The 71,559-nt window shown below is 47.1% G+C and overlaps 2 protein-coding genes and 1 long non-coding RNA gene across 3 annotated transcripts; all 3 read left to right on the top strand.

The window, feature by feature from the left end:
- The first annotated feature begins 15,889 nt into the window (after positions 1 to 15,889).
- On the top strand, positions 15,890 to 51,515 carry LOC311113929 (GPI transamidase component PIG-S-like). The gene is made up of 11 exons (XM_084189203.1): positions 15,890 to 15,927; positions 26,261 to 26,400; positions 28,405 to 28,516; positions 34,392 to 34,481; positions 34,577 to 34,668; positions 34,931 to 35,171; positions 41,980 to 42,237; positions 46,124 to 46,269; positions 49,192 to 49,292; positions 49,569 to 49,779; positions 50,124 to 51,515. The coding sequence occupies exons 1-11, from the start codon at positions 15,909 to 15,911 to the stop codon at positions 50,400 to 50,402; spliced, it is 1,689 nt and encodes a 562-aa protein (XP_084045329.1). The 5' UTR covers positions 15,890 to 15,908; the 3' UTR covers positions 50,403 to 51,515.
- Positions 51,516 to 59,177: 7,662 nt separating this feature from the next.
- On the top strand, positions 59,178 to 67,185 carry LOC311113924 (serine/arginine-rich splicing factor 1B-like). The gene is made up of 4 exons (XM_084189200.1): positions 59,178 to 59,873; positions 63,838 to 64,037; positions 66,022 to 66,194; positions 66,312 to 67,185. The coding sequence occupies exons 1-4, from the start codon at positions 59,662 to 59,664 to the stop codon at positions 66,495 to 66,497; spliced, it is 771 nt and encodes a 256-aa protein (XP_084045326.1). The 5' UTR covers positions 59,178 to 59,661; the 3' UTR covers positions 66,498 to 67,185.
- A 13-nt stretch (positions 67,186 to 67,198) lies between these two features.
- On the top strand, positions 67,199 to 70,046 carry LOC311113925. The gene is made up of 2 exons (XR_014611058.1): positions 67,199 to 67,526; positions 69,457 to 70,046. It is a non-coding gene; the product is annotated as an uncharacterized lncRNA (long non-coding RNA).
- Positions 70,047 to 71,559: the final 1,513 nt, after the last annotated feature.

Genomic DNA, 71,559 nt, shown 5'->3' with positions numbered 1-71,559 from the left:
TGCTGCCTGCCTGAATACTGGGGCCTTCAGTGGTACCTTCCCTTTGATTACAGCAAGAGTCTCGTAACCATTTACCATGTACTGTACACTCATTCATACAAACTGCTACGAACATAACTGACTTATACAGTGTGGAGAACAAGTATTTGATACACTGCCGATTTTGCAGGTTTTCCTACTGTCACGCCCTGACTCAGGGGACTCGTATATGTTGAGTCAGGGTGTGTATATTCTTTGATATGTAGTATTTTCTATGTGGGATCTAGTATGTATAGTTCTATGTTGGCCGGTGTGGTTCCCAATCAGAGGCAGCTGTCGCTCGTTGTCTCTGATTGGGGACCATACTTAAGCAGCCTATTGGCACTGTGTAGTTGTGGGATCTTGTTCCGTGTGAGGTATGTTGTGTGTCTATCTTGGACTTCACGTTTCGTTTAGTTTGTTGTTTTGTCATTGTGTTTATTTGGTTTAATAAACATGTATGTATATCACGCTGCGCCTTGGTCTGACCCGTCCTTCAACGAACGTGACAGAAGATCCCACCAAACGAGGACCAAGCAGCGTGCCCAGGCGGAGCGAGTAGCCATGTCACAGGTGGCCAATTTGTGGTCATGGGAAGAGATATTTGCGGGGAGAGGACCATGGGCTAAGGTAAATGCCCAGGCAGGAGAGGAGCAACGGCAACACGGAGGAGGCCGGTCGAGGAGGAAGCCCGAGAAGCAGCCCCAATAAAAAAAATGGGGGGGTGTTGGGGGGGGCACACGGGGTGGTTGGCGGAGCCTAGTGTCAGAGCAGAGCCAACTCCCCGTACTCACGCGAGGAAGCGTATGACTGGGCAGGCTCCGTGTTATGCGGAGCTACGTACTGTGTCGCCAGTCCTGTACGTCCTGTGCTTGCACCACGCACGTGCCGTGCGAAGATGGGCATCCAGCCAGGACGGGGTGTGCCGGCTCAACGCTCCTGGTCTCCAGTACGTCTCCTCGGTCCCGCATATCCTGCGCCAGTTCTACGAGCTGTATCGCCAGTACGCGTGCACAGCCCAGTGCGTCCTGTGCCAGCGCCCCGCACCTGTAGTGCGAAAGTGGGTAGCCAGCCAGGACGGGTTGTGCCAGCTCTCCGCTCCAGACCTCCAGGCCGCCTTCACAGTCCGGTCCGGCCCGTTCCTGCTCCCCGCACCAAGCCAGTGGTACGCGTCGCCAGCCCGGCCCGGCCTGTTCCTGCTCCTCGCACCAAGCCAGTGGTGCGCGTCGCCAGCCCGGCCCGGCCTGTTCCTGCTCCTCGCACCAAGCCAGTGGTGCGCGTCGCCAGCCCGGCCCGGCCTGTTCCTGCTCCTCGCACAAAGCCAGTGGTGCGCGTCGCCAGCCCGGCCCGGCCTGTTCCTGCTCCTCGCACCAAGCCAGTGGTGCGCGTCGCCAGCCCGGCCGGCCTGTTCCTGCTCCTCGCACCAAGTTAGTGGTACGCGTCGCCAGCCCGGCCCGGCCTGTTCCTGCTCCTCGCACCAAGCCAGTGGTGCGCGTCGCCAGCCCGGCCCGGCCTGTTCCTGCTCCTCGCACCAAGCCAGTGGTGCGCGTCGCCAGCCCGGCCCGGCCTGTTCCTGCTCCTCGCACCAAGCCAGTGGTGCGCGTCGCCAGCCCGGCCGGCCTGTTCCTGCTCCTCGCACCAAGTTAGTGGTGCGTGTTCCTAGTCAGGTCCAGCCCGTGCCTGCTCCTCGCACCAGACCAGTGGTGCGTTTGTCCAGTCCGGCACGGCCCGTGCCCGTTCCACCGGTGCCTGGTCCAGCACCGGTCAGCTGCTCCACTCCGGAGCCAGAGCAGTCCGCTCCACCGGTGCCTGATCCAGCTCCGGTCAGCGGCTCCAGTCCAGACCCAGACGTCAGCCCCTCTCCAGGTTCGGGGTCTCCCACACCAGGGTCCAGACAGGGCCTGGCGTATCGTGGGAGGAAGGAGAGGGGAAGCAGCGCGCCGAGGTCCAGACCAGACCAGGGGCGCAACAGGGAGGCGGAGAGTGAGAGGTCGTCACGCCCCGAGCTGGATCCGCCTCCGAGGCGGAATGCCCACCCGGCCCCTACCCTGTTATGTTTATGTTGTGCGGTCGGAGTCCGCACCTTTGGGGGGGGGGTACTGTCACGCCCTGACTCAGGGGACTCGTATATGTTGAGTCAGGGTGTGTATATTCTTTGTTATGTAGTATTTTCTATGTGGGATCTAGTATGTATAGTTCTATGTTGTATTATCTAGTATGTATAGTTCTATGTTGTCGATCTAGTATGTATAGTTCTATGTTGTCGATCTAGTATGTATAGTTCAATGTTGGCCGGTGTGGTTCCCAATCAGAGGCAGCTGTCGGGGACCATACTTGTGTGTGTGTGTGCGCGCGCGCGCACACGATCTTGGACTTCACGTTTCATTTAGTTTGTTGTTTTGTCGTTGTGTTTATTTGGTTTAATAAACATGTACGTATATCACGCTGCGCCTTGGTCTGACCCGTCATTAAACGAACGTGACACCTACTTACAAAGCATGTAGAGGTCTGTAATTTTTATCATAGGTACACTTCAACTGTGAGAGACGGAATCTAAAACAAAAATCCAGAAAATCACATTGTATGATTTTTAAGTAATTAATTTGCATTGTATTGCATGACATAAGTATTTGATACATTAGAAAAGCAGAACTTAATATTTGGTACAGAAACCTTTGTTTGCAATTACAGAGATCATACGTTTCCTGTAGGTCTTGACCAGGTTTGCACACACTGCAGCAGGGATTTTGGCCCACTCCTCCATACAGACCTTCTCCACGATCCTTCAGGTTTTGGGGCTGTCGCTAGGCAATACGGACTTTCAGCTCCCTCCAAATATGTTCTATTGGGTTCAGGTCTGGAGACTGGCTAGGCCACTCCAGGACCTTGAGATGCTTCTTACGGAGCCACTCCTTAGTTGCCCTGGCTGTGTGTTTCGGGTCGTTGTCATGCTGGAAGTCCCAGCCACGACCCATCTTCAATGCTCTTACTGAGGGAAGGAGGTTGTTGGCCAAGATCTCGCGATACATGGCCCCATCCATCCTCCCCTCAATACGGTGCAGTCGTCCTGTCTTCTTTGCAGAAAAGCATCCCCAAAGAATGATGTTTCCACCTCCATGCTTCACGGTTGGGATGGTGTTCTTGGGGTTGTACTCATCCTTCTTCTTCCTCCAAACACGGTGAGTGGAGTTTAGACCAAAAAGCTCTATTTTTGTCTCATCAGACCACATGACCTTCTCCCATTCCTCCTCTGGATCATCCAGATGGTCATTGGCAAACTTCAGACGGGCCTGGACATGCGCTGGTTTGAGCAGGGGGACCTTGCGTGCGCTGCAGGATTTTAATCCATGACGGCGTAGTGTGTTACTAATGGTTTTCTTTGAGACTGTGGTCCCAGCTCTCTTCAGGTCATTGACCAGGTCCTGCCGTGTAGTTCTGGGCTGATCCCTCATCTTCCTCATGATCATTGATGCCCCACGAGGTGAGATCTTGCATGGAGCCCCAGACCGAGGGTGATTGACCGTCATCTTGAACTTCTTCCATTTTCTAATAATTGCGCCAACAGTTGTTGCCTTCTCACCAAGCTGCTTGTCCTGTAGCCCATCCCAGCCTTGTGCAGGTCTACAATTTTATCCCTGATGTCCTTACACAGCTCTCTGGTCTTGGCCATTGTGGAGAAGTTGGAGTCTGTTTGATTGAGTGTGTGGACAGGTTTCTTTTATACAGGTAACGAGTTCAAACAGGTACAGTTAATACAGGTAATGAGTGGAGAACAGGAGGGCTTCTTAAAGAAAAACTAACAGGTCTGTGAGAGCCGGGATTCTTACTGGTTGGTAGGTGATCAAATACTTATGTCATGCAATAAAATGCAAATTAATTACTTAAAAATCATACAATGTGATTTTCTGGATTTTTGTTTTAGATTCCGTCTCTCACAGTTGAAGTGTACCTATGATAAAAATTACAGACCTCTACATGCTTTGTAAGTAGGATTTAGTAGTAATTGATTTTAGACCTTTTTGAATCATAAGCTCTAAATGTTGTCAGATGTTTAAGTTACCATAGTAGTTAGTAAAAATGAGAACAGGCTAAGAAACAGTGATTTATTCTTAGTCTTTTGTTATGTATTTTTTATTAGACACTCTTATCCAGAGCGACTTACAGGAGCAATTAGGGTTAAGTGCCTTGCTCAAGGGCACATCGACAGATTTTTCACCTAGTCGGCTCGGGGATTAGAACCAGCGACCTTTCGGTTACTGGCACAACGCTCTTAACCACTGAGCTACCTGCCGCCCCTAGGTTTTGTAACCTATAAAAAAAATGAACAAGTAGTTTATACAAAACTTTATTGCATTTGGAGGTCATCCCCTCAAATTTGACCATTTAAAGCCTTGATATTTGCATCCTTCCTCAGGGAACTGTCTGATAGCGACATGGTGACTACTAATGGGCGGCAGGTAGCTTAGTGGGTAAGAGTGTTGTGGTTCTAATCCCCGAGCCGACTAGGTGAAAAATGTGTCGATGTGCCCTTAAGCAAGGCACTTAACCCTAATTGCTCCTGTAAGTCTGCTAAATAAATATACAAATAATAAATAGTGGGAGGAGAGCGCATGAGTTTTGGAGTGAGTACAGTAAAGCCAATCCAACCACTGGCCCTGGATAATATGCTAGCATCACACAAGCAGACTTCCATAGTGAAGAAGGTTTACATAATGCATCAAGTATACTGCTCTGTGCTCTGGAGAGATGACAGGTAGTTGGTTAGAAGGCTGTGGAGGTCCTTGGACCAGCCTGTAGAGAGAGATGGATAGAGGTACTGAATGCTCTTGCGAGAGCAAGAGAGTTAACATTTACATTGTTGATTATTGAGAACTATTAGGGTGCCTTCCAATCAGACAAATTGATGCATAAAAGATGCAGCAACTCAATGGTTTTCAATGTCCGTCAGAAAAGTAGCAAAGACTATCCATACACCAGTTAAAAACGTAAAACAGTGTTTTTTCCCCCACCAAACACCTGCGATTTTGGTTTGAAGGTAGCCTTAGTCTGTGGTTCAAGTTGTATCTTCCGGTCTGTAGCTATGCTCTCACTCCATCTGACCCCTAACCCCTGACCTCCCACTGGCCAAGGGCCTCCTGCCTAACCCTCTAATCAGTCTCTCTGACAGGGAGTTACTGCAGGAGTAGACAGGTTTATGGTGGATAGGGCTTCACCACTCTGCACGAGTGGAGTATTAGATATACACTACCAGTCAAAAATGTGGACACAACTACTCATTCAAGGGTTTTTCTTTATTTATTATAGTGAATACATCAAAACTATGAAATAACACATATGGAATCATGTAGTAACCAAAAAAGTGTTAAACAAATCAAAATATATTTTATATTTGAGATTCTTTAAAGTAGCCACCATTTGCCTTGATGACAGCTTTGAACACTCTTGGCATTCTCTCAACCAGCTTCATGAGGTAGTCACCTGGAATGCATTTCAATTAACAGGTGTGCCTTCTTAAAAGTTAATTTGTGGAATTTCTTTCCTTCTTAATGCGTTTGAGCCAATCAGTTGTGTTGTGACAAGGTTAGGGTGGGTATACAGATGATAGCCCTATTTGGTAAAAGACCAAGTCCATATTATGGCAAGAACAGCTCAAATAAGCAAAGAGAAACGACAGTCCATCATTACTTTAAGACATGAAGGTCAGTCAATACGGAACATTTCAAGAACTTTGAAAGTTTCTTCAAGTGCAGTCGCAAAAACCATCAAGCGCTATGATGAAACTGGCTCTCATGAGGACCGCCACAGGAAAGGAACACCCAGAGGATAAGTTCATTAGAGTTACCAGCCTCAGAAATTGCAGCCCAAATAAATGCTTCACAGAGTTCAATTCACAGACACATCTGAACATCAACTGTTCAGAGGGGACTGTGTGAATCAGGCCTTCATGGTCAAATTGCTGCAAAGAAACCACTACTAAAGGACACCAATAATAAGAAGAGACTTGTTTGGGCCAAGAAACATGAGCAATTACATTAGACCAGTGGCAATCTGTCCTTTGACCAGTGGCAATCTGTCCTTTGGTCTGGAGTCCAAATTGGAGATTTTTGGTTCCAACCGCCGTGTCTTTGTGAGACGCAGAGTAGGTGAACGGATGATCTCCGCATGTGTAGTTCCCACCGTAAAGCATGGAGGAGGAGGTGTTATGGTGTAGGGGTGCTTTGCTGGTGACACTGTCAGTGATTTATTTATTAGTATGACGCAGCGTGATGCACTTTACCAGAGCCTGCAGGTTCTGAAGGTTCTGTCCCCCTGTGGTCTCTGTAGGACTTTGTTCTGAAGGTTCTGTCCCCTTGTGGTCTCTGTAGGACTTTGTTCTGAAGGTTCTGTCCCCCTGTGGTCTCTGTATGACTTTGTTCTGAAGGTTCTGTCCCCCTGTGGTCTCTGTAGGACTTTGTAATGAAGGTTCTGTCCTCCTGTGGTCTCTGTAGGACTTTGTTCCACCACTCTCACGTCCAACGGCTTCAGAACCAGAACCAGAACCCACAGATCCCTCTGAAATTGAAAAAACTAAACAAGGAGATGCAAACAGCCTGGCTAGCCTGTATTAATCATGGTGTCATGTGATGACAGGTGCTGGCTAGCCCAATCAACGGCAGGCTTTGACCTAGCCTAATCAACGGCAGGCTTTGACCTAGCCTAATCAACGGAAGGCTTTGACCTAGCCTAATCAACGGTAGGCTTTGACCTCGCCTAATCAACGGTAGGCTTTGACGGGTCAGACCAAGGCGCAGCGTGATACATGTTTATTCAACTCAAGAAACACACGACAAAACAATAAACAAAACGAAAAGTGAAGTCCTAAGGTAGACACACAACTAACCTTAACCGGAACAAGATCCCACAACTAGACAGTGCCAATACGCTGCCTAAGTATGGTCCCCAATCAGAGACAACGAGCGACAGCTGCCTCTGATTGGGAACCACACCGGCCAACATAGATCCACACATACTAGATCGACAACATAGAATAACCACAACAAATAATATACACACCCTGACTCAACATATACGAGTCCCCTGAGTCAGGGCGTGACAATGTGATTAAGGTCTGGAGACTGGCTAGGCCACTCCAGGACCTTAATGTGCTTCTTCTTGAGCCACTCCTTTGTTGCCTTGACCGTGTGTTTTGGGTCATTGTCATGCTGGAATACCCATCCACGGCCCATTTTCAATGCCCTGGCTGAGGGAAGGAGGTTCTCACCCAAGATTTGACGGTACATGGCCCTGTCCATCGTCCCTTTGATGCGGTGAAGTTGTCCTGTCCCCTTAGCAGAAAAACACCCCCAAAGCATAATGTTTCCACCTCCATGTTTGACGGTGGGGATGGTGTTCTTGGGGTCATAGGCAGCATTCCTCTTTCTCCAAACACAGCGAATTGAGTTGATGCCAAAGAGCTCGATTTTGGTCTCATCTGACCACAACACTTTCACCTAGTTCTCCTCTGAATCATTCAGATGTTCATTGGCAAACTTCAGACGGCCCTGTATATGTGCTTTCTTGAGCAGGGGGACCTTGCGAGTGCTGCAGGATTTCAGTCCTTCACGGCGTAGTGTGTTACCAATTGCTTTCTTGGTGACTATGGTCCCAGCTGCCTTGAGATCATTGACAAGATCCTCCCGTGTAGTTCTGGGCTGATTCCTCACCGTTCTCATGATCATTGCAACTCCACGAGGTGAGATCTTGCATGGAGCCCCAGGCCGAGGGAGATTGACAGTCCTTTTGTGTTTCTTCCATTTGCGAATAATCGCACCAACTGTTGTCACCTTCTCACCAAGCTGCTTGGCGATGGTCTTGTAGCCCATTCCAGCCTTGTGTAGGTCTACAATCTTGTCCCTGACATCCTTGGAGAGCTCTTTGGTCTTGGCCATGGTGGAGAGTTTGGAATCTGATTGATTGATTGCTTCTGTGGACAGGTGTCTTTTATACAGGTAACAAGCTGAGATTAGGAGCACTCCCTTTAAGAGTGTGCTCCAAATCTCAGCTCGTTACCTGTATAAAAGACACCTGGGAGCCAGAAATCTTTCTGATTGAGAGGGGGTCAAATACTTATTTCCCTTATTAAAATGCAAATCAATTTATAACATTTTTGACATGGGTTTTTCTGGATTTTTTTGTTGTTATTCTGTCTCTCACTGTTCAAATAAACCTACCATTAAAATTATAGACTGATCATTTCTTTGTCAGTGGGCAAACGCACAAAATCAGCAGGGGATCAAATACTTTTTTCCCTCACTGTATCACTTGTTGGTTTATCCCTCTGTACTGGTACAGATCTACTACTCACACCACTCCTCTCAGGATCCCTCCCCCTTGACCCATCTTCCTCTATAGCTCACACCACTCCTCTCAGGATCCTCCCCCTTGACCCATCTTCCTCTATAGCTCACACCACTCCTCTCACCACTCCTCTCAGGATCCTCCCCCTTGACCTATCTTCCTCTATAGCTCACACCACTCCTCTCAGGATCCTCCCCCTTGACCTATCTTCCTCTATAGCTCACACCACTCCTCTCAGGATCCTCCCCCTTGACCTATCTTCCTCTACAGCTCACACCACTCCTCTCAGGATCCTCCCCCTTGACCCATCTTCCTCTACTTTCTTCCCTGCCTCAGCATATGACAACTTCTTCACTACTGTAACCCTGGAAACCTCAACCTGCCTCTCTCGCACCGGACATTTCTGATCCCCAGCCCCATGGGCACCCCTACAATTAGCACATACCACTACTTTCCCCAATGTTACGCATTCCTTTGTCTCATGCCCTTCTGCACACTTCTCACACCTAGGAACCTCCCTCCTACTGCTGCCACATGCCCATAAGCTTGGCACCTGTAACAACGTAATGTATTCGGCACAAAAGCTTGTATGTGATAACTTATATATCCTAACATCACTTTGTTGGGCAAAGACTCAACATCAAAACTCAAAAGAACAGACAATGACCCTTCTGTTTCTCCACTCACGCCACCCTGTTTGCGTCGCACCAAAATGACGAGCATCACAAACACCGGGAATCTTCCCCTTCAGTTGGTCAGCTTTCACATTTACCGCTACCCCAGTTGTCACGATCGTGTGAATGATGAGACCAAAGCGCAGCGCGTGTTCCGAGAAACATGATGACTTTATTTACTTAAAGTGCAACACGAGAAAACAACAAAGAACGATACGTGAAGTTCCACTACTGATAACGACAGCAACAAGGAAACAAAAACCCACAAACCCCACAGGACAACATACAGCCTAAATATGGCTCCCAATCAGAGATAACGAGCCGAACAGCTGACACTCGTTACCTCCGATTGGGAGTCAATGAATACAAACACCCAACATAGAAATACCACAACCTAGACACCCCAACATAGAAATACACCCAAAACAAATGAACATGAACAACCCTGGCTCAAGAATAAAGGTCCGTGGAGCCAGAGTGTCACATTACCCCCCCCTAAAGGTGCGACCTCCGGGCGCACCAGCAAACAGTCTAGGGGAGGGTCTGGGTGGGCGTCTGTCCAGGTGGCGGCTCTGGCCCAGGTCGTGGTCCCCACCCCACCATAGTCATTACCCACTTACTTAGCCTCCTACACATTACCACCCCCCCACTACACCCCACTGGGTTAAGGGGCGGCACCGGACTAAGGGGCAACACCGGACTACGGACCAGCACCGGGATAAGGGGCAGCACCGGGCTAAGGGGCAGCACCGGGCTAAGGGGCAGCACCGGGCTAAGGACCAGCACCGGGATAAGGACCAGCACCAGGCTAAGGAACAGTACCTGACTAAGTGGCAGCACCGGACTGAGGGGCAGATCCTGGCTGGCTGGCTCAGGCGGATCCTGGCTGAACGGCTCATGGCTGGCTGAAGGATCTGGCTGCTCATGGCTGGCCGACGGATCTGGCTGCTCATGGCTGGCCGACGGATCTGGCTGATCCTGTCTGGCCGAAGGCTCTGGCTGATCCTGTCTGGCGGAAGGCTCTGGCTGATCCGGTCTGGCGGAAGGCTCTGGCTGATCCGGTCTGACGGAAGGCTCTGGCTGCTCCGGTCTGACGGAAGGCTCTGGCTGATCCGGTCTGACGGAAGGCTCTGGCTGATCCGGTCTGACGGAAGGCTCTGGCTGCTCCTGTCTGGCGGAAGGCTCTGGCTGATCCTGTCTGGCGGAAGGCTCTGGCTGATCCTGTCTGGCGGAAGGCTCTGGCTGATCCTGTCTGGCGGAAGGCTCTGGCTGATCCTGTCTGGCGGAGAGCTCTAGCGGCTCCGATCTGGCGGACGGCGCTGAAGGCTCATGGCAGACGGGCGGCTTTGTAGGCTCTGTACAGACGGGTAGTTCAGACGGCGTTGGGCAGACGGACAGTTCAGACGGCGTTGGGCCGACAGGCAGTTCAGGCGCCGTTGGGCAGACGGGCAGTTCAGACGGCGTTGGGCAGACGGGCAGTTCAGACGGCGTTGGGCAGACGGGCAGTTCAGGCCCCGTTGGGCAGACGGACAGTTCAGGCCCCGTTGGGCAGACGGACAGTTCAGGCCCTCTGAGGCGCACCGTAGGCCTGTTGCGTGGTGCCGGAACCGGAGGTACCGGGCTGAGGACACGCATCACAGGGCTAGTGCGGGGAGAAGCAACAGGGCATGCTTGGCCCTGGGGACGCACCGTAGGCCTGATGCGTGGTGCCGGAACTGGAGGTACCGGGCTGAGGACACGCATCTCAGGGCTAGTGCGGGGAGTCGGAACAGGGCATGCTGGACCCTGGGGACTCCCATAACGCCTAGTGCGGGGAGCCGGAACAGGGCATGCTGGACCCTGGGGACTCACCTCACGCCTAGTGCGGAGAGCAGGAACAGGCCGGGCTGGGCTGGCGACGCGCACCGTATCCCTGGTGCGAGTGGCCGGAACAGGCCGGGCCGGGCTGGCGAAGCGCACCGTATCCCTGGTGCGTGGAGTAGGAACAGGCCGGGCTGGGCTGGCGAAGCGCACCGTCTCCCTGGTGCGTGGAGTAGGAACAGGCAGGGCTGAGCTGGCGACGCACACCGTATCCCTGGTGCGAGTGGCCGGAACAGGCCGGGCCGAGCTGGCGAAGCGCACCGTATCCCTGGTGCGTGGAGTAGGAACAGGCCGGTCCATACCGGGAACACACACCACTGGCCTCAACCGAGGATCAGGAACGGGCCGGACCGGACTGGCAACACACCTCAGTCCTTCACGCCGTGCCACACACACATCCCTGCCTCTTCTCGCCAATGGCTCCCGTACTCCGTTAGCCCTCTCACCTATACTCCCTGTGGCAGCTTCCTGCTGCCCAGCCACCCAAGCCATGTGCCCCCCCCCAAAAACTTTTTGGGGTTGCCTCTCTTCCACGGGCTTCCAGCCTCGCCTTCGCGCTGCCTCCTCGTACCACCTCCTCTCGGCTTTGGCTGCCTCCAGCTCTTCCCGAGGGCGGTGATACTCCTCCGGTTGTGCCCAAGGACCCTTTCCAGCCCGGATCTCCTCCCATGTCCAAAAATCTTTAGGAGGCGTCCATAACTCCTGGACGCGCTGCTTGGTCCTTTTTTGGTGGGTTTTTCTGTCACGATCGTGTGAATGATGAGACCAAAGCGCAGCGCGTGTTCCGAGAAACATGATGACTTTATTTACTTAAAGTGCAACACGAGAAAACAACAAAGAACGATACGTGAAGTTCCACTACTGATAACGACAGCAACAAGGAAACAAAAACCCACAAACCCCACAGGACAACATACAGCCTAAATATGGCTCCCAATCAGAGATAACGAGCCGAACAGCTGACACTCGTTACCTCCGATTGGGAGTCAATGAATACAAACACCCAACATAGAAATACCACAACCTAGACACCCCAACATAGAAATACACCCAAAACAAATGAACATGAACAACCCTGGCTCAAGAATAAAGGTCCGTGGAGCCAGAGTGTTACACCAGTAATCACGCCTTTCAATGGAGCCCTTTTCTTGAGAGCAAAACAATTCACATCTCTTGTCCCGTCTCGTTTAACATGGAGTGCCTGCTCCCTCTGACCAGCAGAAACACAAACAATTATCACAAGACCACTTCTGGTTACCCTCACCGATTCCACAGCACCCAACTCTGTTTTTACCCATCTTGAAACCACAAATGCTGTTAAACAAATGGGGGTTAAACAAACTTCTATGCTCGCTTCGAGGCAAGCAACACTAAATCATGCATGAGAGCATCAGCTGTTCCGGATGACTATGTGATCAAGCTCTCCGTAGCCGATGTGAGTAAAGACTTTTAAGCAGGTCAACATTCACAAGGCCGCAGGGCCAGACGGATTACCAGGACGTGTACTCCGAGCATGCGCTAACCAACTGGCAAGTGTCTTCACTGACATTTTCAACCTGTCCCTGACTGAGTCTGTGATACCAACATGTTTCAAGCAGACCACCATAGTCCCTGTGCCCAAGAACACTAAGATAACCTGCCTAAATGACTACCGAACCGTAGCACTCACGTCTGCAGCCATGAAGTGCTTTGAAAGGCTGGTCATGGATCACATCAACACCATTATCCCAGAAACCCTAGTCCCACTCCAATTTGCATACCGCCCCAACAGATCCACAGATGATGCAATCTCTATTGCACTCCACACTGCCCTTTCCTACCTGGACAAGAGGAACACCTATGTGAGGATGCTATTAATTGACTACAGCTCAGCATTCAACATCATAGTGCCCTCAAAGCTCATCACTAAGCTAAGGACCCTGGGACTAAACACCTCCCTCTGCAACTGGATCCTGGACTTCCTGACGGGCCGCCCCCAGGTGGTAAGAGCAGGTAACAACACATCTGCCACGCTGATCCTCAACACGGGGGCCCCTCAGGGGTGCGTGCTCAGTCTCCTCCTGTACTCCCTGTTCACCCATGACTGCATGGCCAGGCACGACTCCAACACCATCATTAAGTTTTCCAACGACACAACAGTGGTAGGCCTGATCACCGACAACGATGAGACAGCCTGTAGGGTGCCAGGATAACAACCTCTCCTTCAAAGTGATCAAGACAAAGGAAATGATTGTGGACTACAGGAATTTTTTTCTGAACTGAGCACGGCCCCATTCTCATCGACAGGGCTGTAGTGGAACAGTTTGAGAGCTTCAAGTTCATTGGTGTCCACATCACCAACAAATATCATGGTCCAAACACACCAAGACAGTCGTGAAGAGGGCACGACAAAGCCTATTCCCCCTCAGGAGACTGAAAAGATTTGGCATGGGTCCTCAGATCCTCAAAAAGTTCAACATGTGCACCATTGAGAGCATCCTGACTGGTTGCATCACCGCCTGGTATGGCAACTGCTTGGCCTCTGACCGCAAGGCACTACAGAGGGTAGTGCGTACGGCCCAGTACATCACTGGGGCCAAGCTTCCTGCCATCCAGGACCTCTATACCAGGCGGTGTCAGAGGAAGGTCCTCAAAATTGTCAAAGACAATGACAAAGCCACCCTAGTCATAGACTGTTCTCTCTGCTACCGCACGGCAAGCGGTACCGGAGCGCCAAGTCTAGGTCCAAAAGGCTTCTTAACAGCTTCTACCCTCAAGCCATAAGACTCCTTTTTTTTTTTTACTTATATATTTTTTACTTTACACTTATTTTTCTTAAAACTGCATTGTTGGTTAAGGACTTGTAAGTAAGCATTTCACTGTAAGGTCTACACCTGTTGGATTCGGCGCATGCGGCAAATACAATTTGATTTGACACAAATGTCCCTCCTACTGTCACAGACACATCTTTATCCTAACCCTCGGTGCAAACCTCTGGCTCCGATACTTCACCACACCTTCCACCTCCGATACTTCACCACACCTACCACCTCCGATACTTCACCACACCTACCACCTCCGATACTTCACCACACCTACCACCTCCGATACTTCACCACACCTTCCACCTCCGATACTTCACCACACCTACCACCTCCGATACTTCACCACACCTACCACCTCCGATACTTCACCACACCTTCCACCTCCGATACTTCACCACACCTACCACCTCCGATACTTCACCACACCTTCCACCTCCGATACTTCACCACACCTTCCACCTCTGATACTTCACCACACCTTCCACCTCCGATACTTCACCACACCCACCACCTCCGATACTTCACCACACCTACCACCTCCGATACTTCACCACACCTTCCACCTCCGATACTTCACCACACCTTCCACCTCCGATACTTCACCACACCTACCACCTCCGATACTTCACCACACCTTCCACCTCCGATACTTCACCACACCTACCACCTCCGATACTTCACCACACCTTCCACCTCCGATACTTCCCCCTCATTCTCTTCCGTTTCTCCTCCTGTTTTCAGCTCACTCTGTTTACACTTTCTACCGTTCTTCTTTAACAAACCTTCTCCCTTTTTCCCGCCATTTTTAACTGACTCAAGCTCACAGTCTTCCTCCCTCTCTCTCTTCGACCTCCTCTGCCTCTCTTTTCCCCTCCACTCCTCCTCCGTATTCCAAGTATAACTCTCCTTATGATAGTACTGCACTTCTCCTGACATACATCTAGTTCCTGCCTTGTCTAGGGACGCCATTTCTCCTCCGACTCAACTCGGGCCGAACGCCGATCCGTCTTCAGTCTTCGGTCTGTATCGCCTGGGTCAGCATTTGTAGTGCAGGAATGTGGGGTGGAAGTCAGGAAACGTATTACAGATCATCTGGCTGTATATATACGGCGGAGCTGATGGCCATACTGTTGGCCTTGCAGTGGGTGGAGGAAGTTAAGCCAGACAGAGTAGTTATTTGCACTGATTCATGTGCAGTGTTAATGAGTCTCCAGTCCTTTAGCTCACATAGCAGACAATACCTGCTTTATGAGGTGCTACAAACCCATGGCAGGATTAAACAGATGGGTATTCAGATAAGATTTACTTGGGTTCCAGCCCATGTGGGGGTGGAGGGGAACGAGGTGGTAGAGGAACAGGCTAAACAAGCACTTAGTAGTGGGGATGTTGATGTTGAAGTGTCAATGAGCAAGGCAGAGGCAAAAATACTGATATATACAGTGATGGTGAAGAGATTACAGGAGCAGTGGAATAGAGATAATAAGGGAAGGCATTTATTTCAAGTACAGAGGAAAGTCGGGGAGGGGAGGATGGCAGGAAGGGACAGAAGAGAGGAGGCTATTTTTACTAGATTAAGGGTGGGACACAGCCAGTTGAATAAGACATTAAACGTGATAGGAAAGCATCCAACAGGAAAGTGTGATTATTGCCAGGAAACAGAGACCGTGGAGCATGTATTGCTACAGTTGAATAAGGTCCTCTGCAGCTCAGCTGGTAGAGCATGGCGCTTGTAACGCCAAGGTAGTGGGTTCGATCCCCGGGACCACCCATACACAAAAATGTATGCACGCATGACTGTAAGTCGCTTTGGATAAAAGCGTCTGCTAAATGGCATATTGTTATTATTATTTGCAGTATCAGAGGGAAAGAGAGGATGAGATCTAGTATGAGGGAGAAGGGGATACAGGAAATTAGTTTAAAGAGTATATTGATTAGAACGTCATTATATATAGTCTCAAATATTTTTTTAATTTTTTTTAAAGAGAAACGGGGTTGGCATTTAGGATTTAGTTTCTCCCTGTCTATGGCTCACACTCCAGTATGGTAGGTGGCGGTAATCCACCATAACGTTGGACGCCAACCGCCGATAAACCCCCACTGAAGAAGAAGAAGAAGAAGAAGACGATCGTGATTGGGTAGGATGGGGGAATGGCGAGTCTTGATTGGACAGCTGTCTCTCGTGACCTCCGAGCCCCGCCCAGCTGCATTGAGAGAGATGGCAGCGATAGAAGTGGGTGAGTGAAGAGTCTGGCAGAATAATATGTTGTTTTCTTTAAACTATCGCAGTTTTAGCGCTATAAACACACGTTTAAAACACTATTTCAGAAGAGAATGAATAGGCAGCGTTTATTGACTATTTGCAAATGGTTCTCTGTTTCACAGTTGTAGTTTTGTGCCTATCTAGAGAGTTGGCTAGCTAGCTAGCTTGCCCATTCATAGACGGTAACTACGGCTTTATCCGCTGTCTATTGACGTTACCGGGGACGTTACCGGGGCCTTCTTGTTAGCAGCCCCGACGCGCGGTCTGAACGTTAACACGCGGTACGGTTTGGAAACATAAGAGACGTATCTTTCATATCAGCGAGAAATGATCATTTTCAAATAACAAAAGGTTAAATTACTACACACCTTTTTTATAGGGTTAGTTCTCCCACATGTTACTGGTCTTGTTTACGGAAGACAGACGGAAGGCAGAGTTGACCACAGTGCTAATTATCAAGCTAACTATCTAGTGTGCTCCGAACATCTATGTAAAGCTAACTGGGGATGAAGTGTAGTTCCTCGGCTGGATGCCCACAGCCTTACGTGTCTTTTTTATTTGAAATATTATTTATTGTTGATATGAAAGGTAAGGGCCATACTGAAAAATACTAAAGGTGCTGATCCGGGAGGAGCATGTAGAACGGCCCAGTAGAGAGCTATATGTGCCAGTGGATAAGGTTCAGCCACCACAGGTCTGTCCGACAAGAACAAATCAGAGGTTTATTGCAGATATTGGCTTCAAAACATCACACACTAATGTAACGATGGCTCACATAGGAAAGTGGGTGTAAAAGTGGTTCTATGGATTTAAAAAAATAGAAAGGAACTAGAAAAGTACATTTCCTGAAGAAAATGTGGTGTGCTTGCTAGCTGGTTTAAAGTATTTATGGTTGTGAAATAAGTTATAGCAGTGGTAGCATCTGCAGTAGTAATGGTAGTGACTGGTTATAGTTGTGGTAGTGACTGGTTATAGTTATAGTAGTGGTAGTGACTGGTTATAGTTATAGTAGTGGTAGTGTCTGCAGTAGTAATGGTAGTGACTGGTTATAGTTATAGTAGTGGTAGTGACTGGTTATAGTTATAGTAGTGGTAGTGTCTGCAGTAGTAATGGTAGTGACTGGTTATAGTTATAGTAGTGGTAGTGACTGGTTATAGTTATAGTAGTGGTAGTGTCTGCAGTAGTAATGGTAGTGACTGGTTATAGTTATAGTAGTGGTAGTGACTGGTTATAGTAGTGGTAGTGTCTGCAGTAGTAATGGTAGTGACTGGTTATAGTTATAGTAGTGGTAGTGACTGGTTATAGTTATAGTAGTGGTAGTGACTGGTTATAGTTATAGTAGTGGTAGTGTCTACAGTAGTAGTGGTAGTGTCTGGTTATAGTTATAGTAGTGGTAGTGTCTGGTTATAGTTATAGTAATGGTAGTGACTGGTTATAGTTATAGTAGTGGTAGTGACTGGTTATAGTTATAGTAGTGGTAGTGTCTGGTTATAGTTATAGTAGTGGTAGTGACTGGTTATAGTTATAGTAGTGGTAGTGTCTGCAGTAGTAATGGTAGTGACTGGTTATAGTTATAGTAGTGGTAGTGACTGGTTATAGTTATAGTAGTGGTAGTGTCTGCAGTAGTAATGGTAGTGACTGGTTATAGTTATAGTAGTGGTAGTGACTGGTTATAGTTATAGTAGTGGTAGTGTCTACAGTAGTAGTGGTAGTGTCTGGTTATAGTTATAGTAGTGGTAGTGTCTGGTTATAGTTATAGTAATGGTAGTGACTGGTTATAGTTATAGTAGTGGTAGTGTCTGCAGTAGTAATGGTAGTGACTGGTTATAGTTATAGTAGTGGTAGTGACTGGTTATAGTTATAGTAATGGTAGTGTCTACAGTAGTAATGGTAGTGACTGGTTATAGTTATAGTAGTGGTAGTGTCTGGTTATAGTTATAGTAGTGGTAGTGTCTGCAGTAGTAATGGTAGTGACTGGTTATAGTTATAATAGTGGTAGTGACTGGTTATAGTTATAGTAGTGGTAGTGACTGGTTATAGCTATAGTAGTGGTAGTGACTGGTTATAGTTATAGTAGTGGTAGTGACTGGTTATAGTAGTGGTAGTGACTGGTTATAGTTATAGTAGTGGTAGTGACTGGTTATAGTTATAGTAGTAGTAGTGTCTACAGTAGTAATGGTAGTGACTGGTTATAGTTATAGTAGTGGTAGTGACTGGTTATAGTTATAGTAGTGGTAGTGACTGGTTATAGTAATGGTAGTGTCTGGTTATAGTTATAGTAGTGGTAGTGACTGGTTATAGTTATAGTAGTGGTAGTGTCTGGTTATAGTTATAATAGTGGTAGTGACTGGTTATAGTTATAGTAATGGTAGTGACTGGTTATAGTAGTGGTAGTGACTGGTTATAGTTATAGTAGTGGTAGTGACTGGTTATAGTTATAGTAGTGGTAGTGACTGGTTATAGTTATAGTAATGGTAGTGACTGGTTATAGTTATAGTAATGGTAGTGACTGGTTATAGTAGTGGTAGTGACTGGTTATAGTTATAGTAATGGTAGTGACTGGTTATAGTAGTGGTAGTGTCTGGTTATAGTTATAGTAATGGTGGTGACTGGTTATAGTTATAGTAGTGGTAGTGACTGGTTATAGTAGTGGTAGTGACTGGTTATAGTTATAGTAGTGGTAGTGACTGGTTATAGTTATAGTAGTGGTAGTGACTGGTTATAGTTATAGTAGTGGTAGTGACTGGTTATAGTTATAGTAATGGTAGTGACTGGTTATAGTTATAGTAGTGGTAGTGACTGGTTATAGTTATAGTAGTGGTAGTGTCTACAGTAGTAATGGTAGTGACTGGTTATAGTTATAGTAGTGGTAGTGACTGGTTATAGTTATAGTAATGGTAGTGACTGGTTATAGTTATAGTAGTGGTAGTGACTGGTTATAGTTATAGTAATGGTAGTGACTGGTTATAGTTATAGTAGTGATAGTGTCTACAGTAGTAATGGTAGTGACTGGTTATAGTTATAGTAGTGGTAGTGACTGGTTATAGTTATAGTAATGGTAGTGTCTGCAGTAGTAATGGTGGTGACTGGTTATAGTTGAAACAGTAGGTAGATGAAAAGATGTATTCATAGGATAAGATAGGATAGGATAATATGGGAAAGTTGGTTTGGTGTCTCTAGCGTGAACGGTTCAAGAGTTAATGTTGGTATCGTTTAAAAAAAAGTATAAATGGTATCAATATTCTGAATACAAGCCGTCTAAGTTGGCTGAACATGTCAACGTTAGTTGGCTGAACATGTCAACGTTAGTTTGGCGTTGATAAATATTGTCATTTAGAGCATTTACTTGCAGAAAATGACAACTGGTCAAAATAACAAAAAAGATGCAGTGTTGTCAGACCTCGAATAATGCAAAGAAAATAAGATCATGTTCATTTTTAAACAACACAATAGTAATGTTTTAATTTAGGAAGAGTTCAGAAATCAATATTTGGTGGAATAACCCTGATTTTCAATCACATATTTCATGCGTCTTGGCATGCTCTCCACCAGTCTTTCACATTGATGTTGGGTGACTTTATGCCACTCCTGGTGCAAAAATTCAAGCAGCTCGGCTTTGTTTGATGGCTTGTGACCATCCATCTTCTTCTTGATCACATTCCAGAAGTTTTCAATGGGGTTCAGGTCTGGAGATTGGGCTGGCCATGACAGGGTCTTGATCTGGTGGTCCTCCATCCACACCTTGATTGACCTGGCTGTGTGGCATGGCGCATTGTCCTGCTGGAAAAACCAATCCTCAGAGTTGGGGAACAATGTCAGAGCAAAAGGAAGCAAGTTTTCTTCCAGGACAACCTTGTACGTGGCTTGATTCATGCGTCCTTCACAAAGACAAATCTGCCCGATTCCAGCCTTGCTGAAGCACCCCCAGATCATCACTGATCCTCCACCAAATTTCACAGTGGGTGTGAGACGCTGTGGCTTGTAGGCCTCTTCAGGTCTCCGTCTAACCATTAGACGACCAGGTGTTGGGCAAAGCTGAAAATTGGACTCATCAGAGAAGATGACCTTACTCCAGTCCTCTACGGTCCAATCCTTATGGTCTTTTGCAAACCTCAGCCTGGCTCTTCTTTGCTTCTCATTGATGAAGGGCTTTTTTCTAGCTTTGCACGACTTCAGCCCTGCCCCTAGGAGCCTGTTTCGAACCGTCCTCGCCGTGCACTTCACCCCAGCTGCCATTTGCCATTCTTTTTGTAGGTCACTTGATGTCATCCTACGGTTGTTGAGTGACATTCGAATGAGTTGGCGGTCATCCCGGTCAGTAGAGAGTCGTTTTCGCCCTCTGCCGGTCTGTAGCTTTGTTGTCCCCAATGTCTGCTGCTTGACCTTGTTCTTATGAACCGCCGTCTTTGAAATGTTAAGGATGGAAGCAACCTGATGCTCACTGTATCCCTCTGCCAGTAAAGCCAGAATTGAACCCTTCTTTTCCTCAATCAAAACGTTCCTTTTCAACTCTTTTGGCATGGTCAATAGTTATTTTTTGATTAATATTACTTTTGAGGTACTATTAGCACTGTTATTGCCATCCAGCTGGTCCTATTGCAAGAGGATAGTGATGACCACAGCAGTGGTTTTTATACTTTTCCTCGTTAAATAACATTTGGTTCAGGTGATCACCTAATCAGTACCTAATTCAGTAGAATGAGGTGTGCCTGTGTTGGAATTCAACAGACACTGGAATGGAATGGCTGTCATACATGTAGAGATGCTGATTTAAGAAAACATTTGCAGTGGTCTCTTCATTTCCTCCACAGCTGTAATAGGCTAGCAGTATTACTGGGCTATATCAGCCAATAGGCTAGCAGTATTACTGGGCTATATCAGCCAATAGGCTAGCAGTATTACTGGGCTATATCAGCCAATAGGCTAGCAGTATTACTGGGCTATATCAGCCAATAGGCTAGCAGTATTACTGGGCTATATCAGCCAATAGGCTAGCAGTATTACTGGGCTATATCAGCCAATAGGCTAGCAGTATTACTGGGCTATATCAGCCAATAGGCCAGACGTAGTTTGAAGAGACTTGCACTTTTTATAGCCTACTTTTTAGGAGTGGGAAGATTTTCAGATGGAGACAAATATGGGGGATAAATATTATTTCTAGGCAATGTAGTAAACTATAGTATAGTCATATTTAGGATGTACATTTATTTTAGGAGGACGATTAGCATATAGGATACAGGCCAAAGAGTTCAATCTTGGTTTCATCAGACCAGAGAATCTTGTTTCTCATGGTCTGAGAGTCCTTTAGGTGCCTTTTGGCAAACTCCAAGCGGGCTGTCATGTGCCGTTTTACAGAGGAGTGGCTTCCGTCTGGCCACTCTACCATAAAGGCCTGATTGGTGGAGTGCTGCAGAGATGGTTGTCCTTCTGGAAGGTTCTCCCATCTCCACAGAGGAACTCTGGAGCTCCTTCAGAGTGACCATCGGGTTCTTGGTCACCTCCCTGACCAAGGCCCTTCTACCCCGATTGCTCAGTTTGGCCGGGCGGCCAGCTCTAGGAAGAGTCTTGGTGGTTCCAAACTTCTTCCATTTAAGAATGATGGAGGCCACTGTGTTCTTGGGGACCTTCAATGCATCCCAAACATGCTCAATGGGTGACATGTCTGGTGAGTATGCTGGCCATGGAAGAACTGGGACATTTTCAGCTTCCAGGAATTGTGTACAGATCCTTGCTACATGGGGCCGTGCATTATCATGCTGAAACATGAGGTGATTGCGGCGGATGAATGGCACGACAATGGGCCTCAGGATCTCGACACGTTATCTCTGTGCATTCAAAATGCCATCCATAAAATGCAATTGTGTTCATTGTCTGTAGCTTATGTCTTTACCATAACCCCACCACCACCATGGGGCACTCTGTTCACAATGCTGACATCAGCAAACCGCTCTGCACACATGGTCTGCAGTTGTGAAGCCGGTTGGACGTACTGCCAAATTCTTTAAAACTAATGGTATAGAAATGAACATTCAGTTCTCTGGCAAAGGCTCTGGTGCACATTCCTGCAGTCAGCATGTCAATTGCAAGCACCCTCAACTAGAGACATCTGTGGCATTGTGTTGTGTGATATAACTACACATTTTAGTGGCCTTTTATTGTCCCCAGCACAAGGTGCACCTGTGTAATGATCATGCTGTTTAATCAGCTTCTTGAGATGCCACACCTGTCAGGTGGATGGATTATCTTGGCAAAGGAGAAATGCTCATTTAAAAGGGTTGTAAACAAATTTGTGCACAATTTGAGAGAAATATGCTTTTTGTGCATATGGAACATTTCTGGGATCTTTTATTTCAGCTCATGAAACATGGGACCAACACTTTACATGTTGCGTTTATATTTTTGTTCAGTATATTTCAAAATCTTTCCAGCTCTCTCCCTTTCGATAACCGCTCACCGTGAAAGGAGAGCTCACTGGCGCAGGAATCTGAGGTCCCAGAATATTTGATACAATGCTGCAAGTTTGCTAGTGCAAGCTTCCAGCACCCAAGTTTATAGTTGATACAATGTTTCAAGTTCTTTGCAGACAGGCCATGCATAGCCAATGTGATTTATAGGATATGTATTTTTATTAGGATATTTTCTACCTGCAGGCTGCAATGTTTTAATTTGTTGGCTTTATGTAGGTAATTTTTACGTAGTTGGCAATAGAAGTTACTTTTTAGATTTGTATCATTTGAATGTATATTTGGATATAATTTTTATTAACCACATGACAATGATTTTGAGATACGAAGGTGTTATTATAAATTAAGTGATACGCATAATGCATATGAAAACCATAACTGGCACTTTGATCGGTAGAAATTGTAAGATAAATTGACATTCCACATGAGAAAAGTTGTCGACTACTCGTGCCGGCAACTTCAGGAGAGTAATGGCAGAATCTTGAAAGACAGCAGGTTGTGGTTATATTGATCTCTGGCTCCCTCTTCAGATTTTTGTCTTTATTTCATCAAACAGCATCAGGCAAGCATATAGTTGATTTTATTAAAGCACATAGGATGTGTCTATATATGGAAAAATACACCAATTGGTCGAAAGAACAGACAGCTTTTGGTCGACTAATAAAACAATTTGTCGGGGACAGCCCTACCTGCTAGTGTGCTGGGGTTATTTGTAGCACTAGCTAGTGTGCTGGGGTTATTTGTAGCACTAGCTAGTGTGCTGGGGTTATTTGTAGCACTAGCTAGTGTGCTGGGGTTATTTGTAGCACTAGCTAGTGTGCTGGGGTGTGTGTTCTGTATTGCTTTACTCTGAGAGATCCCTTTTAACATATTAGCTAGCTGACCAAGTCAGTTAATATAATGAGGATATAATCATCATCACTAGGGACCATCAGTGTCAGTAGATGGCTGTAGAGATGTCCCGTCAGTAGATGGCTGCAGAGATGTCCCGTCAGTAGATGGCTGTAGAGATGTCCCGTCAGTAGATGGCTGTAGAGATGTCCCGTCAGTAGATGGCTGTAGAGATGTCCCGTCAGTAGATGGCTGTAGAGATGTCCCGTCAGTAGATGGCTGTAGAGATGTCCCGTCAGTAGATGGCTGTAGAGATGTCCCGTCAGTAGATGGCTGTAGAGATGTCCCGTCAGTAGATGGCTGTAGAGATGTCCCGTCAGTAAATGGCTGTAGATGTCCCGTCAGTAGATGGCTGTAGAGATGTCCCGTCAGTAGATGGCTGTAGATGTCCCGTCAGCAGATGGCTGTAGAGATGTCCCGTCAGTAGATGGCTGTAGAGATGTCCCGTCAGTAGATGGCTGTAGAGATGTCCCGTCAGTAGATGGCTGTAGAGATGTCCCGTCAGTAGATGGCTGTAGAGATGTCCCGTCAGTAGATGGCTGCAGAGATGTCCCGTCAGTAGATGGCTGTAGAGATGTCCCGTCAGTAGATGGCTGTAGAGATGTCCCGTCAGTAGATGGCTGTAGAGATGTCCCGTCAGTAGATGGCTGTAGAGATGTCCCGTCAGTAGATGGCTGTAGAGATGTCCCGTCAGTAGATGGCTGTAGAGATGTCCCGTCAGTAGATGGCTGCAGAGATGTCCCGTCAGTAGATGGCTGTAGATGTCCCGTCAGTAGATGGCTGCAGAGATGTCCCGTCAGTAGATGGCTGCAGAGATGTCCCGTCAATGTCAGTAGATGGCTGTTGATGCATTTGTATTTATTAAGGATCCCCATTAGTTCCTGCCAAGGCAGCAGCTACTCTTCCTGGGGTTTATTATGGATCCCCATTAAGTCCTGCCAAGGCAGCAGCTACTCTTCCTGGGGTTTATTATGGATCCCCATTAGTTCCTGCCAAGGCAGCAGCTACTCTTCCTGGGGTTTATTATGGATCCCCATTAGTTCCTGCCAAGGCAGCAGCTACTCTTCCTGGGGTTTATTATGGATCCCCATTAGTTCCTGCCAAGGCAGCAGCTACTCTTCCTGGGGTTTATTATGGATCCCCATTAGTTCCTGCCAAGGCTGCAGCTACTCTTCCTGGGGTTTATTATGGATCCCCATTAGTTCCTGCCAAGGCAGCAGCTACTCTTCCTGGGGTTTATTATGGATCCCCATTAGTTCCTGCCAAGGCAGCAGCTACTCTTCCTGGGGTTTATTATGGAACCCCATTAGTTCCTGCCAAGGCAGCAGCTACTCTTCCTGGGGTTTATTATGTATCCCCATTAGTTCCTGCCAAGGCAGCAGCTACTCTTCCTGGGGTTTATTATGGATCCCCATTAGTTCCTGCCAAGGCAGCAGCTACTCTTCCTGGGGTTTATTATGGATCCCCATTAGTTCCTGCCAAGGCAGCAGCTACTCTTCCTGGGGTTTATTATGGATCCCCATTAGTTCCTGCCAAGGCAGCAGCTACTCTTCCTGGGGTTTATTATGGATCCCCATTAGTTCCTGCCAAGGCAGCAGCTACTTTTCCTGGGGTTTATTATGGATCCCCATTAGTTCCTGCCAAGGCAGCAGCTACTCTTCCTGGGGTTTATTATGGATCCCCATTAGTTCCTGCCAAGGCAGCAGCTACTCTTCCTGGGGTTTATTAAGGATCCCCATTAGTTCCTGCCAAGGCAGCAGCTACTCTTCCTGGGGTGTATTATGGATCCCCATTAGTTCCTGCCAAGGCAGCAGCTACTCTTCCTGGGGTTTATTATGGATCCCCATTAGTTCCTGCCAAGGCAGCAGCTACTCTTCCTGGGGTTTATTATGGATCCCCATTAGTTCCTGCCAAGGCAGCAGCTACTCTTCCTGGGGTCCTGCAACATTAAGGCAGATATATACAATTTAAAATATTACATGACATTATATTTCATAACACTTTACCCAAAACATTTAGTGTGTTCCCTCAGGCCACTACTCCACTATCACATATTTACAATACAACATCCATGTGTACGTGTGTGTAGAGTGAGTGTCTATATGTATGTGTGTATGTACCTGTGTGTGTGTCTCTTCACAGTCCCCGCTGTTCCATAAGGTGTATTTTTATCTGTTTTTTAAATCTGATTCTACTGCTGGCATCAGTTACCTGATGTGGAATAGAGTTCCATGTAGTCATGGCTCTATGTAGTACTGTGCACCTCCCATAGTCTGTTCTGGACTTGGGGACTGTGAAGAGACCTCTGGTGGCATGTCTTGTGGGGTATGCATGGGTGTCTGAGCTGTGTGCCAGTAGTTCAAACAGACAGCTCGGTGCATTCAGCTTGTCAATACTTCTTACAAAAACAAGTAGTGATGACGTAAATCTCTCCTCCACTTTGAGCCATGAGAGACTGATATGCATGTCATCAATGTTAGCTCTCCGTGTACTTTTAAGGGCCAGCCGTGCTGCCCTGTTCTGAGCCAACTGCAATTTTCCTAAATCCCTCTTTGTGGCACCTGACCACACGACTGAACAGTAGTCCAGGTGCGACAAAACTAGGGCCTGTAGGACCTGCCTTGTTGATAGTGCTGTTAAGAAGGTAGAGCAGCACTTTATTATAGACAGACTTCTCCCCATCTTAGCTACTGTTGTATCAATATGTTTTGACCATGACAGTTTACAATCCAGGGTTACTCCAAGCAGTTTAGTCACCTCAACTTGCACATTATTCATTACGAGATGTAGTTGAGGTTTAGGGTTTAGTGAATGATTTGTTCCAAATACAATGCTTTTAGTTTAGGAAAAATTCAGGACTAACTTATTCCCTGCCACCCATTCTGAAACTAACTGCACAGGCTGTGGATCACTCTGTGATTCCCTAGTAGTCTAATGTAATGTGTGTTGCAGAGCGTCACCGAGGGCGTCTGGCGTCCCTGGCCATAGCAGTGGTGGTGATCGCTGTGGGAGTCCCTCTGTGGTGGAGGACCACTGAAACATACAGAGCATGGCTACCGGTCACCCAGATCAACCAGCTAGCTCAGCTGCAGGTAACACAGCTGTGTGTGTGTGTGTGTCTGTGTGTGTGTGTGTGTGTGTGTGTGTGTGTGTGTGAGATCAAATTGTATTTGTCACATGTTTTGTAGACTAACAGTGAAATGCTGACTTACGGCGCTTCCCAACAATACAGAGAAAGAAGATAGAGAAATAATAGAACAGTAAAACACATAATAATAAAAGTATTAATAAATACACAAAGAGAAATGATAACTTGGCTACATACAGCAGGGTACCAGTACTGAGTCCATGTGCAGGGGTACCAGGTAATTGAGGTAGATATGTACAGTCCAATGCTTGTTATTCATTGATGGAAATTCCAGTGGATGTGCTCCAACTTCAGATGCTAATACATCCTCAAGCTCCTTGCAGAGGTGGGACCAAGTCACTATTATTTGAGTTTCAAGCAAGTCTCAAGTCACAAGGTCCGAGTCTCAAGTCGAGTCCCAAGTAGAACGGGTCAAGTCCAAGTTGTGCTTTCTAAGAGCAAGTCAAGTCAAAACAATTCTATACATGCAACGACTTGTTCAACTACAAATCTTTGTCTATTTACTGAGGACAGCCCTTTTCATCATTCTGTCTACAACATATTTTTATTAGCCTCTGTAATTGTAAAATATGGACCTTGTAGCGGTCGTAAGGGCGTGAAATCAGCTGAAGGCAACGGCAGGTTGACGTGCTCAGAGTGTAGATTTATTTACAGGTCTTGGTGATCCAATGGTGAAAGCGCCATTATCATACAAAATATACAAGTAGATTGACCAAATATCCACGGGGCAATAGGCTTAAAGAAATATCCTCTGTATCAGGCTGAACCTGTCCTATCTGAACAGACACTGGACTGAACAGCCTCCCCTTGAGAAACCAAATGGAGTCTGTCTAACAGGACCTCAAACAGGCAGGCCTATGTAATATAACCACTCGGCCCCCAGGACCATACGATTACCCAACTGGCAATTACAAACCAATAAACTGGTTCTACAATGTAAAAGTACATTTCCACATCCGTTGGTACATTCTTCTTAATCAGACTTAATGATATTTCAACACCATGTATACGTGGAACAATCATTGTATCTTATTCAACGTACTGACTCCAAAGCGTGGAGCGCTGGCCACGTAGCCTATTTCTATACACTGAGGCGCTTCCTATTGCGCACAACCAGAATGACAGACACACGAACTCCGACATAACCCGGGAAATACAAAGGAAACCATACGTTGAATTAAATAAAACAGAACTTCTACCTCATGAGCCTTGCCAACGTTCCTGTGCACTATAAACATCGCACCCACTCAGAGCAGGGTAAGAAATGGTTGGCTATATGAAAATGTATCGTAGGCAACACCGTTGCATCACACTGTTTCATGAAACAGAAATGCTGTTCAGGAGCCTTTTGGTCCCAGACTTGGCGCTCCGGTACCGCTCGCCGTACGGTAGCAGAGAGAACAGTCTATGACTAGGGTGGCTGGAGTCTTTGACAATTGAGGGCCTTCCTCTGACACCGCCTGGTATAGAGGTCCTGGATGGCAGGAAGCTTGGCCCCAGTGATGTACTGGGCCGTACGCACTACCCTCTGTAGTGCCTTGCGGTCGGAGGCCGAGCAGTTGCCATACCAGGCGGTGATGCAACCAGTCAAAATACTCTCGATGGTGCAGCTGGATAACTTTTAAGGATCTGAGGACCCATGCCAAATCTTTTCAGCCTCTTGAGGGGGAATAGGTGTTGTCGTGCCCTCTTCACGACTGTCTTGGTGTGTGTGGACCATGTTAATTCCTTAATTTTGTGTGTGTGCAGGTTAACAGAGGTGTGTGTGCAGGTTAACAGAGCTGTGTGTGTGTGTGTGTTAACATAGCTGTGTGTGTGTGTGTGTGTGTGTGTGTGTGTTAACATAGCTGTGTGTGTGTGTGTTAACATAGCTGTGTGTGTGTGTGTGTGCAGGTTAACATAGCTGTGTGTGTGTGTGTGTGTTAACATAGCTGTGTGTGTGTTGCAGATCCAGTTGAGTGTGGAAGTGGAGGTGGTGTTCTCTAGAGGAACACTGACTACTGAACACCAGAAGAAGATTGAGCCCACCCACACACGGCAGGAGGAGCACACTGTGGACGGTGAGAGGGGGGGGGGGGTGGTAGACACGGCAGGAGGAGCACACTGTGGACGGTGAGAGGGGGGGGGGGGGGGGGGTAGACACGGCAGGAGGAGCACACTGTGGACGGTGAGAGGGGGGGTGGTAGACACGGCAGGAGGAGCACACTGTGGACGGTGAGAGGGGGGGGGGGGTAGACACGGCAGGAGGAGCACACTGTGGACGGTGAGAGGGGGGGGGGGGTAGACACGGCAGGAGGAGCACACTGTGGACGGTGAGGGGGGGGGGGTAGACACGCCAGGAGGAGCACACTGTGGACGGTGAGGGGGGGGGGTAGACACGGCAGGAGGAGCACACTGTGGACGGTGAGGGGGGGGGTGGTAGACACGGCAGGAGGAGCACACTGTGGACGGTGAGGGGGGGGGGGGGGGGGGGGTAGACACGGCAGGAGGAGCACACTGTGGACGGTGAGAGGGGGGGGGGTAGACACGGCAGGAGGAGCACACTGTGGACGGTGAGAGGGGGGGGGGGTGGTAGACACGGCAGGAGGAGCACACTGTGGACGGTGGGGGGGGGGGGGGTAGACACGGCAGGAGGAGCACTCTGTGGACGGTGAGAGGGGGGGGGGTAGACACGCCAGGAGGAGCACACTGTGGACGGTGAGGGGGGGGGGGGGTAGACACGGCAGGAGGAGCACTCTGTGGACGGTGAGAGGGGGGGGGGTAGACACGGCAGGAGGAGCACTCTGTGGACGGTGAGAGGGGGGGGGGGTAGACACGGCAGGAGGAGCACTCTGTGGACGGTGAGGGGGGGGTGGTAGACACGGCAGGAGGAGCACTCTGTGGACGGTGAGGGGGGGGGTGGTAGACACGGCAGGAGGAGCACTCTGTGGGGGGGGGGGGGGGGGTAGACACGGCAGGAGGAGCACTCTGTGGACAGTGAGAGGGGGGGGGGTAGACACGGCAGGAGGAGCACTCTGTGGACGGTGAGAGGGGGGGGGGGGGGGGTAGACACGCCAGGAGGAGCACACTGTGGACGGTGGGGGGGGGGGGTAGACACGGCAGGAGGAGCACACTGTGGACGGTGAGGGGGGGGGGGGGTAGACACGGCAGGAGGAGCACTCTGTGGACGGTGAGGGGGGGGGGGGTAGACACAGCAGGAGGAGCACTCTGTGGACGGTGAGAGGGGGGGGGGGGGTAGACACAGCAGGAGGAGCACTCTGTGGACGGTGAGGGGGGGGGGGGTAGACACAGCAGGAGGAGCACTCTGTGGACGGTGAGGGGGGGGGGGGTAGACACGGCAGGAGGAGCACTCTGTGGACGGTGAGGGGGGGGGGGGTAGACACAGCAGGAGGAGCACTCTGTGGACGGTGAGGGGGGGGGGGGTAGACACAGCAGGAGGAGCACTCTGTGGACGGTGAGGGGGGGGGGGGTAGACACGGCAGGAGGAGCACTCTGTGGACGGTGAGGGGGGGGGGGGTAGACACAGCAGGAGGAGCACTCTGTGGACGGTGAGGGGGGGGGGGGGTAGACACGCCAGGAGGAGCACACTGTGGACGGTGAGGGGGGGGGGGGGTAGACACGGCAGGAGGAGCACTCTGTGGACGGTGAGGGGGGGGGGGGTAGACACAGCAGGAGGAGCACTCTGTGGACGGTGAGAGGGGGGGGGGGGGTAGACACGGCAGGAGGAGCACTCTGTGGACGGTGAGGGGGGGGGGGGGTAGACACAGCAGGAGGAGCACTCTGTGGACGGTGAGTGGGGGGGGGGGGTAGACACGGCAGGAGGAGCACTCTGTGGACGGTGAGAGGGGGGGGGGGGTAGACACGGCAGGAGGAGCACTCTGTGGACGGTGAGAGGGGGGGGGGGGGTAGACACGGCAGGAGGAGCACTCTGGACGGTGAGGGGGGGGGGGGTAGACACAGCAGGAGGAGCACTCTGTGGACGGTGAGTGGGGGGGGGGGGGTAGACACGGCAGGAGGAGCACTCTGTGGACGGTGAGAGGGGGGGGGGGGTAGACACGGCAGGAGGAGCACACTGTGGACGGTGAGGGGGGGGTGGTAGACACAGCAGGAGGAGCACTCTGTGGACGGTGAGGGGGGGGGTGGTAGACACGGCAGGAGGAGCACTCTGTGGACGGTGAGGGGGGGGTGGTAGACACGGCAGGAGGAGCACTCTGTGGACGGTGAGTGGGGGGTGGTAGACACGGCAGGAGGAGCACTCTGTGGACGGTGAGGGGGGGGTGGTAGACACGGCAGGAGGAGCACTCTGTGGACGGTGAGGGGGGGGTGGTAGACACGGCAGGAGGAGCACTCTGTGGACGGTGAGTGGGGGGGGTGGTAGACACGGCAGGAGGAGCACTCTGTGGACGGTGAGTGGGGGGTGGTAGACACGGCAGGAGGAGCACTCTGTGGACGGTGAGGGGGGGGTGGTAGACACGGCAGGAGGAGCACTCTGTGGACGGTGGGGGGGGGGGGGGTAGACACGGCAGGAGGAGCACTCTGTGGACGGTGAGAGGGGGGGGGGGGGTAGACACGGCAGGAGGAGCACTCTGTGGACGGTGAGAGGGGGGGGGGGGGTAGACACGGCAGGAGGAGCACACTGTGGACGGTGAGGGGGGGGTGGTAGACACGGCAGGAGGAGCACTCTGTGGACGGTGAGGGGGGGGTGGTAGACACGGCAGGAGGAGCACTCTGTGGACGGTGGGGGGGGGGGGGGGTAGACACGGCAGGAGGAGCACACTGTGGACGGTGAGGGGGCGGGGGGGGGGGGTAGACACGGCAGGAGGAGCACACTGTGGACGGTGAGGGGGGGGGGGGTAGACACGGCAGGAGGAGCACACTGTGGACGGTGAGGGGGCGGGGGGGGGGGGGGTAGACACGGCAGGAGGAGCACACTGTGGACGGTGGGGGGGGGGGGGGGGGGGGGTAGACACGGCAGGAGGAGCACACTGTGGACGGTGGGGGGGGGGGGGGGGGGTTGGTTCTGCAGATACGACTAGAGGAGCACACTGAACGGTGAGGGGGGCAGGGGGGTTGGTGAGGGGGGCGGGGGGGTTGGTGATGGGGGCGGGGGGGTTGGTGATGGGGGCGGGGGGGTAGACACGGCAGGAGGAGCACACTGTGGACGGTGAGAGGGGGGGGGGGGGGGGGGTTGGTGAGGGGGGCGGGGGGGTTGGTGATGGGGGCGGGGGGGTTGGTGATGGGGGCGGAGGGGTAGACACGGCAGGAGGAGCACACTGTGGACGGTGAGGGGGGGGGGGGGGGGTTGGTGAGGGAGGCGGGGGGGTTGGTGAGCGGTCGGGGCGACTAGAGGAAGTGACTGACTAGTAGGGCTGTCCAATAAAAAATAGTTGTCTGTTCTTTCGACCAATCGATTGGTAGACATTTTAAACGTGGGTTTTTCCATATATTGACACATCCTATGTGTTTTAATCAAACCAGATCTCAGGAGGTAAAGGGGAATGTTTGGTTTCTCAGGAGGTAAAGGGGAATGTTTGGTTTCTCAGGAGGTAAAGGGGAATGTTTGGTTTCTCAGGAGGTAAAAGGGAATGTTTGGTTTCTCAGGAGGTAAAGGGGAATGTTTGGTTTCTCAGGAGGTAAAGGGGAATGTTTGGTTTCTCAGGAGGTAAAGGGGAATGTTTGGTTTCTCAGGAGGTAAAGGGGAATGTTTGGTTTCTCAGGAGGTAAAGGGGAATGTTTGGTTTCTCAGGAGGTAAAGGGGAATGTTTGGTTTCTCAGGAGGTAAAGGGGAATGATGGTTTCTCAGGAGGTAAAGGGGAATGATGGTTTCTCAGGAGGTAAAGGGGAATGATGGTTTCTCAGGAGGTAAAGGGGAATGTTTGGTTTCTCAGGAGGTAAAGGGGAATGTTTGGTTTCTCAGGAGGTAAAGGGGAATGTTTGGTTTCTCAGGAGGTAAAGGGGAATGATGGTTTCTCAGGAGGTAAAGGGGAATGTTTGGTTTCTCAGGAGGTAAAGGGGAATGTTTGGTTTCTCAGGAGGTAAAGGGGAAGTCGTGGAATAAATGTGAGTCCCCGTGTAGCTCAGTTGGTAGAGCATGGCGCTTGCAACGCCAGGGTTGTGAGTTCGATTCTCACGCGGGGGCCAGTATGAAAAATGTATGCACTCACTAACTGTAAGTCGCTCTGGATAAGAGCATCTGATAAATGACTAAAATGTAAAATGAATAAATGTGACTAGTTGTGTAAAATACTGGAGATCAAGACACACAAGGTAAGGAGAAGCGCTGTTGCATATTATGTGTCTCAAACAGGTGCTGTATAGATGACTACATAATGTTTCTGACCGTTTGGAACAATGTAAACAACACTAAATACATTATAAGCAACCAGAGAGTCTGTTGTAATGTTTATGGTAAATCCTTTATTACAACAAGGACTAAAAACAGTCGCATTCATTCGTGAACGCAACTGCCGACATGGAACGGTTTATTTATTGTATAAGCTAATAATTCAAGGCTCGCTTTATTTTAAAATAAAATGCTTGTTTGCATTCTAAATTATGAATAACTCGTATGCAGTGTGATGACAATAACTATTGATTGATTGATACAGTAGCCTATAGAAGTATTTAAATATTGTTGCAGTATTAAGACTAAACAGAATGCACTCTTAGGCCTACTGCTCCATGGTGGTTATACAAGGCTGCTATACAAAGCCTACTAATGATAACGACATGACTTATTATTATAGTGATGATCATAATAACAATAAGATTGAGATCTAGATAAAGGAGGGTTAGTATTATTATTATTATAAATAATTATTTTTCTGCCTGTTTGGAACAGTGTAAACAACACTAAATAAATAATACCAGAGAGGCTGTTCTAATGAAAGAAAGCGTACAGCCTTTTATTACAGCACAGCAAAGATTACAAACAGCAGAATTTGTGAACTTGTTTATCCCACATGTTGTGGTTGTGTGAGGCTTGGTGCTCACGGAATCAGTAGGCTGTTAATCAAACACTCAAACAGGCAACAGAAGCAGGATCTGCCTTGTTTCTGTAGATATGGATGATTTCTAAAGCCAGGCCCATTTAACAGTTAGGCTATTGATTATAGACCTAATTAAGTTATGGTTTCCTCTCTCCTCACTTTTCTTAGACAATTAAGGCAAGGGCTGTTTTCTTGTCTCCTAACTCCACTGCTGCCTCCGCCGCATTGTTCTCAACACCAATATGCTGGTTAACTTTGCTATTATGCACATAGCAACATGGTCTAGGAAAAAGCGCAAATTCAACAGCGCACTGATGTGTTTCAGAACCGCGGACAGCGACCGCTATCCAACGCGTGAGAAAGCACATTTGTTATAAAATAATATTCTATTTATTATTGTTGCACCATTGTTCTTACATAATATAACCATATATAATTTCAGTAGCACATGTCTTTGACTGATGGACTGTGCCATCCCCACGTACTCCATAATGGATCAGTCCACTCAGACAGACCTCCATAATGGATCAATCCACTCAGACAGGCCTCCACAATGGATCAGTCCACTCAGACAGGCACCAATCAGACAAGTGTCTTGTGCACCATTATGTTTTTTGCTTTTGCTCGACTAAAGAAATCTCAGTCGACCGACAGCCTATCATCCAGTAGACTAAATGGGGTCAGCCCTACTGAATATTAACATTACATTATCTCTCTCGCTCTCTTTCTCACTCTCTCTCCCTCCTCTCTCCCCTGCCTCCCCCCTCCCCTGCCTCTCTCCCCCGCCTCTCCTCTCTCCCCCCTGCCTCTCCTCTCTCCCCCGCCTCTCCTCTCTCCCCCACCTCCCCTCTCTCCCCCCTGCCTCCTCTCTCTCCCATATCCTCCCCTCTCTCCCATATCCTCCCCTGCCTCCCCTCTCTCCCATATCCTCCCCCCTCTCCTGCAGAGACCACAGGGTTGAGCTACAGGTATGAGACTAGATACAGGACAGCTACCATTATGGAGGAAGATGCCCTGAACCAGCCCACCGCTGCAGGTCAGTGGCTGTCTCAGCCTATCAGCTGGGTATCTTTTCTTCAGATCTAGAATATAAACTGTCATTATGTATCATCTCTCTCTCTTCCCCTCCAGAGACTGATCGGTCTCTTCATCTGCTCAGTGAGAGCCCCTGTGGCTCCGTGGTCGTCTATGTGCTCCCAGAATCCTCCACACTGCTACCAGAGGTGAGAACACAGACACACGTAATATTGATTCTCTCAAGTCAAAGGGTGGCTACTTTGAAGAATCTCAAAAAATATATTTTGATTTGTTTAACACTTATTTGGTTACTACATGATTCCATATGTGTTATTTCATAGTTTTGATGTCTTCACTATTATTCTACAATGTAGAAAATAGTAAAAATAAAGAAAAACCCTTGAATGAGTAGGTGTGTCCAACCTTTTGACTGGTACTGTGTATATATATAATATGTGTGTGTTCCAGGCTGTGAGTGTTTACGTGGGTCAGAGGCGGACAGCGTTGTTGCGTGCGGGGAGGCCAATGAGAGTGGGCGTCGGCCTGAAGGAGGTGCTAACTCACCTGGAGGCCCAGGTACAGCAGGTCCTCCAGGTCATGTCATTCAGCCACAGTGACATCACCGCTGCCCTTAGCGACCGCGTCCGCCTCGACTACAGTAGCAGGGAGGGTCTGGCTGACAGCATGAGAGCCTTCAAGTCCAGTCCAGGTTAGTCCTAATCCTAACCCCTAGTTAACCCTAGTCCAGGTTAGTCCTAATCCTAACCCCTAGTTAATCCTAGTCCAGGTTAGTCCTAATCCTAACCCCTAGTTAACCCTAGTCCAGGTTAGTCCTAATCCTAACCCCTAGTTAACCCTAGTCCAGGTTAGTCCTAATCCTAACCCCTAGTTAACCCTAGTCAGGTTAGTCCTAATCCTAACCCCTAGTTAATCCTAGTCCAGGTTAGTCCTAATCCTAACCCCTAGTTAACCCCAGTCCAGGTTAGTCCTAACCCTAACCCCTAGTTAATCCTAGTCCAGGTTAGTCCTAATCCTAACCCCTAGTTAACCCCAGTCCCGGTTAGTCCTAATCCTAACTCCTAGTTAACCCCAGTCCAGGTTAGTCCTAATCCTAACCCCTAGTTAACCCCAGTCCAGGTTAGTCCTAATCCTAACCCCTAGTTAATCCTAGTCCAGGTTAGTCCTAATCCTAACCCCTAGTTAATCCTAGTCCAGGTTAGTCCTAATCCTAACCCCTAGTTAACCCTAGTCCAGGTTAGTCCTAATCCTAACCCCTAGTTAATCCTAGTCCAGGTTAGTCCTAATCCTAACCCCTAGTTAACCCTAGTCCAGGTTAGTCCTAATCCTAACCCCTAGTTAACCCTAGTCCAGGTTAGTCCTAATCCTAACCCCTAGTTAATCCCAGTCCAGGTTAGTCCTAATCCTAACCCCTAGTTAATCCCAGTCCAGGTTAGTCCTAATCCTAACCCCTAGTTAACCCCAGTCCAGGTTAGTCCTAATCCTAACCCCTAGTTAATCCCAGTCCAGGTTAGTCCTAATCCTAACCCCTAGTTAACCCCAGTCCAGGTTAGTCCTAACCCTAACCCCTAGTTAATCCTAGTCCAGGTTAGTCCTAATCCTAACCCCTAGTTAACCCTAGTCCAGGTTAGTCCTAATCCTAACCCCTAGTTAACCCCAGTCCAGGTTAGTCCTAATCCTAACCCCTAGTTAACCCCAGTCCAGGTTAGTCCTAATCCTAACTCCTAGTTAACCCCAGTCCAGGTTAGTCCTAATCCTAACCCCTAGTTAACCCTAGTCCAGGTTAGTCCTAATCTTAACCCCTAGTTAACCCTAGTCCAGGTTAGTCCTAATCCTAACCCCTAGTTAACCCCAGTCCAGGTTAGTCCTAATCCTAACCCCTAGTTAACCCTAGTCCAGGTTAGTCCTAATCCTAACCCCTAGTTAACCCTAATCCTAACCCCTAGTTAACCCCAGTCCAGGTTAGTCCTAATCCTAACCCCTAGTTAACCCCAGTCCAGGTTAGTCCTAATCCTAACCCCTAGTTAACCCCAGTCCAGGTTAGTCCTAATCCTAACCCCTAGTTAACCCTAGTCCAGGTTAGTCCTAATCCTAACCCCTAGTTAACCCTAATCCTAACCCCTAGTTAACCCCAGTCCAGGTTAGTCCTAATCCTAACCCCTAGTTAACCCCAGTCCAGGTTAGTCCTAATCCTAACCCCTAGTTAACCCCAGTCCAGGTTAGTCCTAATCCTAACTCCTAGTTAACCCCAGTCCAGGTTAGTCCTAATCCTAACCCCTAGTTAACCCCAGTCCAGGTTAGTCCTAATCCTAACCCCTAGTTAACCCCAGTCCAGGTTAGTCCTAATCCTAACCCCTAGTTAATCCTAGTCCAGGTTAGTCCTGTTTCTATAATGCATCCTCAAGCTGCTGGATATTAGTATCAGGTGTATTATTAGTCCCGTTAAAGAGGGGAGGTCCTCATAAGACTTCAGCTAAGTGTACCGTGACTGGACAAGATTGTGTTGATTATCCGTTTCCAGTGTGTCCATCGAGAGGGGATTCTTTCTCCAAATCAGAGTAAAGACGGCCACAAAATCTCTCCTTCTTGAGGACAAAGTAACGAGGCTGATGGGCTCCAAGGTGTTGGACAGTTTTGACTCCCCAACAGCAGCGGCTCACTTTGAGCCCAAACGCAAGTTAATTAGAGGCAAATGATTAAATGATTGTGTTGGTCAGGCCCGGTCCTAGCAGTTCTGCTGCCGCCCCTGTGTCATGTATAGTATAAAGATGGATTGATAGAGTAATGGATTGATAGAGTAGACTAAAGTAATGATGTGTATCATGAGCAGTTGGTGCATTTCAGTTGTCCTTATTCAGTAAGCACTTAGAAACGAAACATTGTTGCCAACTATTCACATCGGAGAGTTACAATGAAGACAATCACCAGGCAGCCAACTGTCTATAGTAGGAAACAGAGTTGTTATCAATCACTAGACAGCCAACTGTCTATAGTAGGAAACAGAGTTGTTATCAATCACCAGGCAGCCAACTGTCTATAGTAGGAAACAGAGTTGTTATCAATCACCAGGCAGCCAACTGTCTATAGTAGGAAACAGAGTTGTTATCAATCACCAGGCAGCCAACTGTCTATAGTAGGAAACAGAGTTGTTATCAATAAGCCATGTATATCACATGACACGAGTCACGACCCCACGATAGTTCAAATTACAATAAACATAACATTTATTAACATCATCCAGTAGAAGTGTAAAAATAATTGAGATATCATTTGAGCTTCGGAAACAAGTGCTTTCATAAATGCATTGCGGGCCTCGTTTCACAGGAGCATTGGAAAATAAGCTTTCAATTAACCAGCCTTAACGAATGTTGTTTATTTACATATCGAATTTGATTGTCCAACATCAGTTTAATAATTTCTTCATTGTGTGGTCGCCTAGTGTCCTCTTTCCTCTGCTGTGGAATGGGATGGGCCGGCCCAGGCATGGCTAGAAGGGATCCAGCTTTGGTCAAATTAACGTCAAAAGTAGATTTTTATTTGTCATTTTAGCTAACCCTAACCCTTTTCCTAACCTTAACCTAATTATCCTAACCTGCTGCTTAAGTTCTCCTAACCTGCTACGAAAAGTCAAATCTGACTTTAATTTGACAAATGCTGGATTCCTTCTAGCCATGAGCGGCCGGCCCTGGTGTCCGTAGACAGCCATGTTGGATTCCTTCTAGCCATGAGCGGCCGGCCCTGGTGTCCGTAGACAGCCATGTTGGATTCCTTCTAGCCATGAGCGGCCGGCCCTGGTGTCCGTAGACAGCCATGTTGGATTCCTTCTAGCCATGAGCGGCCGGCCCTGGTGTCCGTAGACAGCCATGTTGGATTCCTTCTAGCCATGAGCGGCCGGCCCTGGTGTCCGTAGACAGCCATGTTGGATTCCTTCTAGCCATGAGCGGCCGGCCCTGGTGTCCGTAGACAGCCATGTTGGATTCCTTCTAGCCATGAGCGGCCGGCCCTGGTGTCCGTAGACAGCCATGTTGGATTCCTTCTAGCCATGAGCGGCCGGCCCTGGTGTCCGTAGACAGCCATGTTGGATTCCTTCTAGCCATGAGCGGCCGGCCCTGGTGTCCGTAGACAGCCATGTTGGATTCCTTCTAGCCATGAGCGGCCGGCCCTGGTGTCCGTAGACAGCCATGTTGTGATATTTATTAGGTCTAATGGAGATGTTCATGCCTAGGCTAAATTCAATTACAGAGGCATAGATTGTACTTGAAAACAGCTGTATTTTGTTATTTATTAATGAAAATGTTCATACAAGGTCGGTCGCAAATTATATTATACAAATAATATATTTTGAAGTTGTGTTTTATTACTCTGTAGACGACTTGTTTTTCTAGGCCAACTCTTTTTACTGACTCGATTCATGATTTGTTTTTCCCCAGTGACTCGTTCATTTTAGTCGTTCATTTGACGCTGGCCGCAATAAATTCTACTGCAGGATTAATACGCGTTCTTCTCTCACTAAACCTGCGGCCGTGCTCTGACCACGAACTGTCTAGATCACGCTTTAGAACTGATAATTGATCGTATCACGGTGCAAGAAGGAAATAATGAATGCAATTAATTGATTATTCAATGTTATGGATGGATACCGTTTTGTAGAACCAAAACGCAGCCATGTCTCTGCTCAACACTCAAACTCGAAGAACTAATCGTTTGAGGGGCTGCTGCAGTTGGCACGTGCTAATCTCCCTCGGCAGTCAAGTCATTCCGCCAAGATACATTTGACATTTTAGTCATTTAGCAGACGCTCTTATCCAGAGCGACTTACAGTCAGTGAGTGCATACATTTTCATACAATGGGATTTTCTTTTCTATCGGACGATTCCGCAACAGTTTTATTTATAGGCTTTTCATTTATTTGATCGTCCAAAAGTCGCCATTAGCCGGCTAACGGAAACCTTGGTACACCCCTACCCTTTATCGTCCATTAAATGACTAAAACAAATGATTAGAAATCATCAGAGAGTAACTTGGAGGGTCCAGCCTTACGTGAAGATCAGAAACGTGGTCTGGTTTGGTCTTAACCATACAGGTAACAAGTTATACCAAGATCAAAAGAGCTCTTTGAGGCCCTCAGAGGAAACATTGTTGAGGCCCGTGAGTCTGGGAGGAGTCACAGAGCCATTTCCAAGCAATTTAAAGTCAATCATTCCAGTGTCTGATGGATAATTTATAGATGGAGAGAAAATTCCAGACCACTGGCAATCTCTCTAGGAGGAAGTCCCACCAAATTCAGCCCAAGAGCTGTCCGAAAGATGCTAAAAAAAAGTCTCTAAGAACCCCCAGGGTAACATCATGGGATCTACAGGCCTCTCTTGACACAATCGACGTCGAACTGCATGAGTCAACGGTCAGAAAGGGACTACACACACTTGGTCTCCATGGGAGGCCAAGGAGGAAGAAGCTTCTGCTCTCCAAAAAATCATATAAATGCACGGCTGTAGTTTGCCAGAATTTAAATGATGTGTGTCGCGCAGTCAAAATGTTACAATATGCAGCGTGTTCCACAAAATGTGTATATGTATAACGTTTTTTGAAAACGCTCATAACTTAACTTACATAAATTGCACTGAAAATCGGTGGTCAGCTAGAAGGGTTCTATAGTCGCTAAACGTACCGTTATTTTCCAGTCCATTTAAATCAAATCAAATCAAATGTTATTGGCCACATGCGCCGAATACAACAGGTGCAGACATTACAGTGAAATGCTTACTTACAGCCCTTAACCAACAGTGCATTTATTTTTTACAAAAAAGTAAAAATAAAACAACAACAAAAAGTGTTGAGAAATAAAGAGCAGAAGTAAAATAAAATAACAGTAGGGAGGCTATATATATATTTGTTGAACTCGAGGTGATTTAGTCCTCCAATCGCTAGAGAGTGTCCGAAGTTGGGTGAAAATTAGCTAGTTTGCCAGACAACACCTGGGTGAAGAACAATGTGCTCTGGACAGATGAGTCAAAGGTGGCGTTGTTTGGCCACTATGCCAGACGTCATGTTTGGTAAAAACAAAACACGGCCTTTTGAACGGAAGAACCTCACACCAACCATAGAGCATGCCGCCTCAGGGCCTGGCCAGTTTGCCGTCATTGAGTCAACCGTCAATCCACATTGTACCAGAGAATACTGGAGGAGATTGTGAGGCCATCTTTCAAAAAAGCTGAACCCAAAATGGATCTTGCAACAGGACAATGGTCCAAAACATAGGAGCAAATCCACAACGGAATGGCTCAAAAATAAGAAATGAAGGGTTATGGAATGGCCGAGTCAAAGGCCAGATCTTAATCCTATAGAAATGAAGGGTTATGGATTGGCCGAGTCAAAGGCCAGATCTTAATCCTATAGAAATGCTGAGGGGGACTTGATGCGGGCCGTACATGCAAGAAAGCCCTCAAACAACACACAGTTGAAGCCGTTCTGGAAGGAAGAGTGGGAAAAAATTCCTCCCAGTCGATGTAAGAGACAGTTACAAGAAACACCTACATTAAAGAGATGCTTCAGGATTTTGACAATGAAGGCCTTTCTCTACTTCCCCAGAGTCAGATGAACTCGTGGATCCCAGTATTATGTCTCCGTGTCCAGTTTGAAGGAAATTGCTAACTGGCGTTAGCGCAATGACTGGAGGTCTATGGGTATTTTAGCATTCTAGCAGATACCCATAGACTTCCAGTCATTGCGCTAACTCTAGTTAGCATTGGCTCACAAAACTACCTCTTAACTTCCTTCATTGTGGACAAAGAGACATAAAAATGGTGTCCATGAGTTCATCTGACTCTGGGGAAGTAGATACAGGGCCTCATTGGGGAATTAACACAGAAATATGTGTTCTAGATCTGTGATTCTCATTGAAAGCCAGTCTAAGAAGCGGTAGATCTGTTCTATGTGAGCTATTTCTATGCTTCCCGTTCTTAAGTGTCGTTTTTGCGACTTTTACTTTCGGTTTTGTCCACCAGCTTCAACAACCTGAAAACACAATATTTTTGGTTTAATTAAAATATATTTCACAGCAGTTTAGATGGTCCAATGATTCTCTACACACTATAGATTGCTTGTTTTGTCACACAAACTGAAATTAGGCGAACTATTAGAATTTTTGCAACCAGGAAATGGCAGAGCGATTTCTGCATATTGCATCTTTTAAGTTATTTCAGCCAAAGGGGGCAACACCAGCTATTGTTGCTAGGGGTGTACTTACTTTTCCTGTACATTTCATTCCTGTAGATAGATTTTTGTTGAATAAATGATTGCCAAGTGTAGCTTTTCAGTGTTATTTGATAAATTAGGTTCCCTTTATCTGTCAATAGTATTGAAATGAAGATCAATTATCCATATGACCAAATATGTCAAAAAATAACTTTTCGGCGTTGTATGTCCACACGTCGATCTTACATTTTGCTCTCTCCCCCCCTCCTCTCTATTCTCTCTCTCCCCCCTCCCCTCCCCTGCAGGTTATGAAATAACCTTCAGCTTGTTGAACCCTGACCCTAAATCTCACCATCTGCACTGGGACATAGAGGCAGCGGTCCAGAGCTATGTCCAACCGCTCCTGTCTAAGCTGGCCCCGGTGGCTGACTTCAGTCTGGACTCACAGATCCTCTACTACGCCGTCCTGGGGGTCAACCCACGTTACGACCCCTCCCTCAACGCCTACACGCTCAACGCTGACAGCCTATCTCACGTCATTAACCCCGTAGAGGCCAGGCTGGGTGAGAACACGCACAGGTGTACAGTGTTCAGACCCCTTGACTTGTTCTACATTTTGTTACGTTACAGCCTTATTCTAAAATGGATTAAATAGTCCCCCCCCCCCTCATCAATCTACACACAATACCCCATAATGACAAAGCAAAAAACAGGTTTTTAGAAATTTTAGCAAATGTATTAATAATAACAAACTGAAATATCACATTTACATAAGTATTCAGACCCTTTACTCAGTAATTTGTTGAAGCACCTTTGGCAGCGATTACAGCCTTGAGTCTTCTTGGGTATGACGCTACAAGCTTGGCACACCTGTATTTGCGGAGTTTCTCCCATTCTTCTCTGCAGATCCTCTCAAGCTCTGTCAGGTTGGATGGGGAGCGTTGCTGCACAGCTATTTTCAGGTCTCTCCAGAGATGTTCGATCAGGTTCAAGTCCGGGTTCTGGCTGGGCCACTCAAGGACATTCAGAGACTTGTCCCGAAGTCACTCCTGCGTTGTCTTGGCTGTGCGCTTAGGATCGTTGTCCTGTTGGAAGGTCTGATGTCCTGAGCGCTCTGGAGCAGGTTTTCATCATGGATCTCTCTGTACTTTGCTCCGTTAATCTTTGCCTCGATCCTGACTAGTCTCCCAGTCCCTGCCGCTGAAAAACATCCCCACAGCATGATGCTGCCACCACCATGCTTCACCGTAGGGATGGTGCCAGGTTTCCTACAGACGTAACGCTTGGCATTCAGGCCAAAGAGTTCAATCTTGGTTTCATCAGACCAGATAATCATGTTTCTCCTGGTCTGAGAGTCCTTTAGGTGCCTTTTTGCAAACTCCAAGCGGGCGGTCATGTGCCTTTTACTGAGGAGTGGCTTCCGTCTGGCCACGCTACCATAAAGGCCTGATGGGTGGAGTGCTGCAGAGATGGTTGTCCTTCTGGAAGGTTCTCCCATCTCCACACAGAGGAACTCTAGAGCTCTGTCAGTGACCATTGGGTTCTTGGTCACCTCCCTGACCAAGGCCCTTCTCCCTCGATTGCTCAGTTTGGCCGGGCGGCCAGCTCTAGGAAGAGTCTTGGTGGTTCCAAACTTTAAGAATGATGGAGGCCACTGTGTTCATGGCGACCTTCAATGCTGCAGACATTGTTTTGGTACCCTTCTCCAGATCTGTGCCTCGACACAATCCTGTCTCGGAGCTCTACGGACAATTTCTTCGACCTCATGGCTTGGTTTTTGCTCTGACATGCACTGTCAACTGTGGGACCTTTATATAGACAGGTTTGTGCCTTTCCAAATCATGTCCAATCAATTGAATTTACCACAGGTGGACTCCAATCAATTTGTAGAAACATCTCAAAGATGATCAATGGAAACAGGATGCAGCTGAGCTCAATTTCGAGTCTCATAGGAAAAGGTCTGAATACTTACGTAAATAAGGTATCTGTTTTTTATTTTGAATACATTTGCAAAATAACCTGTTTCCGCTTTGTCATTATGGGGTATTGTGTGTAGATGAGGATTTTTTTTCTTTCTTTAATCCATTTTAGAATAAGGCTGTAACGTAACAAAATGTGGAAAAAGTCAAGGGGTCTAAATACTTTATGAATGCACTGTATCTACGTACACACATGTACAGTGCCTTCAGAAAGTATTCAGACCCCTTGACTTTTTCCACATTTTGTTACAGCCTGAAATAGAAATGCAAATAACATCTCACCCATCTACACACAATACTCCATAATGACAAAGTTAAAATGAGATATTTCTGTATTTCATTTTCAATACATTTGCAAAAATGTAAAAATACATGTTTTCACTATGCCATTATGGGGTATTGTGTGTAGATATGTGAGAAAAACAATATATTTAATCAATTTTAAATTCAGGCTGAAACACAACAAAATAACAGTAGAGTAGAAAATAACATGGTTATATAAACAGGGAGTAGAAAATAACATGGTTATATATACAGGGAGTAGAAAATAACATGGTTATATATACAGGGAGTAGAAAATAACATGGTTATATATACAGGGAGTAGAAAATAACATGGTTATATATACAGGGAGTAGAAAATAACATGTTATATATACAGGGAGTAGAAAATAACATGGTTATATATACAGGGAGTAGAAAATAACATGGTTATATATACAGGGAGTAGAAAATAACATGGTTATATATACAGGGAGTAGAAAATAACATGGTTATATATACAGGGAGTAGAAAATAACATGTTATATATACAGGGAGTAGAAAATAACATGGTTATATATACAGGGAGTAGAAAATAACATGTTATATATACAGGGAGTAGAAAATAACATGGTTATATATACAGGGAGTAGAAAATAACATGGTTATATATACAGGGAGTAGAAAATAACATGGCTATATATACAGGGAGTAGAAAATAACATGGCTATATATACAGGGAGTAGAAAATAACATGGTTATATATACAGGGAGTAGAAAATAACATGGTTATATATAAAGGGAGTAGAAAATAACATGGTTATATATACAGGGAGTAGAAAATAACATGGTTATATATACAGGGAGTAGAAAATAACATGGTTATATATAAAGGGAGTAGAAAATAACATGGTTATATATACAGGGAGTAGAAAATAACATGGTTATATATACAGGGAGTAGAAAATAACATGGTTATATATACAGGGAGTAGAAAATAACATGGTTATATATACAGGGAGTAGAACATAACATGGTTATATATACAGGGAGTAGAAAATAACATGGTTATATATACAGGGAGTAGAAAATAACATGGCTATATATACAGGGAGTAGAAAATAACATGGCTATATATACAGGGAGTAGAAAATAACATGGTTATATATACAGGGAGTAGAAAATAACATGGTTATATATACAGGGAGTAGAAAATAACATGTTATATATACAGGGAGTAGAAAATAACATGGTTATATATACAGGGATTAGACAATAACATGGTTATATATACAGGGAGTAGAAAATAACATGTTATATATACAGGGAGTAGAAAATAACATGGTTATATATACAGGGAGTAGAAAATAACATGGTTATATATACAGGGAGTAGAAAATAACATGGTTATATATACAGGGAGTAGAAAATAACATGGTTATATATACAGGGAGTAGAAAATAACATGGTTATATATACAGGGAGTAGAAAATAACATGGTTATATATACAGGGAGTAGAAAATAACATGTTATATATACAGGGAGTAGAAAATAACATGGTTATATATACAGGGAGTAGAAAATAACATGTTATATATACAGGGAGTAGAAAATAACATGTTATATATACAGGGAGTAGAAAATAACATGTTATATATACAGGGAGTAGAAAATAACATGGTTATATATACAGGGAGTAGAAAATAACATGGTTATATATACAGGGAGTAGAAAATAACATGGTTATATATACAGGGAGTAGAAAATAACATGGTTATATATACAGGGAGTAGAAAATAACATGTTATATATACAGGGAGTAGAAAATAACATGTTATATATACAGGGAGTAGAAAATAACATGTTATATATACAGGGAGTAGAAAATAACATGGTTATATATACAGGGAGTAGAAAATAACATGGTTATATATACAGGGAGTAGAAAATAACATGGTTATATATACAGGGAGTAGAAAATAACATGGTTATATATACAGGGAGTAGAAAATAACATGGTTATATATACAGGGAGTAGAAAATAACATGGCTATATACAGGGAGTAGAAAATAACATGGTTATATATACAGGGAGTAGAAAATAACATGGTTATATATACAGGGAGTAGAAAATAACATGGCTATATACAGGGAGTAGGAAATCACAGTACGGACCGAACGGTTACAGTAATTTCACTGTGTTTTTCAGGCTCCAGCGCTGCGTCATCCAACCCTGTCCTGAACTTCCTGCTGTACGTTCCAGATGCACGCCACTCCCCCCTCTACATCACCGACCACCGCAAAGACATTGTCGTCTCCAATGCTTTCAGCTCCCCGCGCTGGGGTGGCATCATGGTAACACACACACACACACACACACACACACACACACACACATACTCATTCAAGGGTTTTTCTTTATTCGTACTATATTCTACATTGTAGAATAATAGTGAAGACATCAAAACTATGAAATAACACATATGGAATCATGTAGTAATCAAAAGTGTTAAACAAATCAACATATATTTTATATTTGAGATTCTTCAAAGTAGCCACCCTTTGGCTTGATGACAGCTTTGCACACTCTTGGCATTCTCTCAACCAGCTTCATGAGGTAGTCACCTGGAATGCATTTCAATTAACAGGTGTACCTTGTTAAAAGTTAATTTGTGGAATTTCTTTCCCTCTTAATGCGTTTGAGCCAATCAGTTGTGTTGTGACAAGGTAGGGGGGTATACAGAAGATAGCCCTATTTGGTAAAAGACCAAGTCCATATTATTGCAAGAACAGCTCAAATAAGCAAAGAGAAACGACAGTCCATCATTACTTTAAGATATGAAGGTCAGTCAATCCAGAAAATGTCAAGAACTTTGAAAGATTCTTCAAGTGCAGTCGCAAAAACCATAAAGCGCTATGATGAAACTGGCTCTCAAGAGGACCGCCACAGGAAAGGAAGACCCAGAGTTACCTCTGCTGCAGAGGATTAGTTCATTAGAGTTACCAGTCTCAGAAATTGTAGCCCAAATAAATGCTTCACAGAGTTCAAGTAACAGACACATCTCAACATCAACTGTTCAGAGGGGGCAGAAACCCCTACTAAAGGACACCAATAAGAAGAAGAGACTTGCTTGGGCCAAGAAACACGAGCAATGGACATTAGACCGGTGGAAATCTGTCCTTTTGGTCTGATGAGTCCAAATTTGAGATTTCTGGTTCCAACCGCCGTGTCTATTTACCAAGAAGGAGAGTGATGGAGTGCTGTGTCAGATGACCTGGCCTCCACAATCACCCAACCTCTAACCAATTGAGATGGTTTGGGATGAGTCGGACGGCAGAGTGAAGGAAAAGCAGCCAACAAGTGCTCAGCATATGTGGGAACTCCTTCAAGACTGTTGGAAAATCATTCCAGGTGAAGCTGGTTGAGAGAATGCCAAGAGTGTGCAAAGCTGTCATCAAGGCAAAGGGTGGCTACTTTGAAGAATCTCAAATCTAAAATATATTTTGATTTGTCAACACTTGTTTGGTTACGACATGATTCCATATGTGTTATTTCATTGTTTTGATGTCTTCACTATTATTCTACAATGTAGAAAATAGTAAAAATAAAGAAAAACCCTTGAATGAGTAGGTGTGTCCAAACTTTTGACTGGTACTGTATCTCTAGTGCGTTCAGAAAGAATTCACATCCTTTGACTTTTTCCACATATTGTTGTTGCAAAGTGGGATTCAAATGGATTTCATTGTCATTTTTTGTCAATGATCTACACAACATACTCAAATGTCAAAGTGGAAGAAACTTTATTACATTTGTTTTTTTTTAAATCATGAAAAATACAACACTAATATATCTTGATAAGATAGGTATTCAACCCTCTGAATCAATACATGTTAGAATCAAATCACAGTCTTTCTGGGTAAGTCTCTGAGAGCTTTCCACACCTGGATTGTACAACATTTGCCCATTATTCTTTAGAAAATTCTTCAAGCTCTGTCAAATTGGTTGTTGATCATTGCTAGACAACCAATTGCAGGTCTTCAGGCCATAGATTTTCAAGCAGGTTAAAGTCAAAACTGTAACTCGGCCATCAGGAACATTCACTGTCTTCTTGGTAACCAACTCCAGTGTAGATTTGGCCTTGTGTTTTAGGTTATTGTCCTGCTGAAAGGAGAATTCATCTCCCAGTGTCTGTTGGAAAGCAGACTGAACAAGGTTTTCCTCCAGGATTTTGCCTGTGCTTAGCTCCAGTCAATTTCTTTTTTATCCTGAAAAACTCCCCAGTCCTTAATGATAACAAGCATACCCATAACATGATGCAGCCACCACTATGCTTGAAAATATAGAGAGTGGGACTCAGTAATGTGTTGTATTGGATTGTCCCCAAACATAACACTTTGTATTCAGGATAAAAAGTTAATTGCTTTGCCACATTTTCTGCAGTATTACTTTAGTGCCTTATTGCAAACAGGATGCATGTTTTGGAATATTTTTATTCTGTACAGGCTTCCTTCTTTTCACTCTGTCAATTAGGTTAGTATTGTGGAGTAACTACAATGTTGTTGATCCATCCTCAGTTTTCTTCTATCACAGCCAATAAACTCTGTAACTGTTTTAAAGTAATCATTGGCCTCATGGTGAAATCCCTGAGCTGTTTCCTTCCTCTACGACAACTGAGTTAGGAAGGACGCCTGTATCTTTGTAGTGACTGGGTGTATTGAGACACCATCCAAAGTGTAATTAATAACTTCACCATGCTCAAAGGGATATTCAATGTCTGCTTTTTTTTTTTTTTTTACCCATCTACCAATAGGAGCCCTTCTTTGCGAGGCATTAAAAAACCTCCCTGGTCTTTGTGGTTGAATCTGTGCTTGAAATTCACAGCTCGACTGATGGACCTTACAGATAATTGTCAGAGATGAGGCAGTCATTCAAAAATCATGTAAACACTATTTAGTCCATGCAACTTATTATGTGACTTGTTAAGCAAATGTTTACTCCTGAACTTCTTTAGGCCATAACAAAGGGGTTGAATACTTATTGACTCAAGACATTTCAGCTTTTCATTTGTAATTAATTTGTAAAAAATTTGAAATAACATAATTCCACTTTGACATTATGGGGTATTGTGTGCAGGCTAGTGACACCAAATCTCAATGTAATCCATTTTAAATTCAGGCTGTAACACAACAACATGTGGAAAAAGTTGAGGGGTGTGAATAATTTCTGAAGGGACTGGACATCACACACAATGTCTTCTGTTGTCTCCCCCTCTCTAGGTGTATAATGTCAATAATAGTTCTGGTCCTGGGACAGAGCTTCCTGTTGACATCAACATAGACATGACCAGAGTGATGGGAGTCTTCCTAGCACAGCTACGGTCAGTACTGCTGTGTGTGTGTGTGATTAAGGGGACGTTGATTTTATCCTTGTCTGTGATTTCCAATGCTTTCTCAGTGGGAGACGGCGTACGTTGACGGTCAGTGGAGATGACGCGTCCCTATCCATACAGTTTCCATCCACCGACAAAAAGTTCAGACCAGTTGAACTTTTGACGGGCCGGTGGATACGTTCGCTAATTGCACTCCGCGCACGAACCATGGACCAAAATGAATCAGTTCCCCCCCCCCTCTCTGTCTCTGTCTCTCTCCGTCAGGCTGATGTTGGGTGTCCAGTCGTCAGCCCCTCCCCCTGGCTTCCTGGTTGGCCCGTGTGGCCCCGCGGGATTGGCTGACTGGGAGTTGGATCGCCTCTTGTGGAGTCGCAGTGTAGAGAATGTTGCCACGGCAACGACAACCATCACCTCATTGGCCCAGCTGCTGGACCAGATAGGAAACATCGTCATCAACGACAACATCGCAGAACAGGTAGGGGCGGGGTGTGGGTGGGGTGTGGGTGTGTGTGTGTGTTTGTCTGTGTGTGTGTGTGTTTGTCTGTGTGTGTGTGTGTGTGTGTTTGTCTGTGTGTGTGTGTGTGTGTGTGTGTGTGTGTGTGTTTGTCTGTGTGTGTGTGTGTGTTTGTCTGTGTTTGTCTGTGTGTGTGTGTGTGTGTGTGTGTGTGTGTGTGTGTGTGTCTGTGTGTGTGTGTGTGTTTGTCTGTGTTTGTCTGTGTGTGTGTGTGTGTCTGTGTGTGTGTGTGTGTGTGTGTGTGTGTGTGTGTGTAGGTCTTGCCATTGCCATCGTCATGGTCGCTAACGGGTGTTTTCCGTCAGGTGTCGGCAGCGGTCGCCTCTCTCCAGTTGGCTGTGGGTCAGTTGGAGTCAGGGAACCTTGGCCTGGCCATGCAGTACAGTAAGGAAGCTATCCTCCAATCAGAACGAGCCTTCTTCGACCCCTCCCTCCTCCACCTCCTCTACTTCCCTGACGATCAGAAGTTTGCCATCTACATCCCTCTCTTCCTGCCCATGTGTGTTCCAATCCTGCTCTCGCTGCTCAAGATGGCCGCCGAGGCCCGCCAGAGACGAAGGGAGAGACAGGACAAGAAGGACTGAGATGGAGAGATCGACCAATGAACGCGCACACACTGTCGGTTCAAAGGTCAACAAAGTGTTTAAAGGAAACTGTCTGGACTCATAACCCAGATATGATATTAAGACCATTAGAAATACTGGCTCACAGAAGATAACCTACATGGGGCCGTATTGATCAACCTTCTCTCGATGAGTGTTGATTTAGGATCAGTTTTGCCTTTCAGAACACATTTTAATAAGGTTATGTGGACCTGATCCCAGATCAGCGCTCCTCTGAGCAGGGGTTGGAACCAAAATGATTTTCCAATCGTTCCCGAAGCAGAACCCTGTTCTTTTCGTTCCATTCCGGTGTTCCAACCAGATTGTTTTTATTTTATTAAAAAACAAGTTACTGTTCATATAGTTCCTATTTGTTCCTTTTTTAAACTCTGAAATCAATATCCTTTTACCATTTAGGTCATTCATTTATTCCTCCAGTTAGCACCAATATGTTTAGGCTATTACTAGCATCAAAACTTTACAGAATTATATACTAGACATTAGGAATGGTTTTGGAATAAAAAAATAACGTTGTTAACCGGTTATCAAGATTAGAAAATAACGGTTCTTTTCCGGGAACACTAGAGATCACTTTCGTTCCCGGGTTCAGTTATTCGTTCCTTGGAAAATGTCGTTCTTTTTTGTTTTCAGTTCTGTTCCCTGAACCGGTTCCAACCCCTGAATGAGACGCTTTACTGCAGTCTGAAACGCCTGGTGGCAGGGGGAGGATGCCATCACCATGGTGATGTTGAAACGTTTTTACTTGTCTTGTATTCGCCTGATGTCTGATCTGGAAGCAACAGGTCTCTCTTGCACTGTAGCAACAGGGTTTTGATTTGTTTTATTTATTTTGGGAATGATGCTTTACTTACGCTCTTGTCGATTCTTATATGAGAGGGACTCGTACGATTATTTGGGAATTAATTGATTTGATATTTATTTAGGGAAGGACGTCGTCCATCAAAGTCTGGTTGGACACAATCCCAGATAGAAGAACTGTCTCACTTTCTGAATTCTATATATTTTTGGTTTTGTTTGTTTGTTTTGTACAAGTTTATGACAATAAATAAAAAAAAAGGGGTCTGCTCTTATTTTATTCAGTTTGTTGATAAATATATTGAACAAAAATATAAACGCAACAATTTCAATGATTTTACTGAGTTACAGTTCATATAAGGAATCAGTCAATTTAAATAAATAAATTAGGCCCTAATCTATGGATTTCAGAAGGAGGGGAAGGGGCGGAGCCATGAGTGGGCCTGGGAGGGCTTAGGCCCAGCCAATCAGAATGAGGTTTTCCCCACAAAAGGGCTTCATTACAGACCAAAATACTCCTGTTTCATCAGCTGTCTGGGTGGCTGGTCTCAGACGATCCCAAAAAGTGAAGAAGCCGGATGTGGAGGTCCTGGGTTGGCGTGGTTAAACGTGGTTTGCGGTTTTGAGGCCGGCTGGATGTACTGCCAAATGCTCTTAAATGACATTGGAGATGGCTTATAGTAGAGAAATGAACATTAAATTATCTGGCAACAGCTCTGGTGGACATTCCTGCAGTCAGCATGCCAATTGCACGCTCCCTCAAAACTTGAGACATCTGTGGCATTGTGTTGTGTGACAAAACTGCACATTTTAGTTATTGTCCCCAGCACAAGGTGCACCTGTGTAATGATCATGCTGTTTAATCAGCTTCTTGATATGCCACACTTGTCAGGTGGATGGATTATCTTGGCAAAAGAGAAATGCTCACTAACAGGGATGTAAAGAAATTTGTGCACAAAATTTGAGAGAAATAAGCTTTCTGTGCGTATGGAAAATGTCTGGGATCTTTTATTTCAGGCCATGAAACATGGAACAGGCACTTTACATGTTACGTTTATATTTTTGTTCAGTATAGTAACTGCAAACATCAATTGTACTTATTCTAGGAACATTACTGCGTTCTGGTATTCGTCTGTGCAGGTTCCGACCGAACGGGTCGTCATTAGTTACCACGCCTACTCGACCAATCAGGTGAGGGAGTGTGATGACTGCATATTCCGGTTCTCGTGAAATGGCATATCTCGAGTTGAGTTTGAGGACCAAATAACTAAATACGTTCAGGAACATGAATTAGCAACGTCACTAAAATTCGCTACATTGAGAAAGGAGAAAAGTTTTGGACAGAAGGTTGCTGGCATTTATTTTTTTGATAACTAGTAGCTAACTTTTGCTACTCACATCTAAAATAAGAGATAAGAGATTCCATTCCAAGCACAGAGGAGTTGTACTATTTGATAGAGCAACGTTGTTCGTTTCCCTACAAGCCTTTTGTAGTGTCGAGTCAATGTTGCTAATTATTGCTGTTAAACAAAGGAGTCCGCTTATACTGAACTTTGATCATACGTTTTATTCATATCACAAGATTTCAGCATAAGTTTACGGATGTCATGATCACCCGGAGAGCAGTGTCCTCCAAATTACAATGTCTGCTCTGCTCTTCTTTGTTTAAACCCAGTACTTATACTATTCCCCAAAATATGGGTTGCTCCCTCTACTGTCCAATCCCCTGTTTACAACACACACTCCCTCTGTTCTATGTGGCGTCACACTAAAACAATTCCCTCTGACACTAAATAAACATCCTCTCAGGTTCCACTTAAAAACATTAACAAAGTCATAATCTTAATACACTACACTTTCATTCTAATAGTAATATATTTTATCTTGACCTTCGAATACCCCAAAGGTAGAAAAAGCGCTCCGTTGGACGCAGTGGCGGTCGGTGCCGTTTTAAGATGAGGATGATTTTTTTTAAATGAGTGTAACCGGTGTGAAATGGCTAGCTAGTTAGCGGTGCGCACTAGTAGCGTTTCAATCGGTGACGTCACTCGCTCGGAGACCTTGAAGTAGTTGTTTCCCTTTGCTCTGCAAGGGCCGCGGCTTTTATGGAGCGACGGGTAACGGTGCTTCGAAGGGTGACTGTTGTCGATGTGTGCAGAGGGTCCCTGGTTCGAGCCCAGGTTGGGGCGATGAGAGGGACGGCAGCAGCACTGTTACATGAGCACGGCCTTATTCCTATTACAGCATATTGGATGACTGTTATCCATATTCCATTCACCCAGCTCAATGTAACATCGATAGGTTTAGGCTACTACATAATACTACCATTTTCTATACCCATCATGAGGTTGCTACAACCTAGCCTATGAATGAAAGTTTACAACGTAGGTGCACACAGGCCGAGAGACATTTGAGAGACAAGGTGACAGACATATTCAGTACCGCCTTGCACACTCTTGCCTGAATCTAATTGATCTAGGGCAGGGTTCTTCACTTCCGGTCCTGGAGGGCCGAAACACCTCTGTTTTTCATCCTCTCCTTCTAATCAGGGGCTAATTCAGACCTGGGACACCAGGTGAGTGCAATTAACTACCAGGTAGAAATAAAATTGAAGAACCCTGATCTAGGGTGGTTATATTTGTCCTGTTTTCACTGCGTGTGTATATCAAACTGTAACCCTATGTAATACTGTGTATAGAAGTACCATGTATGTAAAAAGTGTTGGTCACTAAATCCGTCTAGAAGGACCATGTAGAAACGGTTGGCTGGTATGCCTTCACCCGTCTGAGCGGTCGGCTGTGAATGCCCTCACCCGTCTGAGCGGTCGGCTGTGAATGCCCTCGCCCGTCTGAGCGGTCGGCTGTGAATGCCCTCGCCCGTCTGAGCGGTCGGCTGTGAATGCCCTCGCCCGTCTGAGCGGTCGGCTGTGAATGTCCTCGCCCGTCTGAGCGGTCGGCTGTGAATGCCCTCGCCCGTCTGAGCGGTCGGCTGTGAATTACTCGCCCGTCTGAGCGGTCGGCTGTGAATTACTCGCCCGTCTGAGCGGTCGGCTGTGAATGCCCTCGCCCGTCTGAGCGGTCGGCTGTGAATGCCCTCGCCCGTCTGAGCGGTCGGCTGTGAATGCCCTCGCCCGTCTGAGCGGTCGGCTGTGAATGCCCTCGCCCGTCTGAGCGGTCGGCTGTGAATGCCCTCGCCCGTCTGAGCGGTCGGCTGTGAATGCCCTCGCCCGTCTGAGCGGTCGGCTGTGAATGCCCTCGCCCGTCTGAGCGGTCGGCTGTGAATGCCCTCGCCCGTCTGAGCGGTCGGCTGTGAATGCCCTCGCCCGTCTGAGCGGTCGGCTGTGAATGCCCTCGCCCGTCTGAGCGGTCGGCTGTGAATGCCCTCGCCCGTCTGAGCGGTCGGCTGTGAATGCCCTCGCCCGTCTGAGCAGTCGGCTGTGAATGCCCTCGCCCGTCTGAGCGGTCGGCTGTGAATGCCCTCGCCCGTCTGAGCGGTCGGCTGTGAATGCCCTCGCCCGTCTGAGCGGTCGGCTGTGAATGCCCTCGCCCGTCTGAGCGGTCGGCTGTGAATGCCCTCGCCCGTCTGAGCGGTCGGCTGTGAATGCCCTCGCCCGTCTGAGCGGTCGGCTGTGAATGCCCTCGCCCGTCTGAGCGGTCGGCTGTGAATTCCCTCGCCCGTCTGAGCGGTCGGCTGTGAATTACTCGCCCGTCTGAGCGGTCGGCTGTGAATTACTCGCCCGTCTGAGCGGTCGGCTGTGAATGCCCTCGCCCGTCTGAGCGGTCGGCTGTGAATGCCCTCGCCCGTCTGAGCGGTCGGCTGTGAATGCCCTCGCCCGTCTGAGCGGTCGGCTGTGAATGCCCTCGCCCGTCTGAGCGGTCGGCTGTGAATGCCCTCGCCCGTCTGAGCGGTCGGCTGTGAATGCCCTCGCCCGTCTGAGCGGTCGGCTGTGAATTACTCGCCCGTCTGAGCGGTCGGCTGTGAATTACTCGCCCGTCTGAGCGGTCGGCTGTGAATGCCCTCGCCCGTCTGAGCGGTCGGCTGTGAATGCCCTCGCCCGTCTGAGCGGTCGGCTGTGAATGCCCTCGCCCGTCTGAGCGGTCGGCTGTGAATGCCCTCGCCCGTCTGAGCGGTCGGCTGTGAATGCCCTCGCCCGTCTGAGCGGTCGGCTGTGAATGCCCTCGCCCGTCTGAGCGGTCGGCTGTGAATGCCCTCGCCCGTCTGAGCGGTCGGCTGTGAATGCCCTCGCCCGTCTGAGCGGTCGGCTGTGAATGCCCTCGCCCGTCTGAGCGGTCGGCTGTGAATGCCCTCGCCCGTCTGAGCGGTCGGCTGTGAATGCCCTCGCCCGCCTGAGCGGTCGGCTGTGAATGCCCTCGCCCGTCTGAGCGGTCGGCTGTGAATGCCCTCGCCCGTCTGAGCGGTCGGCTGTGAATGCCCTCGCCCGTCTGAGCGGTCGGCTGTGAATGCCCTCGCCCGTCTGAGCGGTCGGCTGTGAATGCCCTCGCCCGTCTGAGCGGTCGGCTGTGAATGCCCTCACCCGTCTGAGCGGTCGGCTGTGAATGCCCTCGCCCGTCTGAGCGGTCGGCTGTGAATGCCCTCGCCCGTCTGAGCGGTTGGCTGTGAATGCCCTCACCCGTCTGAGCGGTCGGCTGTGAATGCCCTCACCCGTCTGAGCGGTCGGCTGTGAATGCCCTCACCCGTCTGAGCGGTCGGCTGTGAATGCCCTCGCCCGTCTGAGCGGTCGGCTGTGAATGCCCTCGCCCGTCTGAGCGGTCGGCTGTGAATGCCCTCGCCCGTCTGAGCGGTCGGCTGTGAATGCCCTCGCCCGTCTGAGCGGTCGGCTGTGAATGCCCTCGCCCGTCTGAGCGGTCGGCTGTGAATGCCCTCGCCCGTCTGAGCGGTCGGCTGTGAATGCCCTCGCCCGTCTGAGCGGTCGGCTGTGAATGCCCTCGCCCGTCTGAGCGGTCGGCTGTGAATGCCCTCACCCGCTGTCTACTTCTAACTGATTGGTTTGGTTCTGTCCTCCTATAGTGCTGTCTGGTTAGAACATGATGTTGAGGCCCATCGCTGTCCTCTTGATAGTCACCACCACACACAGACAGACACAGGCACACACAGACAGACACAGGCAGACACAGGCAGACACAGGCAGACACAGCTGTTTCCATTTGAAGAAGTTGATATGATTGTGGTCATCTGAATGACTTGGAATCTTATTGTTGTGGTTCTATAAGACAAAGATATGAATACATGTAAACAGCATTAGTTAAGGGTTACAACTATACAATATACATATACAGTGCCTTCGGAAAGTTTTCAGACCCCTTGACTTTTTCCACATTTTGTTACGTTACAGCCATATTCTAAAATTGATTAAATAAAACAATTTCCTCAGCAACCGACACACAATACCCCATAATTACAAAGTGAAAACAGGTTTTAGCAAATGTTTGCTAATTTATTAAAAACAAAAAACAGAAATACCTTATTTACATAAGTATTCAGGGATGTAGCTCAGTAGGTAGAGCATGGTGTTTGCAACGCCAGGGTTGTGGGTTCGATTCCCATGGGGGGCCAGTATGAAAAAAAAAATTGATGCACTCACTAAGTCGCTCTGGATAAGAGCGTCTGCTAAATGACTTAAATGTCAAATGTATTCAGACACTTTGCTATGAGACTCGAAATTGAGCTTAAGTGCATCCTGTTTCCATTGATCGTCCTTGAGATGTTTCTACAACTTGATTGGAGTCCACCTGTGGTACATTTTTATTGATTGGACATGATTTGGAAAGGCACACACCTGTCTATATAAGGTCCAACAGTTCCTAGAGCTGGCCGCCCGGCCAGACTGAGCAATCGGGGGAGAAGGGCCTTGGTCAGGGAGGTGACCAAGAACCCGATGGTCACTAACAGCGCTCTAGAGTTCCTCTGTGGAGATGGGAGAACCTTCCAGAAGGACAACCATCTCTGCAGCACTCCACCAATCAGGCCTTTATGGTAGAGTGGCCAGACGGAAGCCACTCCTCAGTAAAAGGCACATGACAGCCCACTTGGAGTTTGCCAAAAGGCACTTAAAGGACTCTCAGACCATGAGAAACAAGATTATCTGGTCTGATGAAACCAAGATTGAACTCTTTGGCCTGAATGCCAAGCGTCACATCTGGAGGAAACCCGGCACCATCCCTACGGTGAAGCATGGTGGTGGCAGCATCATGCTGTGGGGATGTTTTTCAGCGGCAGGGACTGGGAGACTAGTCAGGATCGAGGGAAAGATGAACGGAGCAAAGTACAGAGAGATCCTTGATGAAAACCTGCTCCAGAGCGCTCAGGACCTCAGACTGGGGTGAATGTTCACCTTCCAACAGGACAACCACCGTAAGCACACAGCCAAGACAATGCAGGAGTGGCTTCGGGACAAGTCTCTGAATGTCCTTGAGTGGCCCAGCCAGAGCCCGGACTTGAACCCGATCTAACATCTCTAAAGAGACCTGAAAATAGCTGTGCAGCGACGCTCCCCATCCAACCTGACAGAGCTTGAGAGGATCTGCAGAGAAGAATGGGAGAAACTCCCCAAATACAGGTGTGCCAAGCTTGTAGCGTCATACCCAAGAAGACTCGAGGCTGTAATCGCTGCCAAAGGTGCTTCAACAAAGTACTGAGTAAAGGCTCTGAATACTTATGTAAATGTCATATTTAAGTTTTTGGGGGGGGGATTAATTTGCTAAAATTTCTAAAAAACAGTTTTTGCTTTGTAATTATGGGGTATTGTGTGTAGATTGATGAGGGGAAAAAACAATTTAATCAATTTTAGAATATGGCTGTAACGTAACAAAATGTGGAAAAAGTCAAGGGGTCTGAATACTTTCCGAAGGCTAACAGGGCTATAAACACAGCATCAATATAAACCTAAACTTAAACATTCACCTCTTGGAGAGCGAGAGAGAGAAACAAATTACTTGGATTGACAAAGGGTCAAGATGTATGGCGCCCTCTCTCTCCAGCCTCAGATCTGACCTGGCCCCACAGGGCCATAAATGACTGTGCTGTCTGGGATGACTCTAGAAGCTCGCCCATGGCAGCACAATAAAACATCTTAATAAAGGCCACTATGGGAAACGCTGTGGTAGCGTGTGCATGCAAAATACTATGTTTATCAATACAACAATTAAACCACTTCTGCAAAAGTACTTGTGCAACCAAATGCAATAATAACACTTACGTACGGAATAAAACAACATACAATAAGAAGATCATTTTCGCCCTGTTCGACCAAAGCTAATAATTAGAACAGATGAAAGTTATTCTCCTATTAACCTACTGGTTTCATTGGCTGGCAGAGCTACCAGCAGACTGGGGCGCATTACAACAAGTCATCTAGTTTGTCTCTATTCTTCTGTCACATTCATCTCTAGCAACATCAATAAATTAAACTGGTTGTTCCCATATAGAGTACTGATTTCAAATCACTAGCTTGCCCTGCATGATGGAATGCTAAATTAGGCACAGGACAGTTCTGTGTGTATTCACTTTGCAGCTAGTGGACAATAAGCTTTTTAGGCCTATAGACCACGGTCGCAAGGCATATGAACAGGTTATAGAGCAAACAACGCAATTATCACAACACATAGGATGTAAAATTGCTTTTTTTCTGTCCTGGCTTCCCCAGTGATTTTACCCACGCACCACTACTTATAAATAACCAAATCATGGATGGATCAATAGATAAAAGAAACGCGTGTCTCTCGTCTGCTCCTGCAAGACCGTCGGCATACGCGTCATTACATCTCCCTCGTCTGATTGGTGGTTTCCCATGGCGTCATCACACTTCCTCATCTGATCGGTCGAGTAGGCGGGCCCTCTGACTTCGTGGCTGTGGTAACTAGTGACGACGAAACGACCGCGAGACCCGAAGACGGTAACAGTATGACGATAGGCGGATCCCCGATCACGCGGGTAGGCGACGTTGGCTAGCTAAGCGCACGCGCAGAAGTGCGTCATCGGGTCTAACGGTCGCCTTTCGTTTTTGACGAAAATGAAAACGTGTCAGTTTGTCACTTTCACGAGGTTGTGGTAATAACGTGTTCAAATACTTAAAAACGTTGGCTCGAATCTAGGTTGTGCCTTTAGATTAAAAAAACAAAAACAAACTCCGGCCTGGTCTGCTTCCCAAGCGGTCCCGGAAGTCTTGCGCCTCTGGGTTTAAAAACTCTGTGGCGAGGCCTCGGCACCATTTTGAGAAGCCGCTCTAGTCTGCGAGAGTTGTGGTGGGAATTTTTGTATTTTGTTGCTAGCTAGCTAGTTAGTTAGCAAACTTCGTGTGAACTGTTAACCAGAGATAGCTTGCTATTTTTACAAGAGCAATTGGCTAAATAACATTAAAGGGTTTTAACCAACTTTTAAACGACTAAAGTTAGCTAGCAGTCTACGGATGTCAGGAGATAATATGTCGGGCGGCGGGAGCGTGGTTCGTGGCCCAGCGGGAAACAACGACTGTCGGATCTACGTGGGTAACCTGCCACCAGATATCCGCACTAAAGACGTGGAGGATGTGTTTTATAAGTACGGGGCGATCCGAGATATCGATCTGAAGAACCGGAGGGGAGGACCGCCGTTCGCTTTTGTGGAATTCGAGGACCCCAGGTAGCTAACTATGCTAAAAACATAATTACGTTGCTTTCAGAACACAAACAGATAGCTAACATTCGCTACGTAGCTAGCCCCAGGAGGAGTTTGGTAACAACTAGCAACATTTAGCTAGCTCGCTACCTCGTGTTGTGTTTAGAGGCGGAGATATTGGTGTGTTGTTGACAGACAGTTTTACCAGAGTATGTGTATATATATATATATATATATATGTGTGTGTGCTCTTTGATTTTACAACCATGGTCCAGTACCAAGTTAATGAGGTGGTCGTCACTAGTTTCCACAGCCACAGTCATAATTATGGCTTAACGAAGAGTTGTGCAAGATGGCGATGGGCCGGACACATTACTTTTTTTTTTTTAACGCTTCTTTCTTTTAAAATAGTTAATTGCATCTGCCATGGAGTCCAGTTTCATAATATTACAGTTTGTCCCAACTGCGTGCCGTAGTTTAGAAGAGTGCCTGGGCGTTCGTAAATTCAGTGTTGTCAGATGGTCCGTTCGTAAAGTAGTCAGTTATTCTGCGCTCTGGCACACTCAGACGAGAGTGCTCTGAAATCGGAGTAGATGGCCAGAGTTAATTTACGAACGCACCCTAAGAAATATCCAAATAAACCTAATGGGTTTACGGAAAATAACTTGATAAACATAAGGTTACCTATCAAAAGTGAAAACATTCATTTTTCAGAAAAAGGTGTAAAAGCTAACACGTGTCCCTGTCTTCTTCAAGTTGTGGCCAATTTAAACCACTTTTGTGTGTGTGACGAAATAACGTTTTTTGGGACGATTTGTTGTTTTATAAATGGCTGCTGGGTAATTTGATATGCGTTGACATCTGTAACACGAGATCCACATAGCATGTTGGGGAGATTAAACAAAGGATGCCGATTCATTTTCAATGGAGGAAATGAAGTGGGCGGGGACCATTGTGCGAGGGACGTGAACAGGGCGGGACCTAAATTGGGGAAAGCAAATACTCGGAGACATCGCATTGTTATTTACCAATCAAAGCTCACTACAGTTTACATCCCCTACTGGATTGGCTGTTGATACCTATCACTACCTAGCCTGCTTGCTTGCGCCAACAGTAGGGCGAAGCAAGAATGTCTATCTGAATTTACGTGTTAAAAGGGTCTCGTATTTTGTTAGTAGGCATCGAATTGAGCGAGTGCTACGCAGGTTCACTGGGGGCGTTTTCACACACAGTTCTGAGCTGTAGACAAAAATCAGTTAGACTATTTGTTACGTTGTATTTTATTAATTTGGTCCGGTTGGTTTCACGTTGCCAAATGAACAGCAATTCCTAAACAAAACCATGTATCCATGCAAGTCATTTGTTTATTGGACAAAAATGCTCACGTTAAATCCCTTTTATGATTATTATGAAGCATCACTTGTGCGTCCCAATCTTCATATTACTTTGGTCTTCCAACAACGTGCTGGAGGAAGCCGCTCTAACTGCGACGTGAATAGTCAATGTTCAGGAGCCTCCAGCCCCATCTCCCCTAATCTGCATTGGATGCACTCATAAATGCGCTGCTACTCACAGAATGTTTCAGAGATCTCAAGTTATGATGCTACATGCGTTTCATCAAATGCAGTCAACCGACCAATTATTTTCCTGTGTTTTGGTCCGGACTGCGTTCTCACTGGCAGCGAACAGCACCACTGAACGAATTGAATCAGACCAAGACCACCCTTTTTGAGCGAGCTACGGTGCGTCGTTTAGTGTGCTCCGGAGTGCAGGTAGAATGTTCACACCAGTCCAAACAAACCAAACTAAGGGGGTAAACGCACCAGATTTTTTTTGGGGGGGGGAAACGCTCCAAACCAGTTTGGTGTGAAAACGTGAGTTGCAAACCACATAAATGGGTCTAGCTCATTTATTAGCAACTAATGGTTTAATGGTGATTTGTAGGTGCGTTTACCCCCTTAGTTGCCTAGTTAAATAAAGGTAAAATAAAAGTAGTTGCTACCCCAGATTGAGCCCAGCGAACATCCACGATATCTCTTTCTCATGCGAATGACTGACGGGGATTTGGGCCTTGTCGGGTGTCTGTAGAATATCCTTCACGTCCGATTCGTTAAAGAAAAAAATCTTCGTCCAGTACGAGGTGAGTAATCGCTGTCCTGATATCCAGAAGCTCTTTTCGGTCATAAGAGACGGTGGCAGAAACATTATGTACAGAATAAATTCCAAATAACGCTTAAAAAAAAAACACCCACAATTGCTTAGAGCACGTAAAACGGCAGCCATCACCTCCTTCGGCGCCATTAAAACATCCAGCCGGGTCTACTTCCTCACTAGTCAACAACACAGGGTTCCTAAGTTAGCAGGACGAGTAGGCTTCGTTCAACACCTAGCTACCTACTATTGCTTCTGCATTGCTTGCTATTTGGGGTTTTAGGCTGGGTTTCTGTATAGCACTTTTTATTTATTTTATTTATTTCACCTTTATTTAACCAGGTAAGCCAGTTGAGAACAAGTTCTCATTTACAACTGCGACCTGGCCAAGATAAAGCAAAGCAGTGCGATTAAAAACAACAACACAGAGTTACATTTGGGGTAAAACAAAGTAAAAAAAAATACAACAGAAAATCTATATACAGTGTGTGCAAATGTAGCAAGTTATGGAGGTAAGGCAATAAATAGGCTATAGTGCAAAATAATTACAATTAGTATTAACACTGGAATGCTAGATGTGCAAGAGATTATGTGCAAATAGAGATACTGGGGTGCAAAAGAGCAAAATAAATAACAATATGGGGATGAGGTAGTTGGGTGGGCTAATTTCAGATGGGCTGTGTACAGGTGCAGTGATCGGTAAGCTGCTCTGACAACTGATGCTTAAAGTTAGTGAGGGAGATAAGAGTCTCCAGCTTCAGAGATTTTTGCAGTTCGTTCCAGTCATTGGCAGCAGAGAACTGGAAGGAATGGCGGCCAAAGGAGGTGTTGGCTTTGGGGATGACCAGTGAGATATACCTGCTGGAGCGCAGACTACGTGTGGGTGCTGCTATGGTGACCAATGAGCTAAGATAAGGCGGGGATTTGCCTAGCAGTGATTTATAGATGGCCTGGAGCCAGTGGGTTTGACGACGAACTTGTAGTGAGGACCAGCCAACAAGAGCGTACAGGTCACAGTGGTGGGTAGTATATGGGGCTTTGGAGACAAAACGGATGGCACTGTGATAGACTACATCCAATTTGCTGAGTAGAGTGTTGGAGGCTATTTTGTAAATGACATAGCCGAAGTCAAGGATCGGTAGGATAGTCAGTTTTACGAGGGCATGTTTGGCAGCATGAGTGAAGGAGGCTTTGTTGCAAAATAGGAAGCCAATTCTAGATTTAACTTTGGATTGGAGATGCTTAATGTGAGTCTGGAAGGAGAGTTTACGGTCTAACCAGCTTTGTAGTTGTCCACATACTCTAGGTCAGACCCGCCGAGAGTAGTGATTCTAGTCGGGTGGGCGGGTGCAAGCAGCGTTCGATTGAAGAGCATGCATTTAGTTTTACTAGTGTTTAAGAGCAGTTGGAGGCTACTGAAGGAGTGTTGTATGGCATTGAAGCTTGTTTGGAGGTTTGTTAACACAGTGTCCAATGAAGGGCCAGATGTATACAAAATTGTGTCGTCTGCGTAGAGGTGGATCTGAGAGTCACCAGCAGCAAGAGCGACATCATTGATATACACGGAGAATAGAGTCGGCCCAAGAATTGAACCCTGTGGCACCCCCATAAGAGACTGCTTTGTGACATCTGCTGACATAAAGGGCTTTATAAATACATTTGATTGATATTGAACAACTCGGTGAAAACAACATTCCACAGGTAGGCTGTGGAGGCAGAGTGAAGTAGCTAGCTAATTAACTATTGGCCCTCTCAAATCTAACTGTCTGTGTTGTCATGTCTGTCTGTCTATCTCTGCCTGTCTGTCTCTCTGTCACTCTCGGTGTGTGTGTCCCAGGGATGCTGATGATGCGGTGCACGGTCGTGATGGTTATGACTACGATGGTTACCGTCTCCGGGTGGAGTTCCCCCGTAGTGGGCGTGGGGGAGGGAGAGGGGGGGGTGGCGGCGGCAGGGGGGGTGGCGATGGAGGAGGAGCCCCAAGAGGACGATACGGCCCTCCCTCGCGGCGCTCAGAGTACAGAGTCATCGTCTCAGGTCAGTCTTTACTGTCACCCCTCCTCCCCCTGTCTTTACTGTTACCCCTCTCCTCCTCTTCCTCCCTCTCCAGGTCTCCTCCTGTCTTTACTGTGTTACCCCTCCTCCTCCTCTTCCTCCCTCTCCAGGTCTCCTCCTGTCTTTACTGTGTTACCCCTCCTCCTCCTCCTCTTCCTCCCTCTCCAGGTCTCCTCCTGTCTTTACTGTGTTACCCCTCCTCCTCCTCCTCTTCCTCCCTCTCCAGGTCTCCTCCTGTCTTTACTGTGTTACCCCTCCTCCTCCTCTTCCTCCCTCTCCAGGTCTCCTCCTGTCTTTACTGTGTTACCCCTCCTCCTCCTCCTCTTCCTCCCTCTCCAGGTCTCCTCCTGTCTTTACTGTGTTACCCCTCCTCCTCCTCTTCCTCCCTCTCCAGGTCTCCTCCTGTCTTTACTGTGTTACCTCTCCTCCTCCTCTTCCTCCCTCTCCAGGTCTCCTCTTCTCTTTACTGTGTTACCCCTCTCCTCCTCTTCCTCCCTCTCCAGGTCTCCTCCTGTCTTTACTGTGTTACCCCTCTCCTCCTCTTCCTCCCTCTCCAGGTCTCCTCCTGTCTTTACTGTGTTACCCCTCTCCTCCTCTTCCTCCCTCTCCAGGTCTCCTCCTGTCTTTACTGTGTTACCTCTCCTCCTCCTCTTCCTCCCTCTCCAGGTCTCCTCCTGTCTTTACTGTTACCCCTCTCCTCCTCTTCCTCCCTCTCCAGGTCTCCTCCTGTCTTTACTGTGTTACCTCTCCTCCTCCTCTTCCTCCCTCTCCAGGTCTCTTCTCTTTACTGTGTTACCCCTCTCCTCCTCTTCCTCCCTCTCCAGGTCTCCTCTTCTCTTTACTGTGTTACCCCTCCTCCTCCTCTTCCTCCCTCTCCAGGTCTCCTCCTGTCTTTACTGTGTTACCCCTCCTCCTCCTCTTCCTCCCTCTCCAGGTCTCCTCCTGTCTTTACTGTGTTACCCCTCCTCCTCCTCTTCCTCCCTCTCCAGGTCTCCTCCTGTCTTTACTGTTACCCCTCCTCCTCCTCTTCCTCCCTCTCCAGGTCTCCTCTTCTCTTTACTGTGTTACCCCTCCTCCTCCTCTTCCTCCCTCTCCAGGTCTCCTCCTGTCTTTACTGTGTTACCCCTCCTCCTCCTCTTCCTCCCTCTCCAGGTCTCCTCCTGTCTTTACTGTGTTACCCCTCCTCCTCCTCCTCTTCCTCCCTCTCCAGGTCTCCTCCTGTCTTTACTGTGTTACCCCTCCTCCTCCTCTTCCTCCCTCTCCAGGTCTCCTCCTGTCTTTACTGTGTTACCTCTCCTCCTCCTCTTCCTCCCTCTCCAGGTCTCCTCTTCTCTTTACTGTGTTACCCCTCTCCTCCTCTTCCTCCCTCTCCAGGTCTCCTCCTGTCTTTACTGTGTTACCCCTCTCCTCCTCTTCCTCCCTCTCCAGGTCTCCTCCTGTCTTTACTGTGTTACCCCTCTCCTCCTCTTCCTCCCTCTCCAGGTCTCCTCCTGTCTTTACTGTGTTACCTCTCCTCCTCCTCTTCCTCCCTCTCCAGGTCTCCTCCTGTCTTTACTGTTACCCCTCTCCTCCTCTTCCTCCCTCTCCAGGTCTCCTCCTGTCTTTACTGTGTTACCTCTCCTCCTCCTCTTCCTCCCTCTCCAGGTCTCTTCTCTTTACTGTGTTACCCCTCTCCTCCTCTTCCTCCCTCTCCAGGTCTCCTCTTCTCTTTACTGTGTTACCCCTCCTCCTCCTCTTCCTCCCTCTCCAGGTCTCCTCCTGTCTTTACTGTGTTACCCCTCCTCCTCCTCTTCCTCCCTCTCCAGGTCTCCTCCTGTCTTTACTGTTACCCCTCCTCCTCCTCTTCCTCCCTCTCCAGGTCTCCTCCTCTCTTTACTGTGTTACCCCTCTCCTCCTCTTCCTCCCTCTCCAGGTCTCCTCTTCTCTTTACTGTGTTACCCCTCTCCTCCTCTTCCTCCCTCTCCAGGTCTCCCCTCTAGTGGTAGCTGGCAGGACCTAAAGGACCACATGCGCGAGGCAGGCGACGTGTGTTATGCTGACGTGTTCCGGGACGGTACCGGCGTGGTGGAGTTCGTACGCAAGGAGGACATGACCTACGCTGTCCGCAAGCTGGACAACACCAAGTTCCGCTCCCACGAGGTACGTCAGAGGTTGATTTGGAATCCAGGGGGAAACGCTGTTGGTTCGAGTCGACACCCTGTGAGTCTCACCAGGCAGCTTTCTCTTCTCCTCTGTGGTTTGTATGTGTGTGTTTAGGGAGAGACTGCTTACGTGCGCGTGAAGGTGGACGGACCTCGCAGCCCCAGTTACGGACGCTCCCGCTCTCGTAGCCGTAGCAACGGGCGTAGCAACAGCCGCTCACGCAGCTTCTCACCGCCGCGACGCAGCCGGCCCTCTCCACGCTACTCGCCACGACACTCCCGATCACGCTCCCGCACCTAGACACACACGGCCCCCAGGGAGAGAGATGTGACATCATCCGACCAGGAGAGGGACAGGCGCCCCCCCCCCCGGTGGACCTGCTAATGTTCTCTTGGCTCGTCTACCTCTTGTTCTTTCATCCTCCTGTTTCTGGTCTAGTTGCCCTCAGCTGTGGTTTGGCTTATGACCTCTGTTCTCTTTGTATCTGCTGGCCCCTCCCTCTACTATCTTCCCCCCCCCTCTCTCTCTCTCCTCCCTGTCCTGTCTATCTCCCCCCTCTCTCTCTCTCTCCCCTCCCTGTCCTCTCTCCCCTCCCTGTCCTCTCTCTCCTCCCTGTCCTGTCTATCTCCCCCCCCTCTCTCTCTCTCCTCCCTGTCCTGTCTATCTCTCCCCTCTCTCTCCTCCCTGTCCTGTCTATCTCCCCCCTCTCTCTCTCTCTCCTCTCTGTCCTCTCTCTCTCCTCCCTGTCCTCTCTCTCTCCTCCCTGTCCTGTCTATCTCCCCCCCTCTCTCTCTCTCCTCCCTGTCCTGTCTATCTCCCCCCTCTCTCTCTCTCCTCTCTGTCCTCTCTCTCTCCTCTCTGTCCTCTCTCTCTCCTCTCTGTCCTCTCTCTCCTCCCTGTCCTCTCTCTGTCCTCTCTCTCTCCTCTCTGTCCTCTCTCTCCTCCCTGTCCTCTCTCTCTCCTCCCTGTCCTCTCTTTCCTCCCTGTCCTGTCTATCTCCCCCCCCCCCCCCCCCCCACTCTCTCTCCTCTCTCTCTCCTTCTCTTTGTCCCTGTCTCTTGCCACCTCCATTCTGTGTAAAGGGCTTTAATGATGTTTCTGTTAGTTTTGACTGGCTGGCGGGAGGAGGTGTGGGGAGGGATGGATGGTTTTATTATTTTCCTTGGCCTGTTGTGACGTGTTGTTATGCTGACCTCTGACCTGTCTGTCATGTGTCTCTCTGTAGAGATCACAGGAGCAAGCTGATAGGCTGCTGGGAAACAGGAAACAGGAAACAGTTCATATTAGGATTAACAGGAGGAGCAGGAGGAGTCAAATAACCAGCCAATGGTATGACTGCAGTAGTCTCTCATCCAATCAGCTCTCAGACCTGATGTTTTAGTTTTTCTGACCCAGTAATATTATTGAACTGGTTTTAACTTTCTACTGTACAGACATGCTTTGTCACCTCCCACTCACCCCTCCCCCTCTCCTTCCCTCCCTGCCAGCCTCCCCTGGTTTTCTATACACCGTTTCTGGTCAGAGAGTAACATGCAGGACCGTGTCTCTGGGACCGTGTCTCTGTCGGGGCAGGGTCAATAGGACCGTGTCTCTGGGACCGTGTCTCTGTCGGGGCAGGGTCAATAGGACAGTGTCTCTGGGACAGGGTCAATAGGACAGTGTCTCTGTCGGGGGCAGGGTCAATAGGACAGTGTCTCTGGGACAGTGTCTCTGTCGGGGGCAGGGTCAATAGGACACTCTCTGTCGGGGGCAGGGTCAAGAGGACACTGTCTCTTTCGGGGGCAGGGTCAAGAGGACACTGTCTCTGTCGGGGGCAGGGTCAATAGGACACTCTCTGTCGAGGCAGTGTCAATGGTTGGTTCTATTTTCTCAGTAGTCTTGGTTCAGAGAACTTTAGTTCTAATGTTTAGGTGAGTTTTCTGCTGTACATTTCTTCTCTTAAAAAACACACCGCTTTCATAGCCAGCAGGTTGTGATAGTGTTGTGATGGCTGATTGGCCGTAGCAGGCTGTAATAATGTGGCTGATTGGCTGTAGCGAGGCTGGGCGGTCTTCCATATGTTACTATGTACCGGTATTGAAACACGGACCGGTTTGGGTTTTTACTGTACCTTCTGTAACGGTATTTGAATGTTTGGTTTGTTAAATGTGATACACCGTGTGTAACGTCCATTTCTATAGTCTCTCCATGCCGCTTTCCACAGACATAGCCCCGCCCCCTGTCACTCAAAGAGCGCATTTGTTGTTGCTCTGACCACTAGACACTTGTGTCCAGTCTGCTTGGTCCAATGCAGAACATGTGACAATGTTGGTGACAACGAAGCTGTTTCCACTTTGCGTCTTAATATAAATCCACTAGCGTTCTATAATTACACTATTAGTTTGTTTCTTACATCTGCAAACAGCAAATTTGTATTTTCATAGCAAGTTGGGCCTAAATCTTGTTAGTCGCTAATGCTAACTGCTAGCTTGCTAATAAATGTACTGAGTCAGAGAACGTAATTAGCTATACAGCCTGGTAATACCAGTGACGGGGTAGAACTAAATCAGCATGTTTGTACAGCAGTATCTTCTAAATCAGAGGAATATGCGTAACATTAATGTTAGCTACATGAAATAGCTAAGAGAGAACATTCAATGTAGCCAAAGATTAGAGTCCCCTAGGAAACACTTGTCAACACTTTGGTTCCCACCCTGTGACAATAACTCCTCCTGGCGTTTTCATTCGTTGTCATGTCAACACTGTATTCAAAGTGCCCACTATTATATTCAAACTATAGATTTAGAATAATCATTATATTTTCACTTTATTCCAACAGTTCACCCAAGTGTTTTGCTCTGAATCTCAAGTCAAATCTCCAATTGCTACATTTGGTTAAAAATAAGGCCTGGTTTGTTCGTCCATATTGTACAGCCGGTGCTACGTGGCAGTGGGGAAATGATTGCAGGAAATTCAGAAATTTATGAAAATACATTTGGTTGAATTGAACAATATAAAACGATCAGAATGGAGAAAGACCCATTTTTATTTTATTTTTACTCACTTAGAATGTATGTGTTGCCACCCTGGGATCAAGCTCTACTCATAAAGCACATTTAGAACTCTTTTTATTTAATTTTTTATACCGTGATATGATATTTTGGCCATATCGCTCAGCCCTAACTGTAGCAGGCTGCGATAGTTTGGCTGTAGCAGGCTGTGAGTGATTCTAACCTGTTGCTCCTTCCCTCTCTCTGTTGGGTGTGGGATCTGTCTCAAGGAGGGCTGTGATTGGAGGAGGGCTCTCTGTCTCCCCGTCCCGGAGCCAATCAGACCATCAGGATTCAGGATCAGAGCAGGGATTAGGATTAAGGATGGAGAGAGAGAACAAACACGGAGTGGGACATAGGATCAGGACCAGCCCACAGCCCAGCCCACTGGAAACCTAGAAACTAGACCCAATTCACTCACATGGCTCTCAAACGCACTAAATTACAGTTTTAGTATTTTTTTCCCCCCCGCGTGGACCCCCCAGCGCCCTGCTGGGATCCTGACAAGCGTTCTTTTGTATTTTATTGTTTGAGGAGCTCGGCGCAAAACCAGGAGACTGGCTCAGGATGGAGGGAGGCGCACATAAGGAGAGCGGTAACTAGAAGGGAATTATAATCTGGGATGGATGGAGGGTAATGTGTTTGTTCTTTTTAAAGTGATGGAGGGGTTGGATGGATGAAGGGTAATGTGTTTGTTCATTAAAGGTTTGGAGGGAGGGTATAGTGTTTTTTTTGGGGGGGGGGGGGTTGTGTTGTTTCCTCAGTAGGTTTTATGAGTTTCTTTCCTTAACTCCTCTTCAATAAAGTGTCTTCTACAGTAGATGATCTGTGTTCCTCTGATTCTGCTGCAGTCTGTGTTTCTCTGTCTCTGATGTATCAAATCTGATCCTATCCTAATGCTACGTACATAACCAAGTCCTAATGCTACGTACATAACCAAGTCCTAATGCTAGGTACATAACCAAGTCCTAATGCTACGTATATAAACAAGTCCTAATGCTACGTATATAACCAAGTCCTAATGCTACGTACATAACCAAGTCCTAATGCTACGTATATAACCAAGTCCTAATGCTACGTACATAACCAAGTCCTAATGCTACGTACATAACCAAGTCCTAATGCTACGTACATAACCAAGTCCTAATGCTACGTATATAACCAAGTCCTAATGCTACGTGTATAACCAAGTCCTAATGCTACGTACATAACCAAGTCCTAATGCTACGTATATAACCAAGTCCTAATGCTACGTATATATAACCAAGTCCTAATGCTACGTATATATAACCAAGTCCTAATGCTACGTACATAACCATGTCCTAATGCTACGTACATAACCAAGTCCTAATGCTACGTGTACATAACCAAGTCCTAATGCTACGTACATAACCAAGTCCTAATGCTACGTACATAACCAAGTCCTAATGCTACGTATATAACCAAGTCCTAATGCTACGTATATAACCAAGTCCTAATGCTACGTATATAACCAAGTCCTAATGCTACGTATATATATCAAGTCCTAATGCTACGTACATAACCAAGTCCTAATGCTATGTATATAACCAAGTCCTAATGCTACGTATATAACCAAGTCCTAATGCTACGTATATAACCAAGTCCTAATGCTACGTGTATATAACCAAGTCCTAATGCTACGTGTATATAACCAAGTCCTAATGCTACGTATATAACCAAGTCCTAATGCTACGTACATAACCAAGTCCTAATGCTACGTATATAACCAAGTCCTAATGCTACGTATATAACCAAGTCCTAATGCTACGTATATAACCAAGACCTAATGCTACGTGTATATAACCAAGTCCTAATGCTACGTGTATATAACCAAGTCCTAATGCTACGTACATAACCAAGTCCTAATGCTACGTATATAACCAAGTCCTAATGCTACGTGTATATAACCAAGTCCTAATGCTACGTATATAACCAAGTCCTAATGCTACGTACATAACCAAGTCCTAATGCTACGTGTATATAACCAAGTCCTAATGCTACGTGTATATAACCAAGTCCTAATGCTACGTGTATATAACCAAGTCCTAATGCTACGTATATAACCAAGTCCTAATGCTACGTGTATAACCAAGTCCTAATGCTACGTATATAACCAAGTCCTAATGCTACGTGTATATAACCAAGTCCTAATGCTACGTGTACATAACCAAGTCCTAATGCTACGTGTACATAACCAAGTCCTAATGCTACGTACATAACCAAGTCCTAATGCTACGTACATAACCAAGTCCTAATGCTACGTATATAACCAAGTCCTAATGCTACGTACATAACCAAGTCCTAATGCTACG

The sequence above is a fragment of the Coregonus lavaretus genome (assembly GCF_964263955.1).
Source record: "Coregonus lavaretus genome assembly, contig: HAP1_SCAFFOLD_274, whole genome shotgun sequence".
Taxonomy (NCBI): Eukaryota; Metazoa; Chordata; class Actinopteri; order Salmoniformes; family Salmonidae; genus Coregonus; species Coregonus lavaretus.
Note: the sequence above shows the minus strand (reverse complement) of the source record. Positions and strands in the feature narration are given on the sequence as shown.

Excerpts from the sequence above, each read along its gene's own strand:
- LOC311113929 (XM_084189203.1), top strand. Across the intron at positions 46,270-49,191 it reads CGCGCTGGGGTGGCATCATG|GTGTATAATGTCAATAATAG; the intron begins GTAACACACACA and ends CCCCCTCTCTAG. Across the intron at positions 49,293-49,568 it reads GTCTTCCTAGCACAGCTACG|GCTGATGTTGGGTGTCCAGT; the intron begins GTCAGTACTGCT and ends TCTCTCCGTCAG.
- LOC311113924 (XM_084189200.1), top strand. The coding sequence starts at position 59,662 with ATGTCAGGAGATAATATGTCGGGCGGCGGGAGCGTGGTTCGTGGCCCA. Across the intron at positions 59,874-63,837 it reads GTGGAATTCGAGGACCCCAG|GGATGCTGATGATGCGGTGC; the intron begins GTAGCTAACTAT and ends TGTGTGTCCCAG. Across the intron at positions 66,195-66,311 it reads CCAAGTTCCGCTCCCACGAG|GGAGAGACTGCTTACGTGCG; the intron begins GTACGTCAGAGG and ends GTGTGTGTTTAG.